The 71,893-nt window shown below is 42.6% G+C and overlaps 2 protein-coding genes and 1 pseudogene across 2 annotated transcripts; 1 reads left to right on the top strand and 2 right to left on the bottom strand.

Moving 5' to 3' along the window:
- The first annotated feature begins 2,550 nt into the window (after positions 1-2,550).
- LOC114506047 (cystatin-13-like) lies at positions 2,551-14,858 on the top strand. Its single transcript, XM_028523576.2, has 3 exons — positions 2,551-2,736; positions 5,061-5,174; positions 14,495-14,858. The coding sequence occupies exons 1-3, from the start codon at positions 2,551-2,553 to the stop codon at positions 14,576-14,578; spliced, it is 384 nt and encodes a 127-aa protein (XP_028379377.1). The 3' UTR covers positions 14,579-14,858.
- Positions 14,859-33,578: 18,720 nt separating this feature from the next.
- LOC114506179 (cystatin-13-like) lies at positions 33,579-45,963 on the bottom strand. Its single transcript, XM_028523681.2, has 3 exons — positions 45,736-45,963; positions 43,294-43,407; positions 33,579-33,937 (listed from the first exon to the last, which is right to left on the bottom strand). The coding sequence occupies exons 1-3, from the start codon at positions 45,961-45,963 to the stop codon at positions 33,854-33,856; spliced, it is 426 nt and encodes a 141-aa protein (XP_028379482.1). The 3' UTR covers positions 33,579-33,853.
- An 11,159-nt stretch (positions 45,964-57,122) lies between these two features.
- LOC114506753 lies at positions 57,123-57,745 on the bottom strand (annotated as a pseudogene).
- Between the last annotated feature and the right edge of the window lie 14,148 nt (positions 57,746-71,893).

Genomic DNA, 71,893 nt, shown 5'->3' with positions numbered 1-71,893 from the left:
GGGCTGTAAAATGGTGCAGCCACTTTGGAAAATCATCTACTAGTTCCTCAAAAAGTTAAACATAGGGTTACCATGTAAGCCAATAATTCCACTTTAGGTGTATACCCAAGATAAATAAAAACATATGTCCACACAGAAGCTTGAACACAAATGTTCGTAGCAGTATTATTCATGGTAGTCAAAATGCAGAAGTGACCCAGATGTCCACCAATTGATGAATGGATAAATGAAATGTGTTATGTGCACAATGGGATAATACTTGGCAATAAAAGCAAATTAAGGAGCAATGCATGCTACAACATGGGTGAACCTTGGAAACATGCCAGCATGGCTGACGCCAGCTGACACCTTCTAGTTGGTATTCCTGGTGACAGCTTTTGCCAGCTGTAGGGCCCCAGCTTTTGGCCCAGGTGCCACCGAGGACCTCTCCTCCCTAGGGCCTCTCAGTCCCAGATTCCCTGAGCCTGGATGTTTGGTGCCTCTTCCTGCCTCTAAGATCATTAAATCACATAACAAGGCCCTGACAGAAATGGCTGTGGAGGTGCTTTCTGCTCTAGCTGGTTTAGTCTAAGGACCAGGAGTTTAGGAGGTCAGGGGCTTTGAACAAGAGTGAGAAATTCTGCATGGGGGCAGACACTGGTGGCTCTTGGAGAGCCTGGAGGTGTGAGGGACCCCTGTCAGAGGTGTTGCTCACTAGAGCAGCATCAGAAAGGCTGGGCATACCTCACAAAGGAGCCATACATGTCACCACCTGACTGGGGAGTATAGTCAGAGGGCAGGGGAAGCCCTGAGGTCAGGTCCTGCTGATACCCTGACCGGGTGCAGGCATGAACTAAGTGTGTGCGGGACCCAGAGTGGCCCACAAGGTAGGAGGTGGTCAGAGCTCAAGTCCTCAGGAAAGAGAAGGATTCCACCCATGGGCCAGGCCACCCAGCTCAAAGCTCAGCAAGCAGGGAACTGGTGAAGAGCTTGGTTCTGAGGTGGGTCTGGGTGTGGCTGTGCTGAGTGGAGATGATAGTAATGCCAGGGTGGCCTCCAAGAGTGACCCGGGCCACTTACTTCAGAGATCTCAGCGAGAAAGACTCACAGGCCAAAGTTTGCTGCTCAAATCACATGTGTATCAAATCAGTGTATGTCACTGACCAGGAAGCAAGGTGATGAGAAGGAGTATGTTAATACACTTAAGATATGGGGCAAGTGGGGCAAAGGTGGACCCTGGGTGGGCCATGTTCTCTGCTACGTCAGCCTCCTGCTGATTAAGGCTATGAAGCCCACAGTAGAGGTTTGCGCAAAGTGGCCCGACAGGTCAGTAACACACACAGGTGGGTCTGCCTTGCCCTTGCAGAGCTGGGCATGCTGTGCAGTCTCCTGCACAGCCCCATATGTGGTTTAAGTTTTCTGGGGAGAGGAGACATGGGGCCAGAATGGCATCGCTCAGTGGGTGGCCAAATGAAGACTTTCTGAGTATTGCATTTTGCGTGTATCTCATATATTGGATACCTGATGAACATCAGGGTCACCTTCTATGTTCAACTTAGGCACTCGATACGTCCCGCTTCTCTCTGATGAACACAACTGGATTCTGCCTGTTAGGCTGCTTAGTCATCATCTACACATAGCATCTTAACCATTTTGCCTGTCTCACAAGCCACATCCTGATTTATTTTATACAGTAGAACCAAATCTCCTCAAAAGCAAATGCATGTTACAAGTGGTGATATGTACACACACGTGTATCAGGTTGAATGAGTCTGAAGGTTCATGTCAGGGAAAACAGTGAAGTCAAGCTCTCACTCTGTCAAGTGGCAGAGGCATCAGCTTGACTTCTCTGTGAGGCACATTTTCCTCAGGGTAAAAGGCCCCACAGGAATGGCAATGTTTAAATGGAATAAAACATGTACAGTCTTTATTAGAGGGCCTGGTAAGACTCACTGACACTAATAGATAGATCCCAGAGTGATTACTAATGAGCCTGACTAGAAAGGGGGGAGATGCAGGGCACAGTTTTGAGGCCTGTACAAAGACTTTCATATGCACTCCAGGAAAGGAAACAAATGAGGAGTTTTGAGACCCATGTTTTCCCTGCAGCAGTGTATCTGCTGCAGGTCCTTGTGTCCATCTGTGCACACAGACTTGATACCCATAGGCACCTTCACTGGATGCATGGGGACCTTGCAGAAAAGGCAACAGGGGTCACCTGGCAGGGAAGAAAGGGGTGTGTGTGAGTGCAAGCGTACATGCATCCTCCCAAGTGTGAGTGCCACAGATATGCATCCTTCCAGAAGAAAACAGCCAAGATGGGAAAATGGACTGAATTGTAACTGCAGATTTCTCACATGGCTTCTCTTTGGGGGAAAGAAAGACAGTGTTTACAGAGATTCTCTTCTTTCACCCACAGTAGTGCCTAAAGAAGTTGGGGAACAAGAGGCAGCAGGGCTAGCCAAGTTGCCGTCTCCACGCCATGGAAGGACAGTGGGAAGTCAGCCTGTGCTCCCTTGGCTGAGGTGCCATGGCCGATTCTGCCCAAGCCTACTGCTCTTTGTGGCCACTATGGTCCTCGTGTCCAGAGGTGTCTACGCCTGGGGCTCATCAAAGGTGGTAAGGAAATTTGAAGATATCCCGGAAACCTACGTCTATGTGCAGCAGGCACTGTGGTTCGCCATGAAAGAATATAACAAGGCCAGCAAAGACAAGTATACCTTCAAGGTGGTGCAGGTTCTGAAGTCCCAGGAGCAGGTTGGTGGACATTTGCTCCTCACTTCTCTGCATGTCTGTAGCTGTGCTGTGGTCATCATCCATGGATGGCTACTGAGACCAGGGAGTGGAAAGCAACTGAGGAGTGTCTTTAGCTAAATATATGAATTTAATTGTTTAATCCTTTATTATCCCGGGATGAGATAGAAAATATCCATTCAAATAACGTAAAATTTATTATAGTTACATCATAGGTAAGAACCCAGAAGGGCTCTTAAAGAGGCCAAGTTTGGAAAACTTTGGGCTAATATCATCAAAATTAATGATGACAAAGATAAATTATTATACAGTGAACAAGCAAAGAAACTGCAAGTCCAGCTTTCACTGATAAAGAGAACCAGAGCAGAGAATGGAAGGCTTTTCTTTGCAAAAGAATGCCTACTGATAGATGTAAAAGAATATGTAGTTACTAGATTTTCTAGTTAGAAAATCACCTTTTGCAACCACCATTGTAATAACTAATTCAGGCAAAGATCATCAGTAAATCCCACAACTACTGGGTGAGAGAATACTGGAAAACAAACTTCTTCAGGGATTACTTAATTAATTACAATGGGGAAGAGATGCACTTTCTGGTGAATGCCTCACTCGGCAAATACGTACGCCAATACTGGGACAAATCGACACCATGTGCCCCTGATGGGATAGTGCTGAAAGGACACAACATCATCTGCTTATGTTGTTCTTGCACAACAAGCATACCCTAAATGTAGTCATGAGGCACAATTCAACAAATCCATAAGATCACTTAAAAGATATCGGTGTCACAAAAGATGAGAAAAAAACAGGGAACCTGTTCTCGATCAAGAGAGACTTAAGAAACATGACAATAAGTGTAATGTGTGGTGGTATATTATCTCTTGGATTAAAAAAATTACAAAGAATGTGATTAGGACAATTGGAGGAATTTGAATATGGACTATATCATAGAAAAGAGCATTGGGCCAATGTAGTATTTCTTGAGAAAGACGATTGTACTGTGTTTATGTAGGAGGGGATCAAGATGGGGCTGGTGGTTGGTTGATGGCTGTTGAGTATGATTTAAATCAGTGTTTTTAATCTTTGAAAACATCCCTCAGATATAAAGCAGTGGTTCTCAGTTCAGTATGGGTTTTGCTTGTCAGGGGAGTTTGGCAATACATGGAGACATTTTTGGTCATCAAAACTGAAGGATGACCTATTCACATCTAGCGAATGGAGGCCAGGGATACTGCTAAACACCACAGTGTCTAAACACCCTACGGGACCCCTGTCCCTCGCGCCCTCCAGAGTGAGTCCAGCCCCAAATGTCAGTGGTGCTGAAGTTGCAAAACTTGATAACCAGTCAAGATGAAGTTCTGGGAATACACATGTTTAAAAAACGAAGCGAACACTCTATTTCTTGCATTTCTAATGTGACTCATCGTTACTGAGGGCAGTTTGCTCTGTCCTTTCATACATATTCTATACACTTACTGCCTTAGTCTCTACTTTTTAATGTGGCCAGGACAGGAGTTTTATTCAGTGGTTCCTAATGAAAACTTAAAGGTGGTCATGAAATCACACTTAAAATTCTGCCTACTACACCCATTTGTTCAATGTCCAGGCAATTTATCTAGAATTTCTAAAATGTTTGCTATATTTGATGAATTATCTCTTATTCTCCTGGGGCTAGTTATTGTGTCTAGTGTGGTCATTCTCTTCCATGTGTTCTCTCCTCCAAATCCCATACAACTTTTCTTCTTGTTCATGTTTAATAATAAAAGTCTACATTTACCACTGTGTGGCTCCATGTCCCCATGAGGCACTCCTGAATAGAGGGCAATGGTGGGTTCTGCACAGGTGAGGAAGATGCCTTGGAAGTCAGTAAGTTTGAAGGGTGTATCACATGGAATAAGGTGTGTGTTGCTAACATCGCCAAAGCATAGAAGGCTTTGGAGAGAAGCAAGACACTCGGAAATGCATTTCAGTTCTGGGATGTGTCTTCTATTGACTAGGCATGAAGGTGCTATAACCTCTGCTGTTCACTTCCCAAGCTTCAATAAAGTTCTTTGGAGAATAGTTTTCTTGATTTACCTTAGGACAGTTTGTCATTACTTTAAAATTAAATACCATAATGAGAGAGAGGGTGGGATGAGAGAGAGAGAGAGAGAGAGAGAGAGAGAGATCAAAGTAAGAACTTTCTTCTCCAATTACTCCAAAACTAGCTTCTGACAAGGAAACTGTAGGAGAGAGGGTCATTGACCCTAAGTAGACATGTTTATCAGAGATGACTATTAATACTATGTATTCCTTTATGATATCTAATTTTTAAATTACTCTGACAGGTCACAGATAGTTTGGACTACTTGCTTGAAGTCAAAATTGCTCGAAACATGTGCAAGAAATTTTCAGGAGAAAATGAAAACTGTCTATTACCACAAGATCCCAAAATGCAAAAGGTATGTGGCTGAGACAGGGGGATGTGATGGTCATGGTTAGGTTTGTATCCCAGACAGATAAAACTGATACAAGCAACCCTGCTTTGATTTTAAAGCTTCCTTTTTAAACCATATTCTGATCATATTCAGAACTGAGGATGGCCAGGTTCTAGACATAGAACACCTTTTGAATTACATTTTGCTAATACCACCTCCCGTCACCACTGATAACACACACACACACACACACACAGTTAGTGGCTTTAAGCAATGTTCTGCAATCTGGGCTGGGTTCTGTTCCCTGTGTTGTGTGCTGGGGTAGGAATGCTCCATATGGCTGCTCTACTTACATGTCTGGGACAGCTGAAATAGTTGGGGGCTGGCTGCCATCTTTTTGACTCTGCTCAGGGACTCTTCGTGGGCCAAACTTGCAGGGTGACCAGTTATCCTAGTTTGTCCAGAACTAAGAGGTTTCCTAGGATGTGGAATTTCAGTGCTAAAACCAAAACCAGTGAATATCTGAGAAAGCTGGTGTGAATTTGGGCTTCCTACAACATGTTGGTCCCAAAGGGAGCAGAAGCTGCCACCAGTCCTTCTCTGGTCTTGTCTTGGAAGTCCAGGAATATCCCTTTTACCACATTCTTCTGGTCAAATTAAGTCACAAGTTCAGCTCAGATTCAAGAGGAGAGCATAGAATCCCCTCTCCATGGGCAGATGGCGAGCATCTTGATGGTCATCTGCTGGGGGGTGCTTACCCAGTGGAAAACATGGCCAGACCAACTTTATAGGCTTGTGATTGCTTTGCAGCTGGTAATACTAGAAGGAACTTTCCTCAACTGATTCCAATAGTGCAGCTGCTGTATGGAAGGCCTTGAAGTTTTGGACAGTTCCAAGATGCCTAGGCTAATGGCCCCACATAAATGAAGTTGCTCACTATAGTCTAATATGTTCATCCTCTGCTTCTTTATGCCACAGATGAGAAACAAGCTGGGTCTGGGTGTTGCCAGGCCTCACGCCCAGATGGGTACTGTCACAAATGGGCCAGTTCATCTCTCAGCCTCAGTGAGAAAATTCCTTACCCTCATCATATTGAATTAAGAGGGACATTTTGGATTTAAATTTAAACTTTTTAAATATGCATAAATATTTTCTAAAAGTATATACTCATAAAATTAAGTGATAAAGGTGATGGCATACTCCTCTGTGCACCTTAAGGACCTCCCAATTCTGTTCCCTCCCTAGGAGTAACCACCAGGATCATTTGTGTGGATATCTAAAAAATAATCTTACTATTAGTTTGTATAAACTGATATGGTATTTCTTTTTTTTTCCTTAACAACTGCTGAGGGCACTATGTGTATTTTGATGCAACTTCCTTCTGTATCTTTTCATATTTGTCTTGGCGATATTTTCATAGAAGTTGATTTCCAATTTTTCACTTACAAAAATAAAGTGGCAGATATCTATCTATCTATCTATCTATCTATCATCTATCTTTCTGTACTTTCACCTATTTACTGTATACCTAAAGGTGGCACCAGACGTGGGTAAGTATAAATAATGTCAGATTAGCAATTGCAAACAATTGGCCTGACATGCTCAAATAAAAATATTTTCACATTCGAATAAATAGTAGGCACCACAGCAGGACACCAAAATGCAAGTGATGGCTCCATCCAGAGAATGGACAGATTATAAATTATTTTCAATTAACTAACATTTCAAACATTCTCGTGGGTACTAAGAATGTTGTATCAAATACACATGTGCCTTCCACAAGGATTTTATAGTTTGTTATCATTTTATTGTATTAATATGAAATATTCATTTTAACAAGTAAAATGCTACACATCCGTCCTGCTCCCCCTCTCAAAGAGTACCACTCTCCAAAAATTGGTGAGTGGCATTCCTACCCTTTAGAAAAAATTTATCATATAGAGTTTTGTGTGTTTTTTTGAAATTAACATAAATTTTGGAACTTTCTCGTGTTTTGTTTTTCCACTCAACAATATGTTTTGAGATTTATTCATGTCTTGGTATAATCTCCTATTATTTATCTATGCCAAATGGCTTCTTGGGTCAGTGTGTGTGTATGTGCGTGCGCACGCGCACGTGTGTGTATATTCAAAATTTTTTATTACTCTACATTAAGCTCTCATATGAGTAAATTACATTGTATCTAACCATTTTCCTACTTTGAACATCTTTGGTTGCTTTGTTTTATTTTATTTCCTCTATCTCTTTTTTCTTGAATTTGTCGGGGTGACATTGGTTAATAAAACCATACAGGTTCCAAGTGTACGACTCTGTAACACACCATCTGCATACTGCACCATGCACTCACCACTCACAGTCAGGTCTCTTTCGGTCACCACCATTTATCTCCCCTTTGTCCTTTTCCCCCTCTGCCCAATGCCCTTTGCCTCTGGCAATCACCACATTGTTGTCTGTGGCTGCTTTCTTTTTCTTTTGTTTTCTTTTTAAATGTATAAATATTTAATTTTTTATTGTTGTTCAATTACGGTTGTCCCACATTTTTTCCCATTGCTCTCCCCTGCCCTATAGCTCGGCCATGCTCCCAGCATGGATGATTTTTTTTCTCAATCCTGTTACCATTTCCCCCCAGTCCCCTAAGCCCTTCCCTTCTGACACCTGTCAGTATGTTCTCTGTATCTAGGAGTCTATTTCTATTTTGTTTCTTAGTACATTTTGTCCATTGGATTCTACATATAAGTGAAATCAATGGTATTTGCCTTTCTCTGACATTTGGAGGCTTTAAATTTTTCACTCTTATGATTACAATGGCCATTCTGATGAGTATAGAGTGGTATCTCATTGTGGTTTTTGTTTGCATCTCTCTGATGGCTAGTGATGGTGAGCATGCTTTCAAATGTCTCTCAACCCTCTGTATGTCCTCCTTGGAGAAGTGTTTGTTTGCAACCAGTGATAACTCGGACAAGGGTTTCATCCCCAAGATATATAAAGAACTCCCATGACTCCACTCTGGGAAGGCACACAATCCAAATAAAAAATGGGCAAAGGACCTGAACAGACACTTCTCCAAGGAGGACATACAGAGGGTCCAAGGACACATGAAGGTATGCTCAGCATCACTAGCCATCAGAGAGATGCAAATTAAAACCACAATGAAAGACCCCTTCACACTGGCCAGAATGGCCATCATAACAAATCAACAAACAAGTGCTGGTGAGGTTGTGGAGAAAAGGGAACCCTAGTACATTGTTGGTGAGAATGCAGACTGGTGCAGCCACTGTGGAGGACAGTATGGAATTTCCTCAGAAAACTAAAAATGGAACTGCCTTGTGACCCAGCAATTCCAGTGCTGGGATTGTATCCTAAGAGCCCTGAAACACCAACCCAGCAGAACCTATGCGCCTCAGTGTACATAGCAGCACAATTTACTATAGCCAAGTGCTGGATGCAACCTAAGTGCCCATCAGTAAATGAGTGGAGCAAAAAGCTATGGTACATTTACACAATGGAATACTACACAGCAGAGAGAAAGAAGGAGCTCCTACCCTTTGTGACAGCATGGATGGATCTGGGGAGCATTATGCTAAGTGAAATAAGCCAGGCCAAGAAAGGCAAATACCACATGATATCACCTATAAGTGGAACCTAATCAACAAAACAAACAATCAGGCAAAACATAACCAGGGACATTGAAGTAAAGAATATACTGACATTAACCAGAGGTGAGGGGGAGTGGTATAATGGGGGGAGAAGGGGGAAGGGTCGTCAAGGTATATATACAAAGTACTCATGGACAAAGCCAAAGGAGGGTAGGATCAAGGGTGAGAGGTGAGGATGGGTGGGGATGGGTGGGCTGGGAGGGAGTGGTGGTGGGAAAATGGAGACAACTGTATTTGAACAACAATAAAATTTTTTTTCACTCTTTTTTGTTGTTGTATTTTTTCATTACCATTTGTCTCCTTTATATCCCCTTAAACTTTTCACTCTTAAACAACAATGCTGCAGTGAAAGTCGTGGCACATGCTGACTCCTCCCAGCGATGATGCTGGGAGTAGGACTGCCACATTGTGGAGCACTTGAAACTTCAACTTTTGTGTGGCAGGCCACACATGACACATGACTTCGATTTTACTCTCCAAAGTGGTTGAACCAGCATATCTTCCATGAATGGTGTGCACAATTAATCATTTCTCTTCAGCCTTGCAGTGTTTGGTGTTATGAGTCAAAAGTTTTCCAGTCTGATGTATGTGAAAAGGTATTTCCTCATCATTTCACATTGCATCTCTGATTTCTAGTAAGTTTGAGATGCTTTTTAAAGAGAATTCTTTTTTTAAAGATTTTATTTATTATTTTTGGAGAGGGAAGGGAGGGAGAAAGAGAGAGAGAGAAAACATCAATGTGCGGTTGCTGGGGCTGTGGCCTGCAACCCAGGCATGTGCCCTGACTGGGAATCGAGCCTGCGACATTTTGGTTTGCAGCCCGCGCTCAATCCACTGAGCTACGCAGCCAGGGCAGTTGAGATGGTTTTTATTAGAGGTTATATTTATTTCTTTTTAGAGAGACGAGAAGGGAGGGAGAGAGGGAGAGAACATCAATGTGTGGTTGGCCTGTTGTGCACCCCCTACTGAGGACCTGGCCTGCCACCCAGGCATGTGTCCTGACTGGGAATCAAATTGGGACCCTTTGGTTCACAGGCCGATGCTCAATGTACTGAGCCACACCAGCCAGGGCTACAGATGCTTTAATATTCCTAATGATCATCCAGGTTTTCACTTCTGGGACTGGCTTTTTAATATTGTCTCCTCTGGAGCAAAGAGCCTCTGTCAGGTGCCATGGCCTTAAGTGAAGGAATGCAAGCCAACCTGCTCTAAACCCCTTGAGCTCACTCTCCTCGTGCCTCCCACTTTCTGCCTCTTATCTCCCTTGGCCAAACCCAACTGGAAACCAGAGGATGACCGTTAGTGTGGTCTATGGAGATCAGGGTGCAAGGATGCCATTGATTGACGCACCCCATAAAGGTTTTTTGCCTTTCAAGGCATGCTGGGTAGAGACAGGGAGTGTAGACCTGGAAAGGAACATAGAGCAAATCCAGCCTACGGGCAAGGGTGGAGACAGCAAGATCCATATAAGTCTATTGGAATAGATCAGATGAGAGATGATGTTGGTTAGGATGGTGAAGGTGCTCAGTTCTAGATATCTGTGAAAAGTTTGTCAGAATATGCTGAAGGACTTGGCCATGGCGTGTGAAAGGAGGAAAGTCAAGGATGACTTTAAGATTTGTAGGGTTTGGAGGCAGTTTACTCTCTTGGTTTTCTCTTCTGTTCTCATTCTGTACAGTGAGTACTCGTCATTCAGTAGATTTCCATCACCTCCCTCACACTCACTTATCATGTGAGATTCCTCCCTGTCTCTGCTTTTGCGTGGGGTCCTTTCTTGTTTCATAGAGCTCCTAGAGATTTGAGTTTATCTGTTTACTTTAATTATTGGGGTTTAGGAAGGTGGAAAGAGTAATCATGTAGGCACCTTAAAATAAATGTTAAACTTTATATTATTTTAAATAGTTATTAACCTGATTCATTTAATGTAGAAAATAGGGAAATTTTCAAAAACATTAATAGCTTAACACCAACTATAAGTATCCTTATGCAAAGTTTACCACTCTCAATATATTAATAGCATCCTATATTTTTCTACATTTCAGTTTTTTTTAAAGATTTTATTTTATTTTATTTTTTAGAGAGGGAAGGGAGGGAGAAAGAGAGAGACAGAGAAACATCAGTGTGCGGTTTAACTGGGGGCCGTGGCCTGCAACCCCAGGCAACCCAGGCATGTACCCTGACTGGGAATCGAACCTGCGACACTTTGGTTCGCAGCCCGTGCTCAATCCACTGAGCTATGCCAGCCAGGGTACATTTATTTTTGTAAGTGATTTTTATTGTGTTCAATTACAGCTTTCTGCATTCCCGCCCCCACTTCCCCTGCCACCCCCTCCACCCCAGCCAAACCCACCTCCTTCCTTTGTTTCCACCCTCCCCCTTGGTTTTGTCCATGTGTCATTTATAATAGTTCCTGAAAACCCTTCTCCCCATTATCCCCTCCCACCTCCCCTCTGGTTACTGTCAGATTGTTCTTAATCTCAATGTCTCTGGTTCTAGTTTGCTTGCTTTTTTTTCTTTGGTTGATTATGTTCCATTTAGAGGTGAGATCATATGGTATTTGTCTTTCTTGGCCTGGCTTATTTCACTTAGCATAATGCTCCCCAGATCCATCCATGCTGTCACAAAGGGTAGGAGCTCCTTCTTTCTCTCTGCTGTGTAGTATTCCATTGTGTAAATGTACCATAGCTTTTTGCTCCACTTCATTTACTGATGGGCACTTAGGTTGCATCCAGCACTTGGCTATAGGTAAATTGTGCTGCTATGAACACTGAGGTGCATAGGTTCTGTTGGGTTGGTGTTTCAGGGCTCTTAGGATACAATCCCAGCACTGGAATTGCTGGGTCACAAGGCAGTTCCATTTTTAGTTTTCTGAGGAAATTCCATACAGTTCTCCACAGTGGCTGCACCAGTCTGCATTCCCACTGACTGCACTAGGGTTCCCTTAGTGGAGAAAATCCCACTAGGGTTTTCTCCACATCCTCTCCAACACTCGTTTGTTGATTTGTTTATGATGGCCATTCTGACTGGTGTGAAGCGGTATCTCATTGTGATTTTAATTTGCATCTGTCTGATGGCTAGTGATGCTGAGCATATTTCATACGTCTCTGGGCCCTCTTTATATCCTCCTTGGAGAAGTGTCTGTTCATGTCTTTTGCCCATTTTTTAAATTGGGTAGCTTATCTTCTTGGAGTGGAATCCTGTGAGTTCTTTATACATTTTGGAGATCACACCCTTGTCTGAGGTATCATTGGCAAATATGTTTTCCCATATAGTTGGTTCTCTTTTCATTTTAATGCTGTTTTCTTTAGCCATGCAGAAGCTTTTTGTTTTTTAATTTGATGAAGTCCCATTTGTTTATTCTCTCCTTTATGTCCCTTGCTTCAGGGGACATATCAGTGAAGATGTTGCTGTGTGGAATGTCTGAGATTTTCCTGTCTGGTACTGGCAAAGGAACAGGTACATAGACCAGTGGAACAGAACAGAGAGCCCAGAAATAAACCCAAGTTTCTATGGTCAATTAATATGTGACAAAGGGGGAAGAAGAATAAAATGGAGTAAAAATGGCCTACCCAACAAATGGTGTTGGGAGAGCTGGACAGCTACTTGGAAAAAAATGAAACTTGATCGCCAACTTACACCATACACAAAAATAAATTCAAGGTGGATAAAAGACTTAAATATGTCATGACACCATAAAAGTCCTAGAGGAAAACATCAGCAGGGAAATCTCAGACATTTCTACCTTTTGTACTACATTTGTATTTTTTTATGTAGCTGGGAATCACTGTGTACACTCTTCCACAGTTTAGAATTTTATTTAAGAATAAACTCCAAGGATTTGCAAAACTCTGAAATTGTTCAAAAGCATTATATAGTGAAACTATTTTATTTTATTTAATGTTTCCACCTACTATTTAGGCAGTCCCTGAGAACCGATTAAATTTTTCCAATTTTTAGCTATTGTGAACAGAGTTTTAATGAACGTTCTCTTTAATTTATATCTGATTATTGTTTCCTTATAGGCTAAGTCCCCACAAGTTGAATTGCTCCTTCAATATTTTTCACCTCTTAAAGCTTTTTAATGTACATTGATAAAATGTTCTCTATGATTGATCTTGATAATGGAGTTTTTAATTCCTCTGCTTCATGATTGTTTCCTGTCTACCTTGGCTGATCCAGAAGTTAAGCAATTAGTGATCTCTCTGATAAGCTCACTCTCTCCTCCCCACCACTGGCCATCCTGAATGCCTATCTGGCCTGAATACCCCTCCAGCCTGGCTGTGGTCCTTCAATGGACTTCCTGGGTTGCTGGTAGCTTGGTCCTACTTTCTCCCTCACACTCACTGATCCCTCATTGTATTTTATGCAAGTTCAGCTCCACTTAATGCTGCCATTCACATTTCCATTGATATAATGGAGGTTCCCTACTTTGTTTTCATTTTAACTGAGTAACGTTTTTAGGAGAGAGAGGAGGGGCACAGGTCAACTTATCCCATACCATGAGCCCGAAGCCCTATGCATTCTGCAGGCTCCGGAAAGAGCACTATGTGTCTCCTCCCAGCTTCCCAACTGCAGGCTTTCTTGGTGGTCTCTGTCCAGGCTTTGACCCTCATCCCCTCCCAAAGGAACGAAGGACCCTGTACTATTCTTCTTGTGTTGCCTCACCTGGGAAGGAGCCACTGGGCCTTCCATGCAGCATGGGGGCCTCTGTGTCTGTGGGCTGCAGGGGAACTGGTGTGACTAGATGAGAACCAGAGCTGAGAGCAAGGATTTCTAAAGATAGCCTGTTCTTGGGCTATCCTAGAGCAAATAGAGCCATGTCCATGATAGCTTCAGATCACAGGCAAGTGAATTGGCAGGAGCCCATCCTAATGAGTGAGGCTGGCTCCTCTACTGTCAAGTTCCAGGTCAACAGCTCTGAAGTCTTTGGGAGCATGGCTGGCCCAGACCACTTCTTAGTATTCCTGAAGGAAAATCCTCACATCTTAAAATAGAAACAGAAAAAATGTTTTTCCCCAATTGTCTCTTTCTTTCTTTCCTTCTTTCCTTCTTTCCTTCTCTCCTTCTTTCTTTCTTTCCTTCTTTCTTTCTTTCCTTCTTTCTTTCTTTCTTCTTTCTTTCTTTCTTTCTTTCTTTCTTTCTTTCTTCTTCTTTCTCCTCTCTCTCTCTCTCTCTCTCTCTCTCTCTCTCTCTCTCTCTCTCTCTCTCTTCTTTCTTTCTTCTTTCTTTCTTTTCTTAAAGTACATTTTATTGATTACTATTATGGTTGTTCCAATATGTTTCTCCCATTTATCTCCCCTCTGCCCTGCACCGCCCCCCTCCAACCTCCAGCATTCCCCCGCTGACTCTTAGTTCATGTTCATGGGTTGTACATATAAGTTCTTTAGCCTCTCTATTTCCTCTACTATTCTTAACCTCTCCCCATCTATTTTATGCCTACCAATTATGCTTCTTATTCCCCATACCTTTCCCCACCCATTCTCTCCCTCCCCCTCCCCATTGATAACCTTCCATGTGACCTTCATTTCTGTGATTCTGTTCCTGTTTTAGTTTTTGGCTTAGTTTTTGTTTTTGTTTTTTAGGTTCAGTTGTTGATAGTCATGTGTTTATTGCCATTGCACCGTGCATAGTTCTTTATCTTATTCAATTTTATTTCTGAAAGCTAATTATTATTTTTGTCTCTTTTAGATGTTTCTTTGCACTTTTATTGTTGCATCCAAGCCCTGGAAATTTGAACTCACTATGCTGAAGAAACAATGCAAAGATATCTAATTACCTTCTAGTGCATTCTGCCACTCTCACTCTCATTCTGAAGAAGCAAAGACACTTGCAAAACATTTAAATAACACAACTGACCCATTGACTTCGTTTTTGTGGGCTCCTTGATGATCTGTGGCCCTTTTTCTTTCTTGTGCATTCTTCAGGGGCTCACGCTGAGAATGTGATGCCTTTTTACAGCACTGGAAAGCCTCTTCTAGTTGGCTAATTCATCTCCCGTCAGGGACAATCTTCTACCAAGGATGGAAGAGAGTATGAACGTGTTTCCATATTTCACCAAACTGAGCATAAGTTCCTTTTCACTGTCAGCTTTCTGAAGAACTACATGGGGGACCTAGCCCTCCATTGCTTCAGGCTGGTTGGTAGTTTTTGCAAGGTTCTGGGGGTCTGGTTGCCTTGAGAGCGTCCATCCATGGATTTCCTCAGAAATCTTCCTGCCTAGGACTTCTGGAAAGACATACATAGCCTAATGGCTTAGAAACAGTTTTGAACCCCATATCAACCTGGGAGATAGTGGGTCACTTGGAAATTTGTGCTTCACTTTTGGTTTCAAATTGAGGCAGAAAAAACACAAGATGATGTTGCATGGAGACTAGGCTACATTTGTGTGTGCATGTGTGTGAGCACACACACAATAGGATGTATTATCTAATAACCCTGCTTTTGGTAACTCAAGCAATTTACTTATGCCTCTCATGGTGTCTGTGGGTCATGTATCTGGGGGTGGCTTGGCTGGGTGGTTCTAGGTGTCACCTCTCATGAGGTTACACTCAGACATCGACTGCACTGCCCTCACCTGAAAGTTAATTTGCTTGGAAAAGAAACAATTCCCAGGTGGCTTACATGCATGGCTGCAGGTTGGTATTGGCTGCTGAAAAGGAGGGCTCTGGTCTCCTCCACATGGACCTCTCCCAAGGGCTGCTGTTTGCATGGTATGTCTCCTCCACATGGACTCTGGCTTCCTCCAGACAGAATGATCTGAGAGACCAAGATGGAAGCCATGGTGCCCTCTGAGACCTCACTTCAGATGTCACACACCATCCAGTTATTGGCCACCCAGGTTAACCCAGGGTCAGTGTGGGAGGGGACTCTAGAAGGGCATGAAGACCAGGAGATATGAACCCAGTTGAGGCCATCTTGGAGCCTGGCTACCATAATGTGAGTGTGAGCGTGTGTGTGTGTGTGTGTGTGTGTGTAAGGATGGACAGAGATGATGATGGAGGAGGAGGATGGAGGTTAACATGACCAGAAAGAAGCCCTTTCTGAAACTTAGATGTGGAAACTATAGCACTGCTATGCAGGTCAAGGTCATCAGAGGAACGTCAACAAAAATGCAGAAGTAAGTTCTAACTTAGATGTGTGAGAGATGGTGAAGCTCTCTAAGAGGCTACCTGGCTGGCAGGTAAACACTCCCCAGTAATTCTTTTCTGCAGGGCCGATGACAAGCACCTGAGCCTCTCTGCCTAAGGGTTTCCTCTCCACCTGTGAGGGGCAGACTAGAGTGCTAGAGAGGTAATGCCCCTGTGAGGAACACTCAGCCAGTGGCTGAAGCTGGAGGATAAATACCTTTGTCTTCTGATGCCCCAGCAGATAACATCAAGGTTTGTTCTACCCAGTCTTTGAGAGGTGCCCAGCAAGATGGAGCCCTAGTTGCCCACATTGTGATTCTGCTCACTGTTACCTGCTGCTTCCCCTTCTACTTCCCCACTGCCCTTCTGGTGCCTTCTGGGATCACCCCCAAATAGACCACTTGCAACTGAATTTTTGTCTTAATGTCAGCTTCTGGAGGAAACAGCCTCATAGTGGAGCCTAGGTCCACTGTGAGGGGTAGCCTGGGGCCACCCTGGGGGCTTGCCTGGGTGAGATCAAGCAGCAGGATGTACTTCATCTGCATTCTCCTTGCCTCAGCCACTGGGGAAGGCATGCCCTGTCCTCCCTCCTCCTCCTCCGTGTGCTCATAGAGTTCTGGGTACCTGTGGGGAGGAGTTCTTGCCATATTGCTTCTCCCCACCTCAAGACAGGGATCTCTATACTGCTACCTGCAGCACCTGCAGCCAGCTTCTCTCCATCCTACTCTGCTCTTAAGCCCCAGGCACTGTGGGTGCACAGCCTGAACTACCAGAACACTTGCTTCCTGGGTTTGTAGCCAGAGCTGGCAGGCCTCACCTGGTCTTATGAGCAGCCCCTCCAGAGAGCTTTGCCCTCTGAGCCCTGACAGTTGTGGTTGCACACATGGAGGGACCTGCGTCGTTCACACATCCTGGGCTGGTCATTGCAATAACACCTATTGCAAGCATCTGGGGCACCAGACTTCACTGTCCACATCCAAGGTCAGCAGTACACTCTGCTTCGGGTTTAGCTTTTCAAAACCACCTGAGAACTTCTGACACATTGAGTCAGGGTGAAGAATCAGGACTGAGACAGCTCAATTGACTACTTTACTTTTAATTTTTTTATTTGCTCACAGTTGGTGGTGTTTTACGTGAGATGGAGGGAACTAGAGCATGTGGGCATTCGGGCTGTGAGACAACTCAGTATTGGCTCATTCTCCCAAGGTTTGAAAACTCATTAAAGCCTGGGACCTCAGCCACCCAAGGGACCAGCAGCCCATATAAAGTTGGGCCTCCAGCCCTTCTCCTTGGATACAGTGCTTCTTAGATGATACATCAATGACAGAAGCTTTGGCTTGCCATCATGTCCTTTTTCCCTCTTAGATCATGAGAAAATTTTTGTGGGGGGGCATTGGAGAGAAAGGGTCAAAAATGCACCTCCCAAGTGGGACGTGTTCCTTTTCCAGACTGGGTGAGCATGGGGTGGGGAGTACAGGGAGAAACCAGAGTTTTAATCCCATGGCCTATACCAGGACCCAAGGTGGGTGGTGGGAGCGTTAGGAACCAACCCAAAAATTTGGAATGTGTGAAGGTATGCTGAGGAACATGCAAGGCAAGGACCACTGACAGCAAGGTTCATCTCTGTGTACATCATCTGCCTCCAGCTCCCTCCCCTTCCTTTGTCCCCATGGGAGTGGCTGCGCATCTGCAAAGGCCTCCTGGAATTCTCAACCTCAGTGTTATCTTGTGTTCAGTCCTGTATTTATTGAACCCCAGGGCTGTGCCTTGACCCTGGCACCGTGGGGAAGCTGAGAAAAAATGTCCAAATGTCTCCTCGCATATGGGGAAGTGGCCATGGAACAGAACAGGAGATAGGAATGCCGAGCATTTGATTACCAACAGAAGCAGTTATTTTCTTCAGCTGCCCCACTTGATTCTCAGCTGCAGGCCTGGCAATTCATTCCTGGGAAAGTTTGCTCACAAGTCCTGGCTTTCAAGTGGTTCCAGGAAAAGGAGGGGCTACCCTACTGAATTCTGGTACCAGGGGTTCATGTTCTGACCAGATCTATCCTCACAGGATGTCCAGGGTTCTGAGTGTTATCGCTGTGCAGGGCCAATTGCCAGTCCTTCAGGAGGACTCCTTCAGGAGCCTCGGGGCAGTTTTCAGCCTCCCCGTGTGGGAAGCTTGGGAAGCAAAGCCCATTCCCATGGGACCTGTGGGCACAGGGCCTTGGAATCACACCGATGCTCAGCATCTGGGGAAACCCATGCTGGAGGAGGCATGATCCCTGACTCTCTCACGGGAGTTGTACTATCTCCAGCAGCATTTTGTTCATAGTGCTGCTTTCAGGCATTGCCTATTCCTACTGAGAATAGGAGCTACTTCCCAGGCTGTGGGGGGGCCAGCCCTCCTCATGGGCTCTCTTCCTCACTCATTTTCCCTCAGCAGTAAGCTCACATGAACATCCCTGATAAATTCCAGGCCATTTCTGTCAAGTGTTGGGGGCTGTCGCCATTTTCATACTCAATGCTTTCAGTGTTGTATATTTCACTTGTCCTGACACATGTCCATATGAATATTGATTCCTATGTCAACAAAACATTTTATCCCCTTCTTAAGAGTAGTTATTTCTAGGAAATACATTTAAATGTAATCAACAAATTGGCTGGTTTTAGTAAATATGTCATTCTAAAACACCACCATAGGATACTAATACTAGGTTGTGACAAGAAAGATGAAGGGCACAGAAGTGGTCCTGTTCACCGTCTCATTATTGAGACAGAAACATGTACTAACCCTGGGTAGTAATTTAAACTTTGGTCTCAAGTGTTTGTCCCCAGACTAAGGGGAGATCTTTTTGTGCCATGGGGATGGCAGCTGTAGGAATGTGCACTGCTCAAGTAGTACCCAGATTTGAAAGGCTCACAGTGCAGTCAAGGCCGGCCTCTGACTGGCAAGGATGGAAGCATCAGGCCATGGGTCTCTATTTCTTGCTCTCTCCCCACTAGGCTTATTGTCCATAATATTATAAAATGGTTGGTTAAAATTTTCATTTTTAATCTTTCGTTTCCCGTAGTACACGAAGAATTTGGCTGTTGCCATGCTGGAAACAAGAAAAGAGCAAACTGACATGTCAGTTCTTCTTCTGAGTAAAGGAGATCCTCTCTCTGGTTAAAATAAGAATGGGATAATGAGAATCAAGATGTCCCCAGATCTTATCTCAACATGCTGGGGGAAGCTGAGGCACAGGAATGTGCAAGGACATCAGGCCACTTAGAGGAAAAATGTCAATTGCTGTGGGCTCCGAAGAAGCTGCTTTCAAAACTCATGGGAAGGGGTAGCGTTGGATCTCAGTTTCAACCGTGTCTGCATGCAATTAAGTCCAAACCTCCTCTTTATTTTAATCAGTTCAAGTTTTGAGTATATACTTAATTTATTTTTATTTATATATGCACACACACACACACTTTGGGATAACCTGTTACACAAAGTAAGTAATTGGGATGGATATCTATATTAATATATCTAGATTATATAATTAAAAACTAATGTCCTATTTCTGGCTTAAAATTATTTTTCAGCATGTGGGTTGGAAATTCAGGTATGCTTTGTTGGGGTCTTTTATGAAGCTGTGGTCAAGATATTAGCTGGGGCTGCAGTCACCTGATGGCTTGACTGGGCTGGAAGATCCACTTCTAAGAGGTTCACTCCCATGGCTTTTGGCTGGAGGGCTCATTTCCTTACCAGTTGTTTTCAGAACACGCGCAGGTCTCCCTATAGATCTGCTCCACAGAGCAGCTGGCTAAAAACCCAAAGCAAGTGATCCCAAAGAGTGAGCAGGGGCCAAAGGAAAGCAGAAAGTCCCAGGGCCTTTTATGAGCCATTCTCTGAAGTTGTACAGTGTCACTTACACTTTATTTATTATTTAGAAGCCAGTTACTGAGCCTGGCCAATGCAAATGGCAAAGGCAAAAGAAAGAAAAGAAAACTAGGCTCCACCTCCTGAAAGGAAGAGTATCAAAGACTTTGTGGACTGATCACTAAGCCACTCCATATACTATAAAAAGAAAATAGATTAAGGTAGTAAAATAAATATTTTACAATGTTTTAGATGTCCATTAAAGCCTATTCGTGCAGAATTCAACATGAGAACTAAGAAGAGAAAAAGGAAGAACACGGAAAAAAGAAAAACGTTGAAGAGATAGCAAAGGGGTTGAGATTGAGGAAGAAGTGAAAGAAGAGGAGCAATGAGAAGATATGCAGAAAAGAAAAGAGATAAAAGATGAAAGAAGCAGAGCAAAGCTCCATGAGACCTGGGAGGTCACGCGACTCCTGTCTTCTGCTAGAACTTTGCCTTCCCTAAAATCAAGTGCTCCCAAGAGGCTGCATTCCCTGAGTTGGGACTGTGAGCTGTCTAGCAGGTCTCAGTCCTGTGGGCTGGTTAGTGCTCCTGCCTAAAGCCTGGACTGAGTGTCTCAATGGCATAATTCAAATATGGCCCAGGAGCTAGGCTGTAAGTTGGGAAAAATAAGTGGGCAATGTCGATGCCTACCCCTCTCTTTGCATTGAGTAATATGTACTTAGTATGTTGCCAAACATTATGCATGAGGTTTGGACTCTGAGTCAGAGAGGAGGTCTACATAAAAAACTAGGGGCTCAATGAGTGTGGCTGAGCCACACTCCACTGAGAATCTTGGTTGGCAAGCCCTTGGGGAACAGAAAGGCAGCTCTGATGGAAGTCCTGCACTGCAGTCTTCACTTGGCTCTCTCAGCTTCTGGCCTTGAGAAGACTGGAAGTGCTTACAGGCCCAAGTAGTTTCAGCACCCCTGCATGGGCCGGGAACCTCCTTTGTAGGCCATGGTCCCTGTTGATCTTTCACTCCTTATTCTGTAGGGTCCTGAAGGTGGTTTGTCTTCTTCTTGTGTTCTTGATGATTTCCATGACTTTTTACTGATTTCCAGGGTCAGATGTCCAGTCCACTGAGCCAGCTGGTCCCCTGTCTATGTCTTATCCTGGCCCAGGAACTTTGGGGAAATGAGGGTGGGGGGTGTCTTCCCTGGCTGTCAGGGAAGACACCCCCCTGACTTTCTCCATTTAACCCAGGGTTGTGTTGTGTACAATGCCTGTCCCAAAGATCCATTCCAGGTGTGAGGACCTGGTCCTCCTGGGGTAAAGTTTGTGGCTACTGCTGGCACATGCTGACTTAGATCAAGTCCTGTGCACCCAGCCTGCTCCTCGGAGCTTTCAGGAGGGAAGTCCAAAAACACAGCATGGGGGCAGGTTGCAACCTGAGAAGCTTACCTCTGGGAGCCTGGAAAGGGCCCCAAAGCCAGGCCCAGCTTCTCTGAAGTTCCCAGGACTCTGACATCACAGTACAACAACGGACCACAGCTCTGTGCTTCCCTGAGCACTCCTCTTCTCACCTGGGAAAAGGAAAGGGACTTGTTTTACATTTCCTTGTGTATTTCCAAACTGTCCTGAAGAATTTCTCTTCCTGTTTTCCTCTGGTGGCACATTTAAGGTTTACCTGATGAATAATGCCAGCTATGACCTACCAAGCAAAAACAGGGAGCACCTTCCATCCTGTCATTATGTCCTGCCTCCCAAGTCTGTTAGTAATGACAATTTGAAGCTTTCATAAAATATGCTACAAATGCTTCCAAACTTCCCTTCCCTGGCCACATCCTTCAAAAGTATTTGGTCACGATTTTCATTGGGATAATTTTCCCATCACAAGGGCAACAATTCCATCAGCTTTCTTGCTTTCCTGTTCTTTAAATCAAATTGTAAGGTTTACACAACACCAGAGATGTACAAATATGATCAACCTCACTTTATCTCACTTAACCATAAAACACTTAAATTTGCTTACCTGATTCTGTTTGGGTTATTTTATTCTATTGATCTAGTTAATAAAATGTTTTATAATGACATATAACCATGAAATCCCCTGTGAAAGTTCTTTTTAAGAAATAATTCAGCTATGTTTTGAGCTTTCCTTAGAGAATTTTAGAACACGTTTGTCTAATTTTATGAAAAATTTTCTTTGGAGTTTTCATTGGAATTGTATCATATTTGTAATAAATTGGAAAACATTTGACCTTAATGAAAGATTTTCTGTGCATTACTGTAGTACTCACACACAAACACACGTCTCCATTTCTCGGGTCTCCTTTAGGGTCCTTGACAATATATTCTGTTTTTTCAAATCATCTTGATTTTTTAAAAAAAATTATTCATAGATGATAGCTCACCTTAATTCTCTGTCATCTTGAATGATACACATTCTGTTTTATTTGTATTAAATGTTATAGTTGTTTCTCAAGTGCCTTAACACATTATCCGTGTTTGTATATCGATCTTCTGTTAGTTATACTGCTGGGCCCTCTCATGGATCCAATAGCTAGGGCTTTTCCTTTTTAAAGACTTTACGTATTTATTTTTAGAGAGGGGAGGGGAGGGAGAAGGAGAGGGAGAGAAACATCAATGTGTGGTTGCCTCTCACACACCCCCTATAGGGGACCTGGCCCACAACCTAGGCGTGTGCCCTGACTGGGAATCGAACCCATGACCCTTTGGTTTGCAGGCCAGTGCCCAATCCACTGAGCCACACAAGCCAGGGCTCTTTTTATTTCTTAATGACAGGGACATTCTTTTTTTTTTTTTTTTCTGCTAATAAAACTTTTAAAAAATTATTTATTTTTATTGTTGTTCAGTTATTATTATTGTTTATTATTTATTTTATTATTGTTGTTGATACTGTCAGTTTATTCTTCATTTCAATGTCTCTGGTTATATTTTGCTTGCTTATTTGTTTACAGTGTTGAATGTTAGCTCTGTGACCAGAAATCACCATTTTATTCTTAACTTCAAGGGCAGTTCTCTTCCAGATTAAACTCCTTCTATTCTTACACTAGTGAATAAGTTATTTTCTTTCTTGTGGAGTAAGTGTATTTTGTCAAATGTTTTTTAATGCATCTGTTAAGATAAAGGTGATTTTCTCCTTTATTATATTAATATTTTTTAATTTATTATTTTCTTTCTTTTTCATTGTCTTTTTTTTTATTGCTGTTCAACTACAGTTGTCCCTGTTTTCCCACAACTGCTCACCCCTGCCCCACCCATCCCCACCTCACACTCTCAATCCTACCCTCCTTTGGCTTTGTCCATGGGTCCTTTATACATGTTCCTTGATGACCCTTCCCCCTCCCCCCACCCCGTTATCCCTTCCTCCCTCCCCTCTGGTTACTGTCAGTTTGTTCTTTATTTCAATGTCTCTGGTTATATTTTGCTCACTTCTTTGTTGTGTTGATTAGGTTCCACTTAAAGGTGAGATCACATGGCACTTGTCTTTCTTGTCCTGGTTTACTTCGCTTAGCATAATGCTCTCCAGATCCACTCATGCCATTGTGAAGGGTAGGAGCTCCTTCTTTCTTTCTGATGTGTAGTCTTCCATTGTAGAAATGTACCATAGGTTTTTGAACCACACATTTACTGATGGGCACTTAGGTTGCTTCCAGCACTTCACTATTGTAAATTGTGCTGCTAAGAACATTGGGGTGCAGAGGTGGCACAGCAGATGGCAGAGGAGTGCCAGCAAGATGGCAGAGGAGTGATTGGAAGCCACACTAACTTCCTCCTGGGACCAATCTGGAATTGCAACTAAATTGTGGAGAAATTACCCAGAACAAACAACTGAACAATAGCGAGAGAGAAGCCTTTTAGCCTTGCACAGACAGAAGCTGCTTTGGCACAACCTGTCTGGTGAGGAGTGTGGTGGTGACCTAGTAGGGCTGCCTGGGTGCCCACAGGCAGCAGTGCCAGAGGGATAATTAAGCAGCAGGCTGGATCCCCCTCAGAAAAATGGAGTCTAAACCCTAAGCTGGGATCTCAAGCCTGGAACACCAGAGCCCAAAAAAGTACACAGATAACAACCGGCGGCAAAAAGCAGAAGAGTTGCCTTCTGCCAGAGATGGATGGCTGGAGATGCAAAGAACCGCTGAAAAGGCCAATGCACAAATTTTCATTTGCTGTCACTTATTCAGGGTTCCAGCAAAGGTGGGATCTGACTGCACTGGGGATGCCTGAGGAGAGACTGGGGATAGAAGTTTTGGGGAGACAATGGAGAGAATAGCCACAGGAATCTTGGTGCTAAGTCATCCCCCAAACAACAGCAGCCATTCTGCTAAGGCAGTCCAATCCACTCCCAGCAGCAACCACCTGAGGGAAAATAATAGCCCCATGCTAGGAAAAATTCTGGCCCACCATGTGAGGGTTAAGCCTGACTTCTCAGTGCAGAGTGACTAGATTAACAAGTGGAAGACACAACCATAGATTGGAAGAATAAACATCATCAAAATGCCCATAGTACACAAAACAATTTGCAGATTCAATTCAAATCCTATTCAACAAACCAGGGCACATTTCACAGATAGAGATGAAATATTTCTAAAATTTATATTGTGCCATAAACAACCAATTTGTGATAAAAAACAACCCCAAATAAAGAGAAAAAACACATTTATCATAAAACAACGCCAAATTATTATAAAAACAATGCAAAATTATAATAAAAACATAATTGGCTTTTTCAGCGGTTCTTTGCATCTCCAGCCATCCATCTCTGGCAGAAGGCAACTCTTCTGCTTTTTGCCGCCGGTTGTTATCTGTGTACTTTTTTGGGCTCTGGTGTTCCAGGCTTGAGATCCCAGCTTAGGGTTTAGACTCCATTTTTCTGAGGGGGATCCAGCCTGCTGCTTAATTATCCCTCTGGCACTGCTGCCTGTGGGCACCCAGGCAGCCCTACTAGGTCACCACCACACTCCTCACCAGACAGGTTGTGCCAAAGCAGCTTCTGTCTGTGCAAGGCTAAAAGGCTTCTCTCTCGCTATTGTTCAGTTGTTTGTTCTGGGTAATTTCTCCACAATTTAGTTGCAATTCCAGATTGGTCCCAGGAGAAAGTTAGTGTGGCTTCCAATCACTCCTCTGCCATCTTGCTGGCACTCCTCTGCCATCTGCTGTGCCACCTCTGCACCCCAATGTTCTTAGCAGCACAATTTACAATAGTGAAGTGCTGGAAGCAACCTAAGTGCCCATCAGTAAATGTGTGGTTCAAAAACCTATGGTACATTTCTACAATGGAAGACTACACATCAGAAAGAAAGAAGGAGCTCCTACCCTTCACAATGGCATGAGTGGATCTGGAGAGCATTATGCTAAGCGAAGTAAACCAGGACAAGAAAGACAAGTGCCATGTGATCTCACCTTTAAGTGGAACCTAATCAACACAACAAAGAAGTGAGCAAAATATAACCAGAGACATTGAAATAAAGAACAAACTGACAGTAACCAGAGGGGAGGGAGGAAGGGATAACGGGGTGGGGGGAGGGGGAAGGGTCATCAAGGAACATGTATAAAGGACCCATGGACAAAGCCAAAGGAGGGTAGGATTGAGAGTGTGAGGTGGGGATGGGTGGGGCAGGGGTGAGCAGTTGTGGGAAAACAGGGACAACTGTAGTTGAACAGCAATAAAAAAAAAGACAATGAAAAAGAAAGAAAATAATAAATTAAAAAATATTAATATAATAAAGGAGAAAATCACCTTTATCTTAACAGATGCATTAAAAAACATTTGACAAAATACACTTACTCCACAAGAAAGAAAATAACTTATTCACTAGTGTAAGAATAGAAGGAGTTTAATCTGGAAGAGAACTGCCCTTGAAGTTAAGAATAAAATGGTGATTTCTGGTCACAGAGCTAACATTCAACACTGTAAACAAATAAGCAAGCAAAATATAACCAGAGACATTGAAATGAAGAATAAACTGACAGTATCAACAACAATAATAAAATAAATAATAAACAATAATAATAACTGAACAACAATAAAAATAAATAATTTTTTAAAAGTTTTATTAGCAGAAAAAAAAAAAAAAAGAATGTCCCTGTCATTAAGAAATAAAAAGAGCCCTGGCTTGTGTGGCTCAGTGGATTGGGCACTGGCCTGCAAACCAAAGGGTCATGGGTTCGATTCCCAGTCAGGGCACACGCCTAGGTTGTGGGCCAGGTCCCCTATAGGGGGTGTGTGAGAGGCAACCACACATTGATGTTTCTCTCCCTCTCCTTCTCCCTCCCCTCCCCTCTCTAAAAATAAATACGTAAAGTCTTTAAAAAGGAAAAGCCCTAGCTATTGGATCCATGAGAGGGCCCAGCAGTATAACTAACAGAAGATCGATATACAAACACGGATAATGTGTTAAGGCACTTGAGAAACAACTATAACATTTAATACAAATAAAACAGAATGTGTATCATTCAAGATGACAGAGAATTAAGGTGAGCTATCATCTATGAATAATTTTTTTAAAAAATCAAGATGATTTGAAAAAACAGAATATATTGTCAAGGACCCTAAAGGAGACCCGAGAAATGGAGACGTGTGTTTGTGTGTGAGTACTACAGTAATGCACAGAAAATCTTTCATTAAGGTCAAATGTTTTCCAATTTATTACAAATATGATACAATTCCAATGAAAACTCCAAAGAAAATTTTTCATAAAATTAGACAAACGTGTTCTAAAATTCTCTAAGGAAAGCTCAAAACATAGCTGAATTATTTCTTAAAAAGAACTTTCACAGGGGATTTCATGGTTATATGTCATTATAAAACATTTTATTAACTAGATCAATAGAATAAAATAACCCAAACAGAATCAGGTAAGCAAATTTAAGTGTTTTATGGTTAAGTGAGATAAAGTGAGGTTGATCATATTTGTACATCTCTGGTGTTGTGTAAACCTTACAATTTGATTTAAAGAACAGGAAAGCAAGAAAGCTGATGGAATTGTTGCCCTTGTGATGGGAAAATTATCCCAATGAAAATCGTGACCAAATACTTTTGAAGGATGTGGCCAGGGAAGGGAAGTTTGGAAGCATTTGTAGCATATTTTATGAAAGCTTCAAATTGTCATTACTAACAGACTTGGGAGGCAGGACATAATGACAGGATGGAAGGTGCTCCCTGTTTTTGCTTGGTAGGTCATAGCTGGCATTATTCATCAGGTAAACCTTAAATGTGCCACCAGAGGAAAACAGGAAGAGAAATTCTTCAGGACAGTTTGGAAATACACAAGGAAATGTAAAACAAGTCCCTTTCCTTTTCCCAGGTGAGAAGAGGAGTGCTCAGGGAAGCACAGAGCTGTGGTCCGTTGTTGTACTGTGATGTCAGAGTCCTGGGAACTTCAGAGAAGCTGGGCCTGGCTTTGGGGCCCTTTCCAGGCTCCCAGAGGTAAGCTTCTCAGGTTGCAACCTGCCCCCATGCTGTGTTTTTGGACTTCCCTCCTGAAAGCTCCGAGGAGCAGGCTGGGTGCACAGGACTTGATCTAAGTCAGCATGTGCCAGCAGTAGCCACAAACTTTACCCCAGGAGGACCAGGTCCTCACACCTGGAATGGATCTTTGGGACAGGCATTTTACACAACACAACCCTGGGTTAAATGGAGAAAGTCAGGGGGGTGTCTTCCCTGACAGCCAGGGAAGACACCCCCCACCCTCATTTCCCCAAAGTTCCTGGGCCAGGATAAGACATAGACAGGGGACCAGCTGGCTCAGTGGACTGGACATCTGACCCTGGAAATCAGTAAAAAGTCATGGAAATCATCAAGAACACAAGAAGAAGACAAACCACCTTCAGGACCCTACAGAATAAGGAGTGAAAGATCAACAGGGACCATGGCCTACAAAGGAGGTTCCCGGCCCATGCAGGGGTGCTGAAACTACTTGGGCCTGTAAGCACTTCCAGTCTTCTCAAGGCCAGAAGCTGAGAGAGCCAAGTGAAGACTGCAGTGCAGGACTTCCATCAGAGCTGCCTTTCTGTTCCCCAAGGGCTTGCCAACCAAGATTCTCAGTGGAGTGTGGCTCAGCCACACTCATTGAGCCCCTAGTTTTTTATGTAGACCTCCTCTCTGACTCAGAGTCCAAACCTCATGCATAATGTTTGGCAACATACTAAGTACATATTACTCAATGCAAAGAGAGGGGTAGGCATCGACATTGCCCACTTATTTTTCCCAACTTACAGCCTAGCTCCTGGGCCATATTTGAATTATGCCATTGAGACACTCAGTCCAGGCTTTAGGCAGGAGCACTAACCAGCCCACAGGACTGAGACCTGCTAGACAGCTCACAGTCCCAACTCAGGGAATGCAGCCTCTTGGGAGCACTTGATTTTAGGGAAGGCAAAGTTCTAGCAGAAGACAGGAGTCGCGTGACCTCCCAGGTCTCATGGAGCTTTGCTCTGCTTCTTTCATCTTTTATCTCTTTTCTTTTCTGCATATCTTCTCATTGCTCCTCTTCTTTCACTTCTTCCTCAATCTCAACCCCTTTGCTATCTCTTCAACGTTTTTCTTTTTTCCGTGTTCTTCCTTTTTCTCTTCTTAGTTCTCATGTTGAATTCTGCACGAATAGGCTTTAATGGACATCTAAAACATTGTAAAATATTTATTTTACTACCTTAATCTATTTTCTTTTTATAGTATATGGAGTGGCTTAGTGATCAGTCCACAAAGTCTTTGATACTCTTCCTTTCAGGAGGTGGAGCCTAGTTTTCTTTTCTTTCTTTTGCCTTTGCCATTTGCATTGGCCAGGCTCAGTAACTGGCTTCTAAATAATAAATAAAGTGTAAGTGACACTGTACAACTTCAGAGAATGGCTCATAAAAGGCCCTGGGACTTTCTGCTTTCCTTTGGCCCCTGCTCACTCTTTGGGATCACTTGCTTTGGGTTTTTAGCCAGCTGCTCTGTGGAGCAGATCTATAGGGAGACCTGCGCGTGTTCTGAAAACAACTGGTAAGGAAATGAGCCCTCCAGCCAAAAGCCATGGGAGTGAACCTCTTAGAAGTGGATCTTCCAGCCCAGTCAAGCCATCAGGTGACTGCAGCCCCAGCTAATATCTTGACCACAGCTTCATAAAAGACCCCAACAAAGCATACCTGAATTTCCAACCCACATGCTGAAAAATAATTTTAAGCCAGAAATAGGACATTAGTTTTTAATTATATAATCTAGATATATTAATATAGATATCCATCCCAATTACTTACTTTGTGTAACAGGTTATCCCAAAGTGTGTGTGTGTGTGTGCATATATAAATAAAAATAAATTAAGTATATACTCAAAACTTGAACTGATTAAAATAAAGAGGAGGTTTGGACTTAATTGCATGCAGACACGGTTGAAACTGAGATCCAACGCTACCCCTTCCCATGAGTTTTGAAAGCAGCTTCTTCGGAGCCCACAGCAATTGACATTTTTCCTCTAAGTGGCCTGATGTCCTTGCACATTCCTGTGCCTCAGCTTCCCCCAGCATGTTGAGATAAGATCTGGGGACATCTTGATTCTCATTATCCCATTCTTATTTTAACCAGAGAGAGGATCTCCTTTACTCAGAAGAAGAACTGACATGTCAGTTTGCTCTTTTCTTGTTTCCAGCATGGCAACAGCCAAATTCTTCGTGTACTAAGGGAAACGAAAGATTAAAAATGAAAATTTTAACCAACCATTTTATAATATTATGGACAATAAGCCTAGTGGGGAGAGAGCAAGAAATAGAGACCCATGGCCTGATGCTTCCATCCTTGCCAGTCAGAGGCCGGCCTTGACTGCACTGTGAGCCTTTCAAATCTGGGTACTACTTGAGCAGTGCACATTCCTACAGCTGCCATCCCCATGGCACAAAAAGATCTCCCCTTAGTCTGGGGACAAACACTTGAGACCAAAGTTTAAATTACTACCCAGGGTTAGTACATGTTTCTGTCTCAATAATGAGACGGTGAACAGGACCACTTCTGTGCCCTTCATCTTTCTTGTCACAACCTAGTATTAGTATCCTATGGTGGTGTTTTAGAATGACATATTTACTAAAACCAGCCAATTTGTTGATTACATTTAAATGTATTTCCTAGAAATAACTACTCTTAAGAAGGGGATAAAAATGTTTTGTTGACATAGGAATCAATATTCATATGGACATGTGTCAGGACAAGTGAAATATACAACACTGAAAGCATTGAGTATGAAAATGGCGACAGCCCCCAACACTTGACAGAAATGGCCTGGAATTTATCAGGGATGTTCATGTGAGCTTACTGCTGAGGGAAAATGAGTGAGGAAGAGAGCCCATGAGGAGGGCTGGCCCCCCCACAGCCTGGGAAGTAGCTCCTATTCTCAGTAGGAATAGGCAATGCCTGAAAGCAGCACTATGAACAAAATGCTGCTGGAGATAGTACAACTCCCGTGAGAGAGTCAGGGATCATGCCTCCTCCAGCATGGGTTTCCCCAGATGCTGAGCATCGGTGTGATTCCAAGGCCCTGTGCCCACAGGTCCCATGGGAATGGGCTTTGCTTCCCAAGCTTCCCACACGGGGAGGCTGAAAACTGCCCCGAGGCTCCTGAAGGAGTCCTCCTGAAGGACTGGCAATTGGCCCTGCACAGCGATAACACTCAGAACCCTGGACATCCTGTGAGGATAGATCTGGTCAGAACATGAACCCCTGGTACCAGAATTCAGTAGGGTAGCCCCTCCTTTTCCTGGAACCACTTGAAAGCCAGGACTTGTGAGCAAACTTTCCCAGGAATGAATTGCCAGGCCTGCAGCTGAGAATCAAGTGGGGCAGCTGAAGAAAATAACTGCTTCTGTTGGTAATCAAATGCTCGGCATTCCTATCTCCTGTTCTGTTCCATGGCCACTTCCCCATATGCGAGGAGACATTTGGACATTTTTTCTCAGCTTCCCCACGGTGCCAGGGTCAAGGCACAGCCCTGGGGTTCAATAAATACAGGACTGAACACAAGATAACACTGAGGTTGAGAATTCCAGGAGGCCTTTGCAGATGCGCAGCCACTCCCATGGGGACAAAGGAAGGGGAGGGAGCTGGAGGCAGATGATGTACACAGAGATGAACCTTGCTGTCAGTGGTCCTTGCCTTGCATGTTCCTCAGCATACCTTCACACATTCCAAATTTTTGGGTTGGTTCCTAACGCTCCCACCACCCACCTTGGGTCCTGGTATAGGCCATGGGATTAAAACTCTGGTTTCTCCCTGTACTCCCCACCCCATGCTCACCCAGTCTGGAAAAGGAACACGTCCCACTTGGGAGGTGCATTTTTGACCCTTTCTCTCCAATGCCCCCCCACAAAAATTTTCTCATGATCTAAGAGGGAAAAAGGACATGATGGCAAAGCCAAAGCTTCTGTCATTGATGTATCATCTAAGAAGCACTGTATCCAAGGAGAAGGGCTGGAGGCCCAACTTTATATGGGCTGCTGGTCCCTTGGGTGGCTGAGGTCCCAGGCTTTAATGAGTTTTCAAACCTTGGGAGAATGAGCCAATACTGAGTTGTCTCACAGCCCGAATGCCCACATGCTCTAGTTCCCTCCATCTCACGTAAAACACCACCAACTGTGAGCAAATAAAAAAATTAAAAGTAAAGTAGTCAATTGAGCTGTCTCAGTCCTGATTCTTCACCCTGACTCAATGTGTCAGAAGTTCTCAGGTGGTTTTGAAAAGCTAAACCCCGAAGCAGAGTGTACTGCTGACCTTGGATGTGGACAGTGAAGTCTGGTGCCCCAGATGCTTGCAATAGGTGTTATTGCAATGACCAGCCCAGGATGTGTGAACGACGCAGGTCCCTCCATGTGTGCAACCACAACTGTCAGGGCTCAGAGGGCAAAGCTCTCTGGAGGGGCTGCTCATAAGACCAGGTGAGGCCTGCCAGCTCTGGCTACAAACCCAGGAAGCAAGTGTTCTGGTAGTTCAGGCTGTGCACCCACAGTGCCTGGGGCTTAAGAGCAGAGTAGGATGGAGAGAAGCTGGCTGCAGGTGCTGCAGGTAGCAGTATAGAGATCCCTGTCTTGAGGTGGGGAGAAGCAATATGGCAAGAACTCCTCCCCACAGGTACCCAGAACTCTATGAGCACACGGAGGAGGAGGAGGGAGGACAGGGCATGCCTTCCCCAGTGGCTGAGGCAAGGAGAATGCAGATGAAGTACATCCTGCTGCTTGATCTCACCCAGGCAAGCCCCCAGGGTGGCCCCAGGCTACCCCTCACAGTGGACCTAGGCTCCACTATGAGGCTGTTTCCTCCAGAAGCTGACATTAAGACAAAAATTCAGTTGCAAGTGGTCTATTTGGGGGTGATCCCAGAAGGCACCAGAAGGGCAGTGGGGAAGTAGAAGGGGAAGCAGCAGGTAACAGTGAGCAGAATCACAATGTGGGCAACTAGGGCTCCATCTTGCTGGGCACCTCTCAAAGACTGGGTAGAACAAACCTTGATGTTATCTGCTGGGGCATCAGAAGACAAAGGTATTTATCCTCCAGCTTCAGCCACTGGCTGAGTGTTCCTCACAGGGGCATTACCTCTCTAGCACTCTAGTCTGCCCCTCACAGGTGGAGAGGAAACCCTTAGGCAGAGAGGCTCAGGTGCTTGTCATCGGCCCTGCAGAAAAGAATTACTGGGGAGTGTTTACCTGCCAGCCAGGTAGCCTCTTAGAGAGCTTCACCATCTCTCACACATCTAAGTTAGAACTTACTTCTGCATTTTTGTTGATGTTCCTCTGATGACCTTGACCTGCATAGCAGTGCTATAGTTTCCACATCTAAGTTTCAGAAAGGGCTTCTTTCTGGTCATGTTAACCTCCATCCTCCTCCTCCATCATCATCTCTGTCCATCCTTACACACACACACACACACACACACACACGCTCACACTCACATTATGGTAGCCAGGCTCCAAGATGGCCTCAACTGGGTTCATATCTCCTGGTCTTCATGCCCTTCTAGAGTCCCCTCCCACACTGACCCTGGGTTAACCTGGGTGGCCAATAACTGGATGGTGTGTGACATCTGAAGTGAGGTCTCAGAGGGCACCATGGCTTCCATCTTGGTCTCTCAGATCATTCTGTCTGGAGGAAGCCAGAGTCCATGTGGAGGAGACATACCATGCAAACAGCAGCCCTTGGGAGAGGTCCATGTGGAGGAGACCAGAGCCCTCCTTTTCAGCAGCCAATACCAACCTGCAGCCATGCATGTAAGCCACCTGGGAATTGTTTCTTTTCCAAGCAAATTAACTTTCAGGTGAGGGCAGTGCAGTCGATGTCTGAGTGTAACCTCATGAGAGGTGACACCTAGAACCACCCAGCCAAGCCACCCCCAGATACATGACCCACAGACACCATGAGAGGCATAAGTAAATTGCTTGAGTTACCAAAAGCAGGGTTATTAGATAATACATCCTATTGTGTGTGTGCTCACACACATGCACACACAAATGTAGCCTAGTCTCCATGCAACATCATCTTGTGTTTTTTTCTGCCTCAATTTGAAACCAAAAGTGAAGCACAAATTTCCAAGTGACCCACTATCTCCCAGGTTGATATGGGGTTCAAAACTGTTTCTAAGCCATTAGGCTATGTATGTCTTTCCAGAAGTCCTAGGCAGGAAGATTTCTGAGGAAATCCATGGATGGACGCTCTCAAGGCAACCAGACCCCCAGAACCTTGCAAAAACTACCAACCAGCCTGAAGCAATGGAGGGCTAGGTCCCCCATGTAGTTCTTCAGAAAGCTGACAGTGAAAAGGAACTTATGCTCAGTTTGGTGAAATATGGAAACACGTTCATACTCTCTTCCATCCTTGGTAGAAGATTGTCCCTGACGGGAGATGAATTAGCCAACTAGAAGAGGCTTTCCAGTGCTGTAAAAAGGCATCACATTCTCAGCGTGAGCCCCTGAAGAATGCACAAGAAAGAAAAAGGGCCACAGATCATCAAGGAGCCCACAAAAACGAAGTCAATGGGTCAGTTGTGTTATTTAAATGTTTTGCAAGTGTCTTTGCTTCTTCAGAATGAGAGTGAGAGTGGCAGAATGCACTAGAAGGTAATTAGATATCTTTGCATTGTTTCTTCAGCATAGTGAGTTCAAATTTCCAGGGCTTGGATGCAACAATAAAAGTGCAAAGAAACATCTAAAAGAGACAAAAATAATAATTAGCTTTCAGAAATAAAATTGAATAAGATAAAGAACTATGCACGGTGCAATGGCAATAAACACATGACTATCAACAACTGAACCTAAAAAACAAAAACAAAAACTAAGCCAAAAACTAAAACAGGAACAGAATCACAGAAATGAAGGTCACATGGAAGGTTATCAATGGGGAGGGGGAGGGAGAGAATGGGTGGGGAAAGGTATGGGGAATAAGAAGCATAATTGGTAGGCATAAAATAGATGGGGAGAGGTTAAGAATAGTAGAGGAAATAGAGAGGCTAAAGAACTTATATGTACAACCCATGAACATGAACTAAGAGTCAGCGGGGAATGCTGGAGGTTGGAGGGGGGCGGTGCAGGGCAGAGGGGAGATAAATGGGAGAAACATATTGGAACAACCATAATAGTATAATCAATAAAATGTACTTTAAGAAAAGAAAGAAAGAAGAAAGAAAGAAGAGAGAGAGAGAGAGAGAGAGAGAGAGAGAGAGAGAGAGAGAGAGAGAGAGAGAGAGAGAGAAAGAAAGAAAGAAAGAAAGAAAGAAAGAAAGAAAGAAAGAAAGAAGGAAAGAAAGAAAGAAGGAAAGAAAGAAAGAAGGAGAGAAGGAAAGAAGGAAAGAAGGAAAGAAAGAAAGAGACAATTGGGGAAAAACATTTTTTTCTGTTTCTATTTTAAGATGTGAGGATTTTCCTTCAGGAATACTAAGAAGTGGTCTGGGCCAGCCATGCTCCCAAAGACTTCAGAGCTGTTGACCTGGAACTTGACAGTAGAGGAGCCAGCCTCACTCATTAGGATGGGCTCCTGCCAATTCACTTGCCTGTGATCTGAAGCTATCATGGACATGGCTCTATTTGCTCTAGGATAGCCCAAGAACAGGCTATCTTTAGAAATCCTTGCTCTCAGCTCTGGTTCTCATCTAGTCACACCAGTTCCCCTGCAGCCCACAGACACAGAGGCCCCCATGCTGCATGGAAGGCCCAGTGGCTCCTTCCCAGGTGAGGCAACACAAGAAGAATAGTACAGGGTCCTTCGTTCCTTTGGGAGGGGATGAGGGTCAAAGCCTGGACAGAGACCACCAAGAAAGCCTGCAGTTGGGAAGCTGGGAGGAGACACATAGTGCTCTTTCCGGAGCCTGCAGAATGCATAGGGCTTCGGGCTCATGGTATGGGATAAGTTGACCTGTGCCCCTCCTCTCTCTCCTAAAAACGTTACTCAGTTAAAATGAAAACAAAGTAGGGAACCTCCATTATATCAATGGAAATGTGAATGGCAGCATTAAGTGGAGCTGAACTTGCATAAAATACAATGAGGGATCAGTGAGTGTGAGGGAGAAAGTAGGACCAAGCTACCAGCAACCCAGGAAGTCCATTGAAGGACCACAGCCAGGCTGGAGGGGTATTCAGGCCAGATAGGCATTCAGGATGGCCAGTGGTGGGGAGGAGAGAGTGAGCTTATCAGAGAGATCACTAATTGCTTAACTTCTGGATCAGCCAAGGTAGACAGGAAACAATCATGAAGCAGAGGAATTAAAAACTCCATTATCAAGATCAATCATAGAGAACATTTTATCAATGTACATTAAAAAGCTTTAAGAGGTGAAAAATATTGAAGGAGCAATTCAACTTGTGGGGACTTAGCCTATAAGGAAACAATAATCAGATATAAATTAAAGAGAACGTTCATTAAAACTCTGTTCACAATAGCTAAAAATTGGAAAAATTTAATCGGTTCTCAGGGACTGCCTAAATAGTAGGTGGAAACATTAAATAAAATAAAATAGTTTCACTATATAATGCTTTTGAACAATTTCAGAGTTTTGCAAATCCTTGGAGTTTATTCTTAAATAAAATTCTAAACTGTGGAAGAGTGTACACAGTGATTCCCAGCTACATAAAAAAATACAAATGTAGTACAAAAGGTAGAAATGTCTGAGATTTCCCTGCTGATGTTTTCCTCTAGGACTTTTATGGTGTCATGACATATTTAAGTCTTTTATCCACCTTGAATTTATTTTTGTGTATGGTGTAAGTTGGCAATCAAGTTTCATTTTTTTCCAAGTAGCTGTCCAGCTCTCCCAACACCATTTGTTGGGTAGGCCATTTTTACTCCATTTTATTCTTCTTCCCCCTTTGTCACATATTAATTGACCATAGAAACTTGGGTTTATTTCTGGGCTCTCTGTTCTGTTCCACTGGTCTATGTACCTGTTCCTTTGCCAGTACCAGACAGGAAAATCTCAGACATTCCACACAGCAACATCTTCACTGATATGTCCCCTGAAGCAAGGGACATAAAGGAGAGAATAAACAAATGGGACTTCATCAAATTAAAAAAACAAAAAGCTTCTGCATGGCTAAAGAAAACAGCATTAAAATGAAAAGAGAACCAACTATATGGGAAAACATATTTGCCAATGATACCTCAGACAAGGGTGTGATCTCCAAAATGTATAAAGAACTCACAGGATTCCACTCCAAGAAGATAAGCTACCCAATTTAAAAAATGGGCAAAAGACATGAACAGACACTTCTCCAAGGAGGATATAAAGAGGGCCCAGAGACGTATGAAAATATGCTCAGCATCACTAGCCATCAGACAGATGCAAATTAAAATCACAATGAGATACCGCTTCACACCAGTCAGAATGGCCATCATAAACAAATCAACAAACGAGTGTTGGAGAGGATGTGGAGAAAACCCTAGTGGGATTTTCTCCACTAAGGGAACCCTAGTGCAGTCAGTGGGAATGCAGACTGGTGCAGCCACTGTGGAGAACTGTATGGAATTTCCTCAGAAAACTAAAAATGGAACTGCCTTGTGACCCAGCAATTCCAGTGCTGGGATTGTATCCTAAGAGCCCTGAAACACCAACCCAACAGAACCTATGCACCTCAGTGTTCATAGCAGCACAATTTACTATAGCCAAGTGCTGGATGCAACCTAAGTGCCCATCAGTAAATGAGTGGAGCAAAAAGCTATGGTACATTTACACAATGGAATACTACACAGCAGAGAGAAAGAAGGAGCTCCTACCCTTTGTGACAGCATGGATGGATCTGGGGAGCATTATGCTAAGTGAAATAAGCCAGGCCAAGAAAGACAAATACCATATGATCTCACCTCTAAATGGAACATAATCAACCAAAGAAAAAAAGCAAGCAAACTAGAACCAGAGACATTGAGATTAAGAACAACTTAATAATAGCCAGAGAGGAGGGGGGAGGGGACAATGGGGAGAAGGGTTTTCAGGAACTACTGTAAAGGACACATGGACAAAACCAAGGGGGAGGGTGGAAGCAAGGGAGGGAGGTGGGTTTGGCTGGGGTGGCGGGGGTGGCAGGGGAAGGTGGGGGCGGGGAATGCAGAAAGCTGTAATTGAACAACAATAAAATCACTTACAAAAATAAAATGTACCCTGGCTGGCATAGCTCAGTGGATTGAGCACGGGCTGCGAACCAAAGTGTCGCAGGTTCGATTCCCAGTCAGGGTACATGCCTGGGTTGCCTGGGTTGCAGGCCACGGCCCCCAGTAACCGCACACTGATGTTTCTCTGTCTCTCTCTTTCTCCCTCCCTTCCCTCTCTAAAAAATAAAATAAAATAAAATCTTTAAAAAAACTGAAATGTAGAAAAATATAGGATGCTATTAATATATTGAGAGTGGTAAACTTTGCATAAGGATACTTATAGTTGGTGTTAAGCTATTAATGTTTTTGAAAATTTCCCTATTTTCTACATTAAATGAATCAGGTTAATAACTATTTAAAATAATATAAAGTTTTAACATTTATTTTTAAGGTGCCTACATGATTACTCTTTCCACCTTCCTAAACCCCAATAATTAAAGTAAACAGATAAACTCAAATCTCTAGGAGCTCTATGAAACAAGAAAGGACCCCACGCAAAAGCAGAGACAGGGAGGAATCTCACATGATAAGTGAGTGTGAGGGAGGTGATGGAAATCTACTGAATGACGAGTACTCACTGTACAGAATGAGAACAGAAGAGAAAACCAAGAGAGTAAACTGCCTCCAAACCCTACAAATCTTAAAGTCATCCTTGACTTTCCTCCTCTCACACTCCATGGCCAAGTCCTTCAGCATATTCTGACAAACTTTTTCACAGATATCTAGAACTGAGCACCTTCACCATCCTAACCAACATCATCTCTCATCTGATCTATTCCAATAGACTTATAATGGATCTTGCTGTCTCCACCCTTGCCCGTAGGCTGGATTTGCTCTATTTTCCTTTCCAGGTCTACACTCCCTGTCTCTACCCAGCATGCCTTGAAAGGCAAAAAACCTTTATGGGGTGCGTCAATCAATGGGCATCCTTGCACCCTGATCTCCATAGACCACACTAACGGTCATCCTCTGGTTTCCAGTTGGGTTTGGCCAAGGGAGATAAGAGGCAGGAAAGTGGGAGGCACGAGGAGAGTGAGCTCAGGGGTTTAGAGCAGGTTGGCTGCATTCCTTCACTTAAGGCCATGGCACCTGACAGAGGCTCTTTGCTCCAGAGGAGACAATATTAAAAAGCCAGTCCCAGAAGTGAAAACCTGGATGATCATTAGGAATATTAAAGCATCTGTAGCCCTGGCTGGTGTGGCTCAGTACATTGAGCATCGGCCTGTGAACCAAAGGGTCACCAATTTGATTCCCAGTCAGGACACATGCCTGGGTGGCAGGCCAGGTCCTCAGTAGGGGGTGCACAACAGGCAACCACACATTGATGTTTCTCTCCCTCTCTCCCTCCCTTCTCGTCTCTCTAAAAAGAAATAAATATAACCTCTAATAAAAACCATCTCAAACTGCCCTGGCTGGCGTAGCTCAGTGGATTGAGCGCGGGCTGCAAACCAAAATGTCGCAGGCTCGATTCCCAGTCAGGGCACATGCCTGGGTTGCAGGCCACAGCCCCCAGCAACCGCACATTGATGTTTCTCTCTCTCTCTTTCTCCCTCCCTTCCCTCTCCAAAAATAAATAAATAAAATCTTTAAAAAAAGAATTCTCTTTAAAAAGCATCTCAAACTTACTAGAAATCAGAGATGCAATGTGAAATGATGAGGAGATACCTTTTCACATACATCAGACTGGAAAACTTTTGACTCATAACACCAAACACTGGCAAGGCTGAAGAGAAATGATTAATTGTGCACACCATTCATGGAAGATATGCTGGTTCAACCACTTTGGAGAGTAAAATCGAAGTCATGTGTCATGTGTGGCCTGCCACACAAAAGTTGAAGTTTCAAGTGCTCCACAATGTGGCAGTCCTACTCCCAGCATCATCGCTGGGAGGAGTCAGCATGTGCCACGACTTTCACTGCAGCATTGTTGTTTAAGAGTGAAAAGTTTAAGGGGATATAAAGGAGACAAATGGTAATGAAAAAATACAACAACAAAAAAGAGTGAAAAAAAATTTTATTGTTGTTCAAATACAGTTGTCTCCATTTTCCCACCACCACTCCCTCCCAGCCCACCCATCCCCACCCATCCTCACCTCTCACCCTTGATCCTACCCTCCTTTGGCTTTGTCCATGAGTACTTTGTATATATACCTTGACGACCCTTCCCCCTTCTCCCCCCATTATACCACTCCCCCTCACCTCTGGTTAATGTCAGTATATTCTTTACTTCAATGTCCCTGGTTATGTTTTGCCTGATTGTTTGTTTTGTTGATTAGGTTCCACTTATAGGTGATATCATGTGGTATTTGCCTTTCTTGGCCTGGCTTATTTCACTTAGCATAATGCTCCCCAGATCCATCCATGCTGTCACAAAGGGTAGGAGCTCCTTCTTTCTCTCTGCTGTGTAGTATTCCATTGTGTAAATGTACCATAGCTTTTTGCTCCACTCATTTACTGATGGGCACTTAGGTTGCATCCAGCACTTGGCTATAGTAAATTGTGCTGCTATGTACACTGAGGCGCATAGGTTCTGCTGGGTTGGTGTTTCAGGGCTCTTAGGATACAATCCCAGCACTGGAATTGCTGGGTCACAAGGCAGTTCCATTTCTAGTTTTCTGAGGAAATTCCATACTGTCCTCCACAGTGGCTGCACCAGTCTGCATTCTCACCAACAATGTACTAGGGTTCCCTTTTCTCCACAACCTCACCAGCACTTGTTTGTTGATTTGTTATGATGGCCATTCTGGCCAGTGTGAAGGGGTCTTTCATTGTGGTTTTAATTTGCATCTCTCTGATGGCTAGTGATGCTGAGCATACCTTCATGTGTCCTTGGACCCTCTGTATGTCCTCCTTGGAGAAGTGTCTGTTCAGGTCCTTTGCCCATTTTTTATTTGGATTGTGTGCCTTCCCAGAGTGGAGTCATGGGAGTTCTTTATATATCTTGGGGATGAAACCCTTGTCCGAGTTATCACTGGTTGCAAACAAACACTTCTCCAAGGAGGACATACAGAGGGTTGAGAGACATTTGAAAGCATGCTCACCATCACTAGCCATCAGAGAGATGCAAACAAAAACCACAATGAGATACCACTCTATACTCATCAGAATGGCCATTGTAATCATAAGAGTGAAAAATTTAAAGCCTCCAAATGTCAGAGAAAGGCAAATACCATTGATTTCACTTATATGTAGAATCCAATGGACAAAATGTACTAAGAAACAAAATAGAAATAGACTCCTAGATACAGAGAACATACTGACAGGTGTCAGAAGGGAAGGGCTTAGGGGACTGGGGGGAAATGGTAACAGGATTGAGAAAAAAAAATCATCCATGCTGGGAGCATGGCCGAGCTATAGGGCAGGGGAGAGCAATGGGAAAAAATGTGGGACAACCGTAATTGAACAACAATAAAAAATTAAATATTTATACATTTAAAAAGAAAACAAAAGAAAAAGAAAGCAGCCACAGACAACAATGTGGTGATTGCCAGAGGCAAAGGGCATTGGGCAGAGGGGGAAAAGGACAAAGGGGAGATAAATGGTGGTGACCGAAAGAGACCTGACTGTGAGTGGTGAGTGCATGGTGCAGTATGCAGATGGTGTGTTACAGAGTCGTACACTTGGAACCTGTATGGTTTTATTAACCAATGTCACCCCGACAAATTCAAGAAAAAAGAGATAGAGGAAATAAAATAAAACAAAGCAACCAAAGATGTTCAAAGTAGGAAAATGGTTAGATACAATGTAATTTACTCATATGAGAGCTTAATGTAGAGTAATAAAAAATTTTGAATATACACACACGTGCGCGTGCGCACGCACATACACACACACTGACCCAAGAAGCCATTTGGCATAGATAAATAATAGGAGATTATACCAAGACATGAATAAATCTCAAAACATATTGTTGAGTGGAAAAACAAAACACGAGAAAGTTCCAAAATTTATGTTAATTTCAAAAAACACACAAAACTCTATATGATAAATTTTTTCTAAAGGGTAGGAATGCCACTCACCAATTTTAGGAGAGTGGTACTCTTTGAGAGGGGGAGCAGGACGGATGTGTAGCATTTTACTTGTTAAAATGAATATTTCATATTAATACAATAAAATGATAACAAACTATAAAATCCTTGTGGAAGGCACATGTGTATTTGATACAACATTCTTAGTACCCACGAGAATGTTTGAAATGTTAGTTAATTGAAAATAATTTATAATCTGTCCATTCTCTGGATGGAGCCATCACTTGCATTTTGGTGTCCTGCTGTGGTGCCTACTATTTATTCGAATGTGAAAATATTTTTTATTTGAGCATGTCAGGCCAATTGTTTGCAATTGCTAATCTGACATTATTTATACTTACCCACGTCTGGTGCCACCTTTAGGTATACAGTAAATAGGTGAAAGTACAGAAAGATAGATGATAGATAGATAGATAGATAGATAGATAGATAGATATCTGCCACTTTATTTTTGTAAGTGAAAAATTGGAAATCAACTTCTATGAAAATATCGCCAAGACAAATATGAAAAGATACAGAAGGAAGTTGCATCAAAATACACATAGTGCCCTCAGCAGTTGTTAAGGAAAAAAAAAGAAATACCATATCAGTTTATACAAACTAATAGTAAGATTATTTTTTAGATATCCACACAAATGATCCTGGTGGTTACTCCTAGGGAGGGAACAGAATTGGGAGGTCCTTAAGGTGCACAGAGGAGTATGCCATCACCTTTATCACTTAATTTTATGAGTATATACTTTTAGAAAATATTTATGCATATTTAAAAAGTTTAAATTTAAATCCAAAATGTCCCTCTTAATTCAATATGATGAGGGTAAGGAATTTTCTCACTGAGGCTGAGAGATGAACTGGCCCATTTGTGACAGTACCCATCTGGGCGTGAGGCCTGGCAACACCCAGACCCAGCTTGTTTCTCATCTGTGGCATAAAGAAGCAGAGGATGAACATATTAGACTATAGTGAGCAACTTCATTTATGTGGGGCCATTAGCCTAGGCATCTTGGAACTGTCCAAAACTTCAAGGCCTTCCATACAGCAGCTGCACTATTGGAATCAGTTGAGGAAAGTTCCTTCTAGTATTACCAGCTGCAAAGCAATCACAAGCCTATAAAGTTGGTCTGGCCATGTTTTCCACTGGGTAAGCACCCCCCAGCAGATGACCATCAAGATGCTCGCCATCTGCCCATGGAGAGGGGATTCTATGCTCTCCTCTTGAATCTGAGCTGAACTTGTGACTTAATTTGACCAGAAGAATGTGGTAAAAGGGATATTCCTGGACTTCCAAGACAAGACCAGAGAAGGACTGGTGGCAGCTTCTGCTCCCTTTGGGACCAACATGTTGTAGGAAGCCCAAATTCACACCAGCTTTCTCAGATATTCACTGGTTTTGGTTTTAGCACTGAAATTCCACATCCTAGGAAACCTCTTAGTTCTGGACAAACTAGGATAACTGGTCACCCTGCAAGTTTGGCCCACGAAGAGTCCCTGAGCAGAGTCAAAAAGATGGCAGCCAGCCCCCAACTATTTCAGCTGTCCCAGACATGTAAGTAGAGCAGCCATATGGAGCATTCCTACCCCAGCACACAACACAGGGAACAGAACCCAGCCCAGATTGCAGAACATTGCTTAAAGCCACTAACTGTGTGTGTGTGTGTGTGTGTGTGTGTGTGTGTGTGTGTGTGTGTGTTATCAGTGGTGACGGGAGGTGGTATTAGCAAAATGTAATTCAAAAGGTGTTCTATGTCTAGAACCTGGCCATCCTCAGTTCTGAATATGATCAGAATATGGTTTAAAAAGGAAGCTTTAAAATCAAAGCAGGGTTGCTTGTATCAGTTTTATCTGTCTGGGATACAAACCTAACCATGACCATCACATCCCCCTGTCTCAGCCACATACCTTTTGCATTTTGGGATCTTGTGGTAATAGACAGTTTTCATTTTCTCCTGAAAATTTCTTGCACATTGTTCGAGCAATTTTGACTTCAAGCAAGTAGTCCAAACTATCTGTGACCTGTCAGAGTAATTTAAAAATTAGATATCATAAAGGAATACATAGTATTAATAGTCATCTCTGATAAACATGTCTACTTAGGGTCAATGACCCTCTCTCCTACAGTTTCCTTGTCAGAAGCTAGTTTTGGAGTAATTGGAGAAGAAAGTTCTTACTTTGATCTCTCTCTCTCTCTCTCTCTCTCTCTCTCTCATCCCACCCTCTCTCTCATTATGGTATTTAATTTTAAAGTAATGACAAACTGTCCTAAGGTAAATCAAGAAAACTATTCTCCAAAGAACTTTATTGAAGCTTGGGAAGTGAACAGCAGAGGTTATAGCACCTTCATGCCTAGTCAATAGAAGACACATCCCAGAACTGAAATGCATTTCCGAGTGTCTTGCTTCTCTCCAAAGCCTTCTATGCTTTGGCGATGTTAGCAACACACACCTTATTCCATGTGATACACCCTTCAAACTTACTGACTTCCAAGGCATCTTCCTCACCTGTGCAGAACCCACCATTGCCCTCTATTCAGGAGTGCCTCATGGGGACATGGAGCCACACAGTGGTAAATGTAGACTTTTATTATTAAAACATGAACAAGAAGAAAAGTTGTATGGGATTTGGAGGAGAGAACACATGGAAGAGAATGACCACACTAGACACAATAACTAGCCCCAGGAGAATAAGAGATAATTCATCAAATATAGCAAACATTTTAGAAATTCTAGATAAATTGCCTGGACATTGAACAAAATGGGTGTAGTAGGCAGAATTTTAAGTGTGATTTCATGACCACCTTTAAGTTTTCATTAGGAACCACTGAATAAAACTCCTGTCCTGGCCACATTAAAAAGTAGAGACTAAGGCAGTAAGTGTATAGAATATGTATGAAAGGACAGAGCAAACTGCCCTCAGTAACGATGAGTCACATTAGAAATGCAAGAAATAGAGTGTTCGCTTCGTTTTTAAAACATGTGTATTCCCAGAACTTCATCTTGACTGGTTATCAAGTTTTGCAACTTCAGCACCACTGACATTTGGGGCTGGATCACTCTGGAGGGCGCGAGGGACAGGGGTCCCTGTAGGGTGTTTAGACACTGTAGGGTGTTTAGCAGTATCCCTGGCCTCCATTCGCTAGATGTGAATAGGTCATCCTTCAGTTTTGATGACCAAAAATGTCTCCATGTATTGCCAAACTCCCCTGACAAGCAAAACCCATACTGAACTGAGAACCACTGCTTTATATCTGAGGGATGTTTTCAAAGATTAAAAACACTGATTTAAATCATACTCAACAGCCATCAACCAACCACCAGCCCCATCTTGATCCCCTCCTACATAAACACAGTACAATCGTCTTTCTCAAGAAATACTACATTGGCCCAATGCTCTTTTCTATGATATAGTCCATATTCAAATTCCTCCAATTGTCCTAATCACATTCTTTGTAATTTTTTTAATCCAAGAGATAATATACCACCACACATTACACTTATTGTCATGTTTCTTAAGTCTCTCTTGATCGAGAACAGGTTCCCTGTTTTTTTCTCATCTTTTGTGACACCGATATCTTTTAAGTGATCTTATGGATTTGTTGAATTGTGCCTCATGACTACATTTAGGGTATGCTTGTTGTGCAAGAACAACATAAGCAGATGATGTTGTGTCCTTTCAGCACTATCCCATCAGGGGCACATGGTGTCGATTTGTCCCAGTATTGGCGTACGTATTTGCCGAGTGAGGCATTCACCAGAAAGTGCATCTCTTCCCCATTGTAATTAATTAAGTAATCCCTGAAGAAGTTTGTTTTCCAGTATTCTCTCACCCAGTAGTTGTGGGATTTACTGATGATCTTTGCCTGAATTAGTTATTACAATGGTGGTTGCAAAAGGTGATTTTCTAACTAGAAAATCTAGTAACTACATATTCTTTTACATCTATCAGTAGGCATTCTTTTGCAAAGAAAAGCCTTCCATTCTCTGCTCTGGTTCTCTTTATCAGTGAAAGCTGGACTTGCAGTTTCTTTGCTTGTTCACTGTATAATAATTTATCTTTGTCATCATTAATTTTGATGATATTAGCCCAAAGTTTTCCAAACTTGGCCTCTTTAAGAGCCCTTCTGGGTTCTTACCTATGATGTAACTATAATAAATTTTACGTTATTTGAATGGATATTTTCTATCTCATCCCGGGATAATAAAGGATTAAACAATTAAATTCATATATTTAGCTAAAGACACTCCTCAGTTGCTTTCCACTCCCTGGTCTCAGTAGCCATCCATGGATGATGACCACAGCACAGCTACAGACATGCAGAGAAGTGAGGAGCAAATGTCCACCAACCTGCTCCTGGGACTTCAGAACCTGCACCACCTTGAAGGTATACTTGTCTTTGCTGGCCTTGTTATATTCTTTCATGGCGAACCACAGTGCCTGCTGCACATAGACGTAGGTTTCCGGGATATCTTCAAATTTCCTTACCACCTTTGATGAGCCCCAGGCGTAGACACCTCTGGACACGAGGACCATAGTGGCCACAAAGAGCAGTAGGCTTGGGCAGAATCTGGCCATGGCACCTCAGCCAAGGGAGCACAGGCTGACTTCCCACTGTCCTTCCAGGGCTGGGGAGACGGGCAGACTGGGCTAGCCCTGATGCCTCTGTTCCCCAACTTCTCTTAGCACTACTGTGGGTGAAAAGAAGAGAATCTCTGTAAACACTGTCTTTCTTTCCCCCAAAGAGAAGCCATGTGAGAAATCTGCAGTTACAATTCAGTCCATTTTCCCATCTTGGCTGTTTTCTTTCTGGAAGGATGCATATCTCTGTGCACTCACACTTGGGAGGATGCATGTACGCTTGCACTCACACACACCCCTTTCTTCCCTGCCAGGTGACCCCTGTTGCCTTTTCTGCAAGGTCCCCATGCATCCAGTGAAGGTGCCTATGGGTATCAAGTCTGTGTGCACAGATGGACACAAGGACCTGCAGCAGATACACTGCTGCAGGGAAAACATGGGTCTCAAAACTCCTCATTTGTTTCCTTTCCTGGAGTGCATATGAAAGTCTTTGTACAGGCCTCAAAACTGTGCCCTGCATCTCCCCCTCTTTCTAGTCAGGCTCATTAGTAATCACTCTGGGATCTATCTATTGAGTGTCAGTGAGTCTTACCAGGCCCTCTAATAAAGACTGTACATGTTTTATTCCATTTAAACATTGCCATTCCTGTGGGGCCTTTTACCCTGAGGAAAATGTGCCTCACAGAGAAGTCAAGCTGATGCCTCTGCCACTTGACAGAGTGAGAGCTTGACTTCACTGTTTTCCCTGACATGAACCTTCAGACTCATTCAACCTGATACACGTGTGTGTACATATCACCACTTGTAACATGCATTTGCTTTTGAGGAGATTTGGTTCTACTGTATAAAATAAATCAGGATGTGGCTTGTGAGACAGGCAAAATGGTTAAGATGTGCTATGTGTAGATGATGACTAAGCAGCCTAACAGGCAGAATCCAGTTGTGTTCATCAGAGAGAAGCGGGACGTATCGAGTGCCTAAGTTGAACATAGAAGGTGACCCTGATGTTCATCAGGTATCCAATATATGAGATACACGCAAAATGCAATACTCAGAAAGTCTTCATTTGGCCACCCACTGAGCGATGCCATTCTGGCCCCATGTCTCCTCTCCCCAGAAAACTTAAACCACATATGGGGCTGTGCAGGAGACTGCACAGCATGCCCAGCTCTGCAAGGGCAAGGCAGACCCACCTGTGTGTGTTACTGACCTGTCGGGCCACTTTGCGCAAACCTCTACTGTGGGCTTCATAGCCTTAATCAGCAGGAGGCTGACGTAGCAGAGAACATGGCCCACCCAGGGTCCACCTTTGCCCCACTTGCCCCATATCTTAAGTGTATTAACATACTCCTTCTCATCACCTTGCTTCCTGGTCAGTGACATACACTGATTTGATACACATGTGATTTGAGCAGCAAACTTTGGCCTGTGAGTCTTTCTGCGCTGAGATCTCTGAAGTAAGTGGCCCGGGTCACTCTTGGAGGCCACCCTGGCATTACTATCATCTCCACTCAGCACAGCCACACCCAGACCCACCTCAGAACCAAGCTCTTCACCAGTTCCCTGCTTGCTGAGCTTTGAGCTGGGTGGCCTGGCCCATGGGTGGAATCCTTCTCTTTCCTGAGGACTTGAGCTCTGACCACCTCCTACCTTGTGGGCCACTCTGGGTCCCGCACACACTTAGTTCATGCCTGCACCCGGTCAGGGTATCAGCAGGACCTGACCTCAGGGCTTCCCCTGCCCTCTGACTATACTCCCCAGTCAGGTGGTGACATGTATGGCTCCTTTGTGAGGTATGCCCAGCCTTTCTGATGCTGCTCTAGTGAGCAACACCTCTGACAGGGGTCCCTCACACCTCCAGGCTCTCCAAGAGCCACCAGTGTCTGCCCCCATGCAGAATTTCTCACTCTTGTTCAAAGCCCCCTGACCTCCTAAACTCCTGGTCCTTAGACTAAACCAGCTAGAGCAGAAAGCACCTCCACAGCCATTTCTGTCAGGGCCTTGTTATGTGATTTAATGATCTTAGAGGCAGGAAGAGGCACCAAACATCCAGGCTCAGGGAATCTGGGACTGAGAGGCCCTAGGGAGGAGAGGTCCTCGGTGGCACCTGGGCCAAAAAGCTGGGGCCCTACAGCTGGCAAAAGCTGTCACCAGGAATACCAACTAGAAGGTGTCAGCTGGCGTCAGCCATGCTGGCATGTTTCCAAGGTTCACCCATGTTGTAGCATGCATTGCTCCTTAATTTGCTTTTATTGCCAAGTATTATCCCATTGTGCACATAACACATTTCATTTATCCATTCATCAATTGGTGGACATCTGGGTCACTTCTGCATTTTGACTACCATGAATAATACTGCTACGAACATTTGTGTTCAAGCTTCTGTGTGGACATATGTTTTTATTTATCTTGGGTATACACCTAAAGTGGAATTATTGGCTTACATGGTAACCCTATGTTTAACTTTTTGAGGAACTAGTAGATGATTTTCCAAAGTGGCTGCACCATTTTACAGCCCCTTCAGCAGTGTATGAGGGTTCCAATTTCTCTGCCTCCTTGACAACACTGATTATTATCTGTCTCTTTGGTAGCCATTCTAACATGTGTGGAGTGAGACAAGTGGTAAGAATTTGACAAATGTGACATAGAAAATTTTAATTTCCATAATATCAGAGAGCTATTACAAGAATTTTTTAAGATTTTATTTATTTTTAGAGAGGGAAGGGAGGGAGAGAGAGAGAGACATCAATGTGCGGTTGCTGGGGGCCGTGGCCTGCAACCCAGGCATATACCCTGGCTGGGAATCCAACCTGCGACACTTTGGTTTGCAGCCCATGCTCAATAGAAGTGTTTAATAAAAGGACAAAAATCCAATAGGAAACTTGGATAAAAGTCGTGAATACACAAACCCCAGAACAAAATGTGAGTATCTGTACTACACATGTAAAAATATACTTAACTTCCTCAACAATAAAAATTCAACTTACCCGGACAATGAAACTTCAATACTATCCTACACATTGGAAAAAAAAAAATTAACCCAGTAACAATGGCTTCTAAGTAAGGTTCTTTCATCAACATTGGCTGAGTGGGAATCCAACAGTCTTTGTTCACAATGGTTTAGCAATCTCCATTGAACATTTGAAGGTTACATATTCCCTAACACGATGTTCTACATCTAGGGTTGTATCCCACATAAATATTTGCCTGTGTGCACAAAGTTGACTGAAAAATAATTTCTTTTCAATAGTGAGACAATATTTCTAAGAGTAAAAAAAAAGGAAATTAGCCCAAATATGTCTCGAAGTAGACTATTAAATTAGATATGTAATATCTTTGAAGTAGGATTTTAAAAATCAACAAAAGTGTGTGCTCATACTGACAAGGAAAGCTATCTGCTCTATATAAATTTTTTTATGTGAAATGTTAAAGGGACTTATCTAAGAAAAAGAAGATGATCAAAAATATGAACAGTAAAATGATAACAAACTCACAACTATCAACAACTGAACCTAAAACAAAAACAGAAACAAACTAAGCAAACAACTAGAACAGGAACAGAATCACAGAAATGGAGATCACGTGGAGGGTTAGCAGCGGGGAAGGGGAGAGGGGAGAATGGGGGAAAATGTACAGGGAATAAGCAGAGAAACACTAAGTAGAGAAACACTAAGCAGAGAAAGATCCTGATTTGTTGAGAATAAAGATAATGGTTTATTAAGCTCAAATAAAAGAAAATTTGGAGCTTTTGAACCATTCACAAGCTTGTGCTTGCAGAATGAGATTACACAGGAATGCCACTTTTTTAAAAGTATGTTTTATTGATTATGCTATTACAGTTGTCCCATTTTTTTCCCTCCCCTTTATGTCCCTCCACCCTGTACGCCCCCTCCCTCAAGCATCCCCCACCCCTTTGCTCATTTCCATAGGTCGTACATATAAGTCCTTTGGCTTCTCCACTTCCTATACTATTCTTAACCTCCCCCTGTCTATTTTGCACCTACCATTTCTGCTGCTTATTCCCTCTGCCTTTTCCCCATTCTCCCCTCTCCCCTTCCCCACTGCTAACCCTCCATGTGATCTCCATTTCTGTGATTCTGTTCCTGTTCTAGTTGTTTGCTTAGTTTGTTTCTGTTTTTGTTTTAGGTTCAGTTGTTGATAGTTGTGAGTTTGTTATCATTTTACTGTTCATATTTTTGATCATCTTCTTTTTTTTAGATAAGTCCCTTTAACATTTCACATAATAAGGACGAGGTGATGATGAACTCCTTGCACTTGACATTATCTGGGAAGCACTTTATCTGCCCTCCCTCCCATTCCTGGAGGTTCCTAAGCCTCCCTCCATTTGTCCTGGAGGTTCCTAAGCCTCTCCTCATTTTTTCGAATTCTTGTTTCGTCACTCTGTTCCGGCTGAAAGCTTTTTCCTTCCTTCCCCAAATCATTGATTTGAGCCCTGGTTTCTTTCCCTTCACTGTTGGTTCCCTGAACATTTTTGTTTCACTTTGCATAGCCTTCATTTTTTCCTCTATTTTGTGAGCATACTCAACCATTTCTGTGAGCAACACTGATTTACCAGTGTTTTGAACTTCGCATCTGAAAAGCCGGCTAACTCTTCATCATCTAGTTCTATTTTTAAAGCTTTGATCTGTTCTTTCATTTGGGATACATACATACATAGATATAGATGATATAGATATAAATGATAGGTAGATATAGATATAGATGATATATAGATAGATATAGATATAGGTGATATAGATAGATTGGTCTTGGCATACCTGTTCCATTTAAGGAGTGGAAACCTAGGTATTCATCAGGGTGAGGCAACCCACTCACTGTGTTGTGGAGCTGCATGTGGGGGAGGGGTCCAAGAGGGAACAATGTGGCTTGTTTGGCTCTCGGCCAGCTTTCAGTCACTTCCCCCAGTACCCACAAGCAGATTGGGCCCTTCTGGTGCTGATTCCCTGGTGTGTGGGCTTGTGTACATTGTTAGGACCCTCTGGGTCTCTCCAACGAACTCTCCTGTGAGGCTGGGAGTTTCTCCCATGGCTGCAACACCCACACGTTTTTACAGACAGAAGTTTTGGGGCTTTATTTCCCCACGCTGGAACCCTGGGTTGCACTATCTGTCCTGCTCCCCAGTTGTTCCTCCTGGCTTCTCTGCACACAAATGTGGGACCACCCAGTCTGCCAGCCACCACCTTGCCCACCCAGTCCTCCAGCTTCTGCTTTGCCACACCTCTCCACCCTGGCTGCTGGCCTCCAACCCTCCTGCCAGTCTGAATGAATGTTTCTTCTTTAACTCCTTGGTTGTCAGACTTCCATACAGTTCGATTTTCTGGCAGTTCTGGTCATTTTTTTTTTTAATTTCTTATTGTCCTTCTTTTGGTTGTGTGAAGAGGCAAAGTGTATCTACCTATGCTTCCATCTTGGATGGAAGTCTGAAATGTACTTTCTAAGTTAATTATTTCTGTAATACTCTACCTCTTAATAAATATAATTAATTTTATAAAAATTTTGAAGTCTCAAAGCAGAAGTCAAATGTAGAGAAGACCTTCAGATGATGAACAGCAAGTTCTCACCCCTACTCTTTACCACTTGGTTCCATTCCCCAGGGCTCATGGAAGATATTATGGGTCCTTGATATGAGGATTTAGTTCACATGCTAGCTCTTTATCTTTTCACCTTCTCCTTCTCCTTTTTTCTCCTCTTCCTCTTCTCCTCCTCTTCTTCCTCCTCCTCCTTCTCTTTATCCTTTCCTTCTGCTCCTTCTTATCTTTGTCCTTCTTCTTATGTTTACAGGGATGCATGGGTGGGTGAGTGGATGGATGGATGGATGGGTGGATGGATGAATGGATGGACGGACAGACATTTCACTAGTTATTTTTATAAGTTTAACAAATATAATTAAATTTCTATTTCTGATTCATCACCTCCTAGGAGTTAATTTGGAACTTTTCTCTGTGGCATGTTGGAAACCAGGCCTTTTCCATCACCCCTTTTATAATTATGTCCCACCATCTGTTATCCATATCCTTCTTTGTCCCCTCCTCTCACAATTATACTTTGCCCATTGGGTGACCCCCCAAAAATGAAAACTAAAAAACAGTTGCTTAAACATGAAGGTCTAGAAGACTAGCATTTTAAGGTTTTGAATCTTTTAAATGTGATTATCTGTATAAATGGCAGATGGTGGATTGGAAAGCATCAAGAGTGGTGAAGGTGGGGTGCCCAGTTCAAAGGCTATTGGAATACTGCATATGTGAGAAGGTGGCTGCTGCTGTGGTATAAGCAAGACAGAGGGGAAAGTAAGTCATGTCCAAAGCCATAGGCTGGTTTAACTAACCTGGCCTGGAGAAGGAGGAGTAAAAAGTCAAAGGTGACCCCAGATAAGTGGCTTAACCAGCAGGTGGTGGTGGCATGTGCTAGAGTGGGGAATGGAGAAAAAGCAGGCTTGGGCAGGAAATGTGCAGAGTTGAATCAGGGGCAAATGGAGTGTCACCTACCTGCAAGATACACCTGTCTCAGGTAGTTTTTATCCTACCCTCCTTTGCCAATCAATGTCTAGCCTGCCACCCCATTTTATATTCTATCAGCACTCACAAATATGGAAATAGTCTTATTCATTTGCTTACTGCTCTGATGCCTGACCCCTCCCTCGTTCCCCATCATGTGACATGGACCTTTCCACCTGTAATGGCTGAATAATGTCCCATACCTGATTTAGTCTAGCCCTTATTCTGAACATGTATTATTTGTATCATTTGCTATTACTATCAGCTTACTGATTGGCATGTACCTTATTTCCATATGAAGGCCAGTGGAGCAGTCAGAGGAAGGTGAAAAGGGAAATCAAAGAAGAGGGGAAAAAAAGAGAAACAAAGAAGGAAGCAGGAAGAAAAGTAGAAATAAGAAGCTGGGTTTGAGAAGGGGCAAGGGGTCCCATGAGGGCCATGAGCTCTTGTAGGTGAAGACAGAGGATGAGGAACTGACACATCCCCTGTAGGTTCCAAGGTTTTGGATGTTCCTTGTCCCCTATCTGAGGTCAGGGAGACTGGGCTTTGCTCTTCATTCTCCTCCTCCTCTGAGCCCACAGTCAATTCCCAGTCTGGCTGGAGCCTGCTGAGACGGGTCCTGCAAACCTGCCCTGGGCTGTGGCAGACTCACCTGCCTGTCTCCCCTTCTAGCCTTCCCAGTTAGGAAGCATGTTGAAGCATGTTCTCTCATGTACTGTGACAGGTGCCTGCAAAGATTTCCACTGCCAGTGGGGAGGTATCTGTGTCATCTGGTGGTTCTCTCCACTTTTGCTCTATTTTAAGGCATATGTATAATTTGAGGTGCACTTGGGTTCAGAATTATTACACCTTCATAGTGAATCACTCCTTATTACATAAAGTAGTGGCTTTATTTAGGTTTCAAGAGGTATTTTCTGAGTCCTACTGTGCAGCCAGTTGTGCTCTAAATATGGTGGTTAGGCTGCGCTCTACAGTGTGGAAGGTGGTGAGCACACCAGCTCAGGTAACTCATGTGGGTCCAGTGACTTAGTGTGCTTTTCACCACACTCTCTTGAATTCTCCAGGTGAATAATCATACAAAAAAAAAAAAGCCCTTTCTCCTCTTTTATAGATTGTGTACCAGTTATTCCATTTTCTTGACTCATTGCATTTTCCAATATGTTCCAGACCAGCATCCTTTCTCATTCCTGGGACCTACTCTTGTCTATCTAGTCACATATTTCTTACTCATTTGTTTTACAGTTATAAACATTATATTTCTAAGTGTTGGTTGCTTGACAATATGAAATTACCTGCCTCTGAGTGAGAGCACTTAATCCACTCACATTTTCTGATCACTGATCCACACACTTTAAATATAAGACAGCCAATTTATTTTCTTTACTTTTAATCATGAATTTAAGTAGTTCCTCATCATGGTTATTTTTACTGGTTTTATGTGTCAATAAACATAACTTCTAAGGAATGAGAAATGGGAGATCTCTTGGATTCTCCAGGCAAGGCCAGAGTAAACACAAAGGGTTCTTATGAGTGAAAGTGGAAGGCAAGAGGATGAGAAGATGTGACAGAAGACAGAGGTGAGAGAGAGATTTATCTGAGAATGAAAGAACCACAGCAGGATGCAGGTGGCCTCTAAAAAATGGAAAAGACAAAGAAATGGATTCTCCTCTAGAGGCTCCAGAAGGAATAAAGCCCTGCCCATCCATTTTAGACTCCTGACCCCTAGAACTATAAGGAAATAAATGCAAGTTCTTTTAAGCCAAAAAGAAATATAACTTTGCATATGCTTTCTGCTTCACCACTATTTTTATTGATAGCTCTGGTGTTGATTCAAACATCAGAAATTTAAAGAGGTTTTACTCATTCTGCTAACCCATCATTCTAACCAAGTCTAACAGCTTTTGTGGAAATCATTGTGTCTCTTTATAAGTAATTTAAAATTTTGACACATTTGTGGTGATTATATTGATTTAAATATAGTTGGTGCTGGCCACTTTGATAGCTGCTGCATCTGAGTTGAACTGAGCATTTTCTTGTATATTAAGGAGACCTTGTTATATTCTCTTTTGACTTTGTCTTTCAAACTGTTCTTTCTCAGCAAGGGGGACTCTTGTTAGCTGGAGAGTTCCCTCTCAGTGCTGAGCAATATGGGGCTGAGCAGTGGGGGGAGGGGTGATGCATGGGGTAGGAGGTGCATGAGTGGTCTTCCTTCTCTTTTTGTGTGGTTACTGTCCAGTTTTTGTGTTCTGATGTGCTGCTGAAGTTTCTTAAGTGGCATATGTGTACTCCCAGAGCTGTTTCTGTTATGGAGAGCTGTCCTACCATTGATCTTTGTAGGAGGATGGATTTCCAGGGTCTCTTGTACTGCTGTCTTGGAGCCATCACTCTGTAATTTTTTTTTTCCTGATAGCCAAACATAATGTACCATAATGAACTGTGGTAATTCAGTGATGTAGCGGTGAGGTTTGGGGGAGCGGAAGCATTCTATGGTTCTATGGTTAGGTCTCAATCTTTTACTGAGCCTATCTATGCCTCTGGACTGTGCACTTCACAAGTGTTTCAGGTTTTCTCCCTGCTCCCCTTAGGTTGGAAGAGATGCTAGAGACAGAGTTGAATATTTTGCTTCCCAAAATCAGTTAGACTCTAATAATAGCCCAGCAGATTAGGATTTGGTTAACTAGTTTCCCCTTGAGGGCAGGTCTTGTCAAGAAGAGTAGCACCTTTAGCATATTTCAAAATGGTTCCTTCTCCCTTCCTCCCGTCAGAAGCCGGAGGGGAATTTTCTCAGACACTTATTATGGGAATCTCCTGTTGGTAAATCTTACAATATTGTGTCTCCCACCCCCACCATGATTGGGTTTCCTGGAGCTTTTTACTCTCAGAGTTGTCTACTTTGAGATGACTCTGAGTTGTCTGCAATTCATCTAATTGATGAATTTCCTATCCCAGCTCTGGGTCCTGCAGTGGTTTCTGCTTGTCCCTGATCTTGTAAGCCACAGTTGGCCCTGTATACTCCATCTCTTTTCTTTTCTGTTTTTCTCTTTTGATTTTACAGGAAGAGAAAAGGAGGAAGGGAGGAAGAGTGAGGGGACATCGATTTGTTTTTTCGCTCATTTGCTTGATTCTCATTGGTTGATTCTCATTTGTGACCTAACCAGCCCCAAACCCTGGCATACCTGGACAATGTTCTAACCTACTGAGCTACCCGAGAAGAGCTCTCTCTCATCTCATATGAGCCCAAGAAGAAATGTTGATTTGCCAGTCTGCTCAGCATTTTACTTGTTGTTAGGATGGAGTGGTGACTTATGAACTTCCAGGATGTTTTTCAGAACTGTTAAAAAACATTAGTAATTAATTTGTAAACTTCCATACATTTTTTTGGCTTAATCCCTTCACATTTTTCAGCCTGAAACCCCTACCCCCTTTCCTCTGACAGCTATGAGTTTGTTTCTCTTTTGTTTATTTTGCTCATTAGATTTCACATATAAGTGAGATAGTATAATATTTGTCTTTCTCTAACTGCCTTATTTGACTTAGCATAACATTCCTCAGGTCCATCCATGTTGTAGCAAGCAGAAGGTAAAATTTTCCTCTTTTTTTTTTTTTTTTTTTTTTTTTTTTTTTTACAGCTGAGTAGTATTCAGTTGTGTAAATGTACCATAGCTGTTTTACCCAGTCATCTGCTGATGGGCACTTGGGTTGCTTCCAAATCTTGGCTGTTGTAATAATGCTGCAGTGAACATAGGTATGCATGTAGTCTTTTGAATTAGTGTTTTGAGTTTCTTTGGATAAATACTCAGAAGTGAAATAGCTGGGTCATAAGTCAGTTCCATGTTTAATATCTGGGGTTAACTCCATACTGCTTTCCACAGTGGCTGTACCAATCTGCATTCCCACCAACAGTGCATGAGGGGTTCCCTTTCTTCACATTCTTTCTTTTTTTTTAAGATTTTATTTATTTAGTTTCCAGACAGAGGGGAAGGGAGAGAAGAAGAGAGAGAGAGAAACATCAATTTGAGGTTACCTCTTGCATGCTTCCCACTGGGGACCTGGTCCACAACCCAGGCATGTGCCCTAACTGGGAATCAGACCGGTGACCCTTTGGTTTGCAGGCCAGTGCTCAATCCACTGAGCCACACCAGCCAGTGTTGGCTTCTTCACATTCTTGCCAACAGTTGCTGTTGATTTATTGAAGATAGCCATTCTGACAGGTGTGAGGTGATATTTCATTGTGATTTTAATTGCATTTCTCTGATGATTAATGACCTTGAGCATCTTTTCATGTGTTTGTTAGCCATCCCTATGTCCTCTTGGATAAGTGTCTATTCATGTCCTTTGCCTATTTTTAAATTGGATTTTGTTTTAGTGTCGAGTTTTGTAAGTTCTTTATAGATTTTGGATATTAACTCTTTAACAGATGTATCAGCAAATATATTCTCCCATTTGGTGTGTTGTGTTTTCATGTAGCTGATGGTTTCCTTTGCTATGTAAAAACTTTTTAGTTTGATGTAGTTCCATTAGTCTATTTTTTTTATGGTCTCCCTTGCCCAGGAGATATATCAGAAAAAAATATTGCTGTGAGAAATGTCTGAGATTTTACTTCCTATGTTTTCTTCTATGATTTTTAAGGGTTTTTTTTCATTGCTTTTTGTTACATATTTATTAGAGACATCATTTATAGTTTATTAAAAAATATTGGCTTCATATACACAAAAATGTCCTGACAATGGTAATGAAAAAAACAGCTCCGCCCACCCCCTTGGGTCCACACCAGCATTCAACCTAGATTGGTTTAATCTCGAAGTGTAATTCAATAAGACTGAAGACCAAACACTTCAGGTCCTGGACAAGATAATAAAATACCCGTAAGCCTTCTGGGTCCTTGGATTGATTGACATCAATAAGGGAACCAATTTTTGATGTTGTGAAAGAAATGTGTTCATCTCCAATGACAATTTCAAGCTCCTGCCAGCCCACTCGGTCAGGAGGAGGCCACAAAGCGTCATCCTCTCTGGTAATTTCACTGTCATCAATTATTCTCTTCAGTTCCTCCATCACACTTTTATGTACGTAAGCCTCTTTTCTGATCATGGCATCATTTTTATAATTGCTGTTGTCAGCATATCGCAATTTCCCGTCTGGTCGGAACTCAAATTCCAGTAATTTGTGGCTGAACTTGCCCTTGTGAATAAAAGTCACTCTCCATGGCTCGCGAAGGGCCACCGAGACCGAACTTTAGTAGCAAACCGTATCGCCGCCGTACGCGCCTGATTTTGAAGGTTTTGAGTTTGACATTTAATTCTTTAATCCATTTTGTGTGTATTGTGTAGAGTGCAAGGAGGTGGACTATACTTTTTTGCACTTATCTGTTTAATTTTCCCAACACCATTTTTAATAGACTATGTGTCATGATTCCATTGTATGTTCTTGCCTCCTTTCCCAGATATTAATTGACCATAAAGGCATGGGCTTATTTCTGGGCCCTCTATTCTGTTCCTTTGATCTATATGTCTGTTTTCATACCAGTACCATGCTGTTTGGATTATTATGGCCTTGTACTATATTTTGATATTATGTAGTGTGATTCCTCCATCCCTTTTCTCAATATTACTGCAGCTATTCAGGTTCTTTTCTGGTTTCACATACATTTGGGTCATATTTATGCTAGTTCCATGAAATACAACATTGGTATTTTGATAGAAATTGCCTAGAATCTATAGATTGCTTTGGGTAGTATGGGCATTTAAAGGATGCTATTTCTTCCCGTCCATAAATATGGCATATGCTTTTGGTTATTTGGATCTTCCTCAGTTACTCGGGACTTATACTTTTCTGAGTGCAGAGTTTTAGATTCTTGGTTAAATTATTGCAAGGCATTTTTGAAGCATTGTAAATGGAATTGTTTGCTTCATTTCCTCTTCTGATAGTTCATTATTGGTGTATACAAAGGCAACTAATTTCTGGGTATTTACTTTGTACCCTGCTACTTTACTGAATTTATTTATCAGTCCTAGTAGTTTTCTGGTGGAGACTTTAGGGTTCTATATATACAGTACCATGTCTTCTACAAATAAAATGTTCCATGTGCACTTGGAAGAATGTATATTCTGCTGCCTTGGGATAAAATGGTCTGAAAATGTCGATTAAATCCATCTGCTGTAGTGTGTCATTTAAGGCTGCTGCTTCCTTGTTGATTCTCTGTCTGGAAGATTTATCCATTGATGTCACTGGGCTTTTAAAGTCCCCTATTCTGACAGTATTACTGTCAGCCTCTTCCTTTACATCCATCTATATTTGCTTTGTATATCTAGATGCTGTTATGTTGAGTGAATAAATGTTTACAAGGCTTATCTTATATCCTCTTGTTAGATTACTCCCTTTGTCATTATCTTTTTCTCTTATTGTAGTCTCTGTTTTAAAGTCTATTTTGTCTGAAATAAGTATTGCTACTCTAGCTTTCTTTCTTTTTTCATTTGTATGAAATATCTTCTTTCATCTCTTTACTTTCAGTATGTGTATCTGTGTTTCAGTCGGAAGCAGATCTCTCACAGGCAGAGTACATTTGGATTCTGTTACTGAAGAATATTTTATTTTTAAAATCAGTTATTTCAGTTACAGTTGACATATGTTATTATATTAGTTTCAGGTGTATCCTCAGTGATTCGACGTTACATAACTCACTAAGTGATCATCCCAATAAATCTCACACATCTGACACCACACATAGTTTTTAGAGTATTATTGACTGTGATTCCTATGTTGTACTTTACAGCCCCGTGACTATTCTGTAACAACCAATTCGTACTTCTTAATCCCTTCCCTTTTTTTTCACCCATTCCCCTTCCAAACCCGCAGCCACCTGGCAACTGTCAAAATGTTCTCTGTATTTTGAGTATCTTTCTGTTCTGCCTGTTTATTTTGTTTTTTTTTTTTTTTTTAGATTCAATTGTTGATAGATACGTATTTATTGCCACTTTATTGTTTATATTTTCATCTTTTTTCCTCTTCTTCTCAAAGAAAGCTGTCTACCTTCCATATAATACTGGTTTGGCATAATGAAATCCTTTGGTTTCTCTTGCCTTGAAAGCTCTTCAATGCTAAAATGATAGCTTTGCTTGGTGATGTAATCTTGGCTGTAGGCCCTTGGTTTTGGTCACTTTGAATATTTTATGCCAATCCCTTCCAGCCTGCAAAGTTTTTGTTGGCCAGTCAGCTGACGGTATTTTTATATTTGTTGACACTATTACAGATGTTCCCCTCTTCCCCCCCCTTTTTGCTCCCTTTCACCCAACTCCACCAGCCTTCACCATATTGTTGTCTGTGCCCATGAGCTATGCATATGTGCATATGTGTTATCTGGTTAATCTCTTCCAGTTTCCTTCACCCCCGTCCCCTCTGAGATTTGTCAATCTGTTCCATGTATTCATGCCTCTGGTTTTATTTTGTTCATTAGATTCCATATTTAAGTGAGATCATATGGTATTTGCCTTTCTCCGAATGACTTATTTTCCTTATGTAATAATCTCCATGTCCATCTATGTTGTCACAGAGGGTAAGAGTTCTTCCCTTTTTATAGCCATGTAGTACTCCATTTTGTAAATATATTGCATCTTTTTTATCCACTCATCTACTGATGGGCACCTGGGCTTTGTCCAGATGTTGGCTATTATAAGTAACACTGCTATGAACATAGAGGTGTATATATTCTTTCTGATTGATGTATTTGGATTCTTAGGATATATTCCCAAAAGTGGGATTGCTGAATCAAACAGAAATTATGTTTTCATTTTTTGAAGAAATTCCATACAGATTTCCACAGTGGCATTCCCACCAGCATTGCACACAGGCTTCATTTTATCCACATCCTTGCCAGTATTTGTTGTTTGTTGATTTATTAAAGGTAGCCATTCTGGCAAGTGTGAGGTGATAGCTCATAGTAGTTTTAATGTTCATCTCTCTGGTGATTAGTGACATTGAGCATTATTTCACATGTCTACTGGCCATTTGTATGTCCTCTTTGGAGAAGTGTCTATTTAGGTCCTTTGCCGAGTTTTAATTGGATTGATTTTCTTCCTTGTGTTGAGTTGTATATGTTCTTCATATATTTTGAAAATTAACTCCTTATCTGATATATCACTGGCACATATGTTCTCCCACACAGTGGATTTCCTTTTTATTTTGTTGATGGTTTCCTTTGCTGTGCAGACACTATTTAGTTTGATGTAGTCCATTTCTTTATTTTCTCTTTTGTTTCTCTTGCCCTAGGAAATACATTGGCAAACGTATTGCTATGCGAGATGTCTGAGACTATAGTGCCTATGGTTTCTTCTATGAATTTTATGGTTTCGTGACTTACATTTGAGTCTTTCATCCATTTTGAGTTTATTCATGTGTATGATGCAAGATGGTAGTCTATTTTCATTGTTTTTGCATGTACCAGTCCAATTTTCCCCAACATTGTTTTTTGAAGAGACTATGATTACTCCATCATATGTCATTGCCTCCTTTCTGAAATATTAGTTGACTATAAAGATGTGGGTTGATTTCTGGGCTCTCTATTCCGTTCCATTGGTCTATATGTTGTTTTGTGCCAGTACCAGGCTGGTTGATTACAGTGGCTTTGTAGTATAGTTTGATATTAGGTATTGTGATCTCCCCAATTTTGTTCTTCTTTTTCAACATTTCTGAGGCTATCTGTGGTCATTTGCATTTCCATATAGATTTTTGCAATATTTGTTTGAGATCTGTGAAACAGGCCATTGATATTTTAATAAGAATAACATGAATCTATAAATTGCTGTGATAGCATGGACATTCTAATGATGTTAATTCTTTCAATTCATGAACACAGCATATGCTTCCACTTGGTGTGTCTTTTTCTATTTCTTTCTTCAATGTCCTATAGCCTTATGAGTACAGGTCTCTTACCTCCTTGGTTAAATTTATTCCTAGGTAGCTTTTTTTTTTTTTCCTGGAATGGTATATGGGATTGCTTTCTTAGTTTTCTTTCTGAGAGTTTATTATTGGTATATAAAATTGCCACTGATTTTAGATATTACGTTGTTATCTTGCTAGTTCACTAAATTCATTTCTTAATTAAATCCAGGAGTTTTTTAGTGTAGTCTTTAGGGTTTTCTACATAAAAGATCATGTCTCTGCGAATAAAGACAATCTTACTTCCCTCTTTCTAATTTGAAAGCCATTTGCTTCTCCTTCTTGTCTGATTGTTGTGACTAAGACTTGCATAGTACTATGTTAGTAGTAGGAGTGGTGAAAGCATACATCCCATGTTGTCCTGATCTTAAGAGAAACACTTAGCTTTGCCCATTAAGTATTATGTTGGCTTTACGTTTGTCATATGTGGCCTTATTGTGTTGAGCTATGATCTCTCTACTCCCACTTTGCTGAGAGTTTTTATCATAAATGGTTGCTGGAAATTATTGAATGCATCTACTTGTATGTTCATGTGACTTGTTTGTGTGATGGGTCACATTTATTGATTTGCAAATATAGTGTTGTACCAGCTTTTGCATCCCCATAATAAATGACACTTGGCCATGTTGTAAGAACTTTTTAATGTATTGCTTTATTCCGTTTGGTATTTTTCCCTAATAGTGAATAACAGATTCAATGACAGTGAAATATTCATAAGGTAATCAAAGAGTTTAGACAAATATAGGAACATCTAGTATATCTAGAGAGAAGCAAACAAATAGGATGAATAATGACATTTAATGAGATTAAACTGGAATTTCATAGAGGGTTTTTTTTTTTGTTTTTGTTTTTTGTTTTTGTTTTGCCCTGGCTGGTATGGCTCAATGGATTGAGTGCTGGCCTGTGAACCAAAGGCGGGGCATATGCCTGGGTTGTGGGCCAGGTCTCCAGTGGGGGGCATGTGAGAGGCAACCAAATATTGATGTTTCTGTCCTTCTTTTTCTCCCTCACTTCTCATCTCTCTAAAATAAACAAATAAGATCTTCTTTTTAAAAAAGATACATTTTGTTATTGTTTTCAAGTACAGTTGTCTCCACTTAGCTGCCACCACTTTCCCCTGCCCCACCCACCCCCACCTCCTACCCTCAATCCTAGCCCCTTTGGCTTTGTCCATGGCTCCTTTATACATGTTCCTGATGACCCTTCCCCTTCTTTTCCCCATTACACCGTCCCTCCTACCTCTGGCTACTGTTCATTTGTTCTTTATTTCAATATCTCTGGTATAGTTTTCTTGCTTGTTTGTTTCATTGATTAGGTTCCACTTTAGGTGAGATTGTCTGGTTTTTGTCTTTCACTGCCAGGCTTATTTCACTTAGCATCATGCTCTCCAGATCCATCCATGCTGTTGTGAAGGGCGGAGTTCCTTCTTTCTTTCTGCTCTGTAGTCTTCCATGTATAAATGTACCATAGCTTTTTGATCCGCTCATTTATGAATGGGTACTTAGGCTGTTTCCAGTAGTTTAGCCATTGTAAAAGGTGTTTCTATGAGGCATTAGGGTGCATATGTTCTTTTAGAATTTATTTTTTGTTGTTTTGTTTGTTTTAGGATTCTTAGGGTGTAATCCAAGCAGTGGAATTGCTGGGTCAAAAGGCAATTCCATTGTTGTTTTGGAAGAAATTCCATACGGTTTTCACAGAGGCTGCACTGGTCTGCTTCCAACCAACAGTGCAGTAGGTTTAATAATTTTAAAAAGACTTGTTTGTTATTTTTAGAGAGGGTGAGGAAGGGAGAAAGAGAGGAGGAGAAACAATCGATCCATTGCCTCTCACACACCCCCCAACTGGGGACATGGCCCACAACCCAGGCATGGTCCTGACTGCACATCAAACCTATGGCCTTCCCGTTTTTCAGCCTGGCAGTCAATCCACTGAGCCACACCAGGCAGGACTAGTTTGCCAATGTTTTGTTGAGGATCTTAGCATCTATGTTTATCATGGATATTGGCCTTCAATTTTCCTTCTTTATAGTGTCTTTATCCAGTTTTGAAATTAGAATAATGCTGTTCTTGTAAAAAGGACACATGCCTGGGTCACATTCCCTTCTCTTGAATTTATTGAAATAGTTTGAGGAGAATAGGTATTAGTTCTTCTTTGGATGTTTGGTAAAATTTGCATGTGATGCCATTTGGTCCAGGACTTTTTGCTGGGAGTTTTTGTTTTGTTTGGTTTGGTTTGTTTTGTTTTTGCTCCTCCCCCCACCAAGCTTCAATTTCTTTACTCATTATTGGTCTATTCAGCTTTTCTGATTCCTCCTCATTGAGTTTGGAAGATGGTATGTTCCTAAGAAATTGTCCCTCTTGCCTGGGTTTTCCAATTTGTTAGTATACAGTTGTTCATAGTATTTTCTTCCAGTCTTGTATTTCTGTGCTGTCCATTGTTACTGCCTTTTATTTCTGATTTTATTTATTTGGGTTCTCTATCTTTGCTTCTTGATGAGTCAGGCAAAAGGTTCATCAGTCTTGTTTACCTTGTCAAAGAAGGAACTCTTGGTTTCATTGATATTTTGTTTTTTAAGTCTCTATATCATTTATTTCCACTCTGATCTTTATTACGTATTTCTTTCCATCTACTTGGGTTTTCTCTTTGTTCTTTTACTAATTATTTTCAGCATAGCATTAGATTGTTTTGAGGGGTTTTTTTTTGAGATTTTTTTTTTCTTTTTGAGGTAGGCCTGTAATGCTCTGAACTTTCCTCTAAGGAGTGCTTTCACTTTGTTCATGAATTTTGTTGTGGTTTTTTTTGTTGTTGTTGTTCATTTTTGTTTGTTTTCAGGTCATGTTTAATTTCTTCCTTCACCTTATTGGTAATCCATTCATTGTTTAATAGCATGCTATTTAGCCTCCATGTGTTTTTGAGGTTTTGTTTACTATAGTTGATTTCTAGTTTCATGTCACTGTGATCTGAGAAGAGGCTTGATATGATTTCAATCTTCTTGAATTTCCTAAGACTTATTGTGTCTTAACATTTGGTCTATCTTTGAAAATGTTACCTTTGCACTTTGGAAAAATGTAAGTTCTGCTGCTTTGGGATAAAATGTTCTGTGAATATCAATTAAATGTATTTGATCTAGTGAGTTATAAAAAGTCATTGTTTCCTTGTTTGTTCCTTGTTTGTTTTTTGTCTGTAAGATCTATCCACTGATGTCACTGGGGTGTTAAATCCCATAGTATGACTCTACTGCTGTCAATCTCTCCCTTAAAGTCTACCAAGAGTAGTGAGTGTGTGTGTGTGTGTGGTGTGTGTGTGTGCATGCACCTACATTGGCTGCATATATGTTTACCAGGGTTGTATCATCTTGTTAGATCGATATACTCCCTTCAGTATTACATAGTGACCTTCTTTATTTCTTGTTATGGCCTGTGTTTTGAAGCCAATTTTTGTCAGCTGTACATATTGCTAGCCCAGCTTTTGTTTTGTTTTGTTTTCATTTGTTTTGAATATAATGTCCAGCTCTTTACTTTCAGCCTGTATGAATCTGTTGTTTTGACGTAGGTCACTTGTAGGCGTATCCATTCAGCTACTCTGTGTCTTTGGACTGGAGCATTTAATCCATTTACATTTAAGGGTTTTTTTGGCAAATATTTATTGCCATTTTCATTTTTTATGCCTATATTCCTCCCTCTATTTCTTCTTACAGCAGTCTCTTTAATATTTGTTGCAATGCTTGTTTGATGGTAATGAACTACTTTAGCCTTTTTTTGTCTGAGGAGCTCTTTATTTCATCTTTAATTTTAAATTATAGACTTGCTGAAGACCTTGGCATCAGATCATTGCTTTTCATTACTTTGAATACTTCATGCCATTCCCTTCTGGGCTATAGTGTTTCTGTTGGGAAATCAGCTGACAGCCTTATGGGAACTCCCTTGTAGGTACCTGTCTCTCTCTTGCTGCCTTTACGATTTTTTTTCTTTGTCTTTAATCTTATGATGTGTTTTGGTGTGAGTCTCTTTGGGTTCATCTTGATTGAGACTCACTGTGCTTTCTGAACTTTTGTGATTTTTTTTTTAAACTCACCTGGTAAGGGAAGTATTCTGTCGTTATTACTTCAAATAGGTTCCCTGTCCCTTCTCTTTCTTCTCCTTCTGGTACCCCTGTGATTTGGATATTGTTATGTTTCATGTTGTCCCAAAGATCCTTTAAACTATCTCCTGCTTTTTAATCCTTTTTTTCCCTTTTGCTGCTCTGATTAAATGAATTTTACTATCTTTTCCTCCAGTTCACTGATTTGATCTTCTACTTCATCCAATCTACTGATTATTCCTCCCAGTGTATTCTTTATCTCAGATAAGTTACTCTTCAGTTCCTATTGGTTATTATTCAGGGTTTCTATGGTTTGTTTTTTTTTTTTCATGTTGTTGAGCATTCTTATAAACATTACTGCTGTGACTCCCAGATTTCGTGGGGTGATCTTCTGCGGTACATGTCTTTTGGGGCTCAGTGGGTGCAGTCTCCTTCACCTCCTGAGCTGGCTACTATAGGAAGGACACTTGTGTGGGTTATGTGGACAGTCCTGTTGTAACTGGTTCTTGATTGATGCTGTCATGTTCATGGATGGGCTTGACCATTGGGATGGTTGACTGTGAGGCTCAGCCTCGACCATGTTGTACAAACTATTGTACAGGTGCTGACAGAACAGAAAAAAAGCAAAACAAAACAAAAAACAACTCAACAAAAACAACAACAAAGAATCAGAAAATAAAAAAAGAGACAAAAAAAACTACAAAAAATAATAAGTAAAATATATAATAAAAGACAAGAAACAAAAACAATTAGAGGAGCAAAAAAGAAATGGAAAAGAGAATGTGAGAAGATAGAAGAAGAAAGAAAATAATAATAATAATAAAGTATATATGGAAACAATCAAATTAAATTAAATGAGGAATAGGAAAAGAAAAACAGGAAAATAAATTAGAAAGAGAAAAATAGGATAAGAAAAGGAAAGAGAGAATGGGAGATATGACAGAACAAAGAAAGAGAAGAAAAGAAAAACTAAAAGAAAACAAAGAAAAGATTAAGAAAGAAAAATGTGGTTCTCACCAGATGGTTGTGCCTGCTGCTGTCATTCTCTGGATACACTGTTTGTGAAGCCCGTTGGGTCTTGCACCAGTGTTGTCGAAAGCTGGCCACTGGTTGTGCTGGTCACAGGTCTCCTGAGAGGATCTCTGTTGCCAACCAGTGCCAGACTGTCTCTGCCTGGTGCTTGGCGTGTTTATCAAGGTGGAGCTTCTAATAGCCTGGCTGGTGGGGCCTCCAGAGCCCAGAGGTTGGGTCTGCATCAGGTCTTGCCCTTTGAATGCCTCTGCTCCTAGGTGCTTACCCTTCCCTTCCCCCTTGGAAGTGCAGTCACCAGGGGTATCTGGGATCTGGCAAGGGTGATTCAAACAGTATCAGTGGTGGTGCTTGCACACTTTGGGGCAGGTGCAGGCACTCGCTCTCCTCTCCATGGCTGCACTGGGCTGAACTTGCTGGGGGGCTTGCTCTGTTTCCCCTCAATGCAGCTGGGAGGGCAGCACAAACCCATCGGACTCTCAGATAGCAGCCTTCCTGGGAGCCAGTCACAAAAACACAGTTCTTCATGGCTCTCTCACAACTCCACAATGACTAACTAAGCAGAAGGGGGATCGCAAAAAAAAAAAAATCAGTCCTGCCTGGAACTCCAATCTCTCCTTGGGTGGCCTGTGACAGCAGGGATGGGAAGAAACTCCCAGCTCTGCTCAGTCTCTGAACTGGCAAAATGTCTCACTCCACCGTGCTTCTGACTGAGAAGAAGGGGGCAAAATTTTGGCCTACTACCATACCCCTTTGCCTCGGGTGACCACTGGCAGGCTGCAGGCAGACCCAGTGATTCAGCAGATGGGGGAAGGGGTGCCACCCACCCATGCACTCCAGGTTGTCAAGACCTGTCTGATGCGGACCCCAGCTTGTGGGGTCCTCGACATTGTGGATGGGGGAGAGACATTAACACAGACTACCAAGTCCTGTGGGGGAAAAGGGCAGGCAGCTTAGCACTCAAGGGGAGCAGAAAGCCACGGCCTCTGCCACGACAGGCCTTTATTTCTTTTTCTGGTCTCATTACATGATGGTCCTCATTTACTATGTCCCAGTTGGCTTTAGGTGGTTACCTTTTACAGAAAACAAAGGAGCCAATGCTGCTAATCACATCACCGAAGAGGGATATTTGCAAATGAAAAGGCAAAAGTAGTTGAAGGTTTAGCATGGATTTTAGGAAGTTACGGTAAGCACTTGCTGTCTCAACTCAGGGTGACAGAATTTTTAGCAAAAGCAAGACTCAAAGCATCCTGGGTACATAGCAGGCCTGATTCCCCACAAGAAAACCTATTCGTGGACGTGGGTCCAGTGCACCTCTGAGTGGGAGCTGGGCCCATGCCATGCACAATGGTCTCCTACACCTGTCCTCTTCCTCAAGCCACATGGTCTGAACTCTAACCGACTCTCTACCCAAAGCCCGCTCAAAGTCATGTCTGGGTGTATCAAACAACCCCTCATCTGTTCCCGACTGCTGCATGTCCCGTCCACCTGTCACAGATTAGAGAAAACTTCCCCAGCTAGTGTAAAAATGGCCTCGCCCACTCCTGAGAATGGTGCACTTTGAGTCTCCCTGGTGGACCAAATAAAATCCCCACTGAGTCCCACCATCCCATGCTATGCCAGCTCCCTTTTCTGCCTGCGTTGCTGTGGATTGAGAACCACTGCATGGGGTCGAGACCCCACACTCTCCAGGGGAAGGAGCTCTAGTTACTGTTATATCACCTCATCTTCTTAGTCACCACACCTGCGTGACAGGGCTCACCCTCTCTTTGTCTCCTCCATCTTCCTCCATGCTCCTGTTTATAAAATTTTAGGTCAGCTACACTTCAACTGGTTTTTCAAGTTGATTGCTCTGCAGTTCAGGGGCAAGTTCTGTCTGGGTCTGGGAGCAAGTGAGCAGGGCTTCTAGCTACTCTGCAGCCATCCTGGAATCATTGCCTGACATTCTAATGGGGAGCTCCCTTGTAGGTAACTAACTGACTTACTTTTGCTGCTTTTAAGATTCTCTTGGTGTCTTTAAACTTCTGCAATTTAATTATGATGTGTCTTGGTGTGGGCCTCTTTGGACTCATTATGTTTGGGACTCTGCACTTGCTGGACTCCTATGTCTATTCCTTTCACTAGGTTAGGGGAACTTTCTATCATTATTTTTTTCAAATAGGTTTTCAGTTTCTTGCTCTCTCTGTTCTGTCATCTCCATGATGTGAATGTTATTGTGCTTGAAGTTGTCCCACAGACTCTTTCCACTATCCTTATTCTTTTGGATTTTTTTCCCTGTTCTCATTGGGGTTTCTTCTTCTTCTTCTCCTGTTGCTTCTTCTTCCTGCTTCTTTCTTCTTCCTTCTCCTTCTTCTCTGTCTTCTTTGCCTCCTTCTTCATCTTCTTCTTCTTTATATTCCAAATTGAAAATTTGATTCTTGGCTTCATCTACTATATTGTTGATTCCCTATAAATTTTTCTTCATTTCATTTAGTGTATCTTTCATTTCAGACTCATCCTTTTCTGTCCTGTTGAAGTTCTCAATAAGCTCATAGAGCATCCATATATTTAGTGTTTTGGACTCTCCATCTAGTAGATTGCTTGTCTCCATTTTGTTTAGTTCTTTTCCTGGAATTTTGTTCTGTTCTTCTCTTTGGGCCATCCAACCCCCACCCCTCCCATTTTGGCAGCCTACATGTTTTGGTTTCTATGTATTGGGTGAAGCTGCTACTTCTCCCAGGCTTCGTAGAGTCGCCTGATATTATCGCAGTCCTGTAGGGTCCAGTGACACAGCCTCCCCAATCACCCAAGCTGGGCACTCAATATGTGCCTGCTCTGTGGGCTGTATACGCCCTTCTTCTGTAGCTTTGCCTTGATTGCTTTTGGCACATCAGTGGGAGGGATTTACCCCCTAACAAACAGCTGCAAGGACTGGCTGCTGCCACTGACCACCGAGCCCTGACCACCATGGGTATCAGCTGTGCAGGGGCCCAGCCCACAGAGAAGGGCTTACTTCAGTGGGACTCTGGTGCTTGCTGAGTGTCCGTGAGTGTGTTGCTTGTAGAGGTGGCAGGTGGTGGTGTGTTTACATGGTCTGAAGCTGTCCACTGGTTGTGCTGGCTTTGGAGCCTCCCAGGAGGTACAGGTCAAGGTCAGCCATTGCCTGTGTGTGCTTGGGGCCGCCCAGCATGTGCTGCAATGTGACCTGCCAATGGCTATTTCTTGTGCTGGGCTTGGAGGTGTCCAGGTGAAACTGAACTATAAACCAAAGCCAACTGCTGCTAGTGCTGGGCCTGGGGCCATTGAGCGAGATGTATGGGGCTTACTGAAATAAAATCCTGCTTGTCTGATAGACTTTTAAGAAGGGTTGAAACATAAGCCAAGACAGGCCACTTGTATGGGGAAACCACTGCAAACTGCTTGGGTGGGCCCTAATGTTGTGTGGGATGGGCTGGAGTGTTGGAATCACCAGGGTGGGGCAAACAGTGTGAGCCAGGCTGATGGACTCTCAGATATTGCACCTGCCTGCCAGCTCTGTGGGGGGAGGGCTCATCAAAGGAACAATAGCCTCGGCCAGCACTTCTGCCTGAGAGAAAGCTGTTGCCCCAGCTCCGACCCTTATGCTGAACAATTCAGTTCTTGTCCATATGTCTCCAGTGCCTTGCAAGCTGCTGACACTGCTCTGGAGCTCAGAGGGAGTGAGTCCTAGTTTGTCTGTGCTCAAGACCTTTTAAGAGGCACTATAAGAGGACTTTTGTGTCCTTTTCCTCAGCAGGTTAGGAAATGTTTCAGTTATTATTTCTTCAAATACGCTCTCAATTTCTTGCTCTCTCCCTTCTCTTTCTGGTATCCCTTTGATGCAGAAGTTGTTACTCCTGATGTTTTTCCACAGATACCTTAAACTGTCCTCATTTTTTAAATTCTTTTTTTTTTCTTTTTGATGTTCTGATTTTTTGTTTTCTGCTACCTTGTCTACCAAATCACTGATTTGATCCTCTGCTTCTTCTAGTCTGTTCTTCATTCCTTCTAGTGTATTCTTTATTTCAGAAAGTGTGTTCTATGTTTCTGACTGGTACCTTTCTTGGTTTGCATGTTTTTTCATGCTTGCTATCTCTTTGTCAAAGTTCTCACTAAGCCCTGTGAGAATCCTATAACCATTGTTTAGACCTCTGTATCTAGTAGATTGTAGATTGCTTGCCCTCATTTCATTTCATTCCTTTCCTGGGGATTTGTTATTTTCTTTCATTTGGGTCATGTTTCTTTGTCTCCCCATTTTGGCTGCCTCTTGGCATTTTTTTGTGTGTATTAGGTAGATTTTCTACTATGTCTCTTAGTCTTAGTAGGCTGGTCTTATGTAGGGTGGTCTCAGGGAAGCTTCCTATGGGTGTCAGTAGTGCGGTCTCTCGGATCACCTAAGCTAGGTGCTCCAGGATGCCCCTTATGGGGTTATGTGGGCCCTTCTGTTTTAAGTTAGTCTTAATAGTCTTAACTGCCATTGGCTCATCTTTGGATGGGGTTGGCTCTTTAGCTGGCTGACTGCGAGGATTGACTTTGACCACCACGTAGGAGCTGCTGTGTGGGTGCTGACCTCTTGAAGTGGAATTTGCCTCAGCAGGCTTGGATGCCTACTGAGCTCTCCCTTTTGTTGTGCTGCTTGTGGAACTAACCAGGTCATGTGATGATGTGGTGAAGCCAGCCACCAGGTGTGTTGGTTTGGGGGCCTTTTGCGAGGGACTTTGGTGCAGGTCAATGTCAGATGCTGCCTATGACTGGCCTTGGGTTATGTGTTTGGAGCTGAAAAGTGGTCCACAGTTGGTGACCTCTTCTTCTGGGCCTGGGTGCATGTGGGAGGAACCAATCTGCATACCCAGGCCTGCTTCCACCAACAATGAGCCTGGTACAGGTCAGTAAAGGGCCCAAGGCACCCCAAGATCCACCTCCACCTGCCGACTACCTTTCAGGCTCAGCCACTGAAGGAGCCTCTGGCAGTGCACACATTGTGTGAGGCAGATTCCGAGCCACCTGGTAGGGTGAGTGTGATTCACCAGATTAATGCAGATTCAAACTCAGTGAGAGTGCTGGCTCTGAGGCCACTCATTAAATGTCTCAGGGTGCATCAAGGTCAGCCACCACAATCCTGTGGCCTACAGACTTTTGCAAGGAGGCAGGGTCTCAGGGAGTCATCAGGATGAGGCCAGTAGAGTTTATCTGGTTAAAACAGATTAAGATTTGGCACAGGACTGGTGGCACTGGTGCAGGGGGGTGTGTACCTCACCCCAAAGCCACACAATTCAGTCTCCGAGTGTGCACCTCTGACACCCTCTGAGTCTGCCCAGCCTTCCTCAAGAGCCTTCCAAGAAAGACCAAAATGCAGGCCTAGACTGGCCACA

This window comes from Phyllostomus discolor, chromosome 9 (assembly GCF_004126475.2).
Source record: "Phyllostomus discolor isolate MPI-MPIP mPhyDis1 chromosome 9, mPhyDis1.pri.v3, whole genome shotgun sequence".
NCBI classification, from domain to species: Eukaryota; Metazoa; Chordata; class Mammalia; order Chiroptera; family Phyllostomidae; genus Phyllostomus; species Phyllostomus discolor.
Note: the sequence above shows the minus strand (reverse complement) of the source record. Positions and strands in the feature narration are given on the sequence as shown.

Coding starts and splice junctions, on each gene's coding strand:
- LOC114506047 (XM_028523576.2), top strand. CDS start 2,551: ATGGTCCTCGTGTCCAGAGGTGTCTACGCCTGGGGCTCATCAAAGGTG. Junction 2,737..5,060: donor TTCTGAAGTCCCAGGAGCAG/GTTGGTGGACAT, acceptor TTACTCTGACAG/GTCACAGATAGTTTGGACTA. Junction 5,175..14,494: donor AAGATCCCAAAATGCAAAAG/GTATGTGGCTGA, acceptor TGTCTCTTTTAG/ATGTTTCTTTGCACTTTTAT.
- LOC114506179 (XM_028523681.2), bottom strand. CDS start 45,963: ATGGCCAGATTCTGCCCAAGCCTACTGCTCTTTGTGGCCACTATGGTC. Junction 43,408..45,735: donor TTCTGAAGTCCCAGGAGCAG/GTTGGTGGACAT, acceptor TTACTCTGACAG/GTCACAGATAGTTTGGACTA. Junction 33,938..43,293: donor AAGATCCCAAAATGCAAAAG/GTATGTGGCTGA, acceptor TGTCTCTTTTAG/ATGTTTCTTTGCACTTTTAT.